This window comes from Salmo trutta, chromosome 13 (assembly GCF_901001165.1).
Source record: "Salmo trutta chromosome 13, fSalTru1.1, whole genome shotgun sequence".
Classification (NCBI taxonomy): Eukaryota; Metazoa; Chordata; class Actinopteri; order Salmoniformes; family Salmonidae; genus Salmo; species Salmo trutta.
In genome coordinates, this window is record NC_042969.1 from 70,114,683 (window position 1) to 70,186,771 (window position 72,089).

Genomic DNA, 72,089 nt, shown 5'->3' on the forward strand with positions numbered 1-72,089 from the left:
TCTGTAGTGCAGCTATCTCAGTCTGAAACTTAGTGTGCTCTATCCTCATCCTCATCCTCATCCTCCTCCTCCTTTCTCACTCCTGTTTAAAAGACTAGGCGTAGGAGACAGATGAAGCTTCGCAAGCGAGGCCTTTAGATAAATATTTGGGTTGAAGTCTGACAAATGCGTCTCTCTCCATTTCTGGAGTGGAGTAAGCTGTGAGCGACATGGGGTCTCAGACAGGGAGGCAGACATCTCCGTCTCCTGACATCTTGGTGCCACCACCAGGCTCTACGGTTTACTTTTCTATTCTCTCTCTTTTCTCTTTATAGCAGTGATTACATTTTTGGGGTCTGTGAGCTGAGTGAGATACAAACAAATAACCATGTGAAGTCCACACCTCATCTGAGTGGTTTGTCTCTCTCTCTCTCTTTGGATGTGAAACCAGCAGGTGTGAATGGTATCATGATGTGTTGGGTTTTGTTCCGGGTTCTTTGGCACGAGGGGCCTGGTTATGGTGTCTCGTCTGGATCACAGGCCCATGGGGTGGAATCGTAAATGTTAGAAGAGCCACCTGCATCACCTAAGCCACCCTCTGCACATGCTCCTCCAGTCCAGAAGAAAATTAGCCTGTGTGTCTGTGTGTACGTACGCGTATGTGTGCATGCTTGAGTGTCAGCATCTACATCCTGTCTACTGTATTTATAAAAAGTTGCAGGTACGAGAAGTTTTAGTCATGTTGCTGTCACGACTTCCGCCGAAGTCGGTCCCTCTCCTTGTTCGGGCGGCGTTCGGCGGTCGACGTCACCGGCCTTCTAGCCATCGCGGATCCACTTTTCATTTTCCATTTGTTTTGTCTTTGTTTTACACACCTGGTTTCACTTCCCCAGTTACTTGTTCATTATTTAACCCTCTGTTCCCCCATGGTTTTTTTGTGAGTGATTGTTTGTATGTTATATGGTCCATTATGTGGGCTTGCTTTATTGTATTGTATTTGCCTATTTTGAGTAAATTACGTTTATTTACTCATATCTGCTGTCCTCTGCCTGACTCCTCTACATAAGCTATACACAGACCTCATCACAGAATCACTCACCAAAACGAATGGAGTAAGCAGGAGCAGACGCATTCCCTGTGGCGGTAGAAGAGAGCGTCCAGCAGCACGCGACCATGTTGCAACGTCTGGGCACCGCCATGGATCGCGTGCTGCAGACGATGGATCGTTGGGAGAGAGGAGGAGGATTTCCAGCGCCTCCACCAGCCCCACTACCGTCGACCCCACTGTCCACCCCTCCTTCACCCAGTCCCAGCGGGATTCGGCTCGCGCTCCCGAGGGAGTATGATGGGACCGCTGTCTGATGCCAGGGATTCCTACTACAGCTGGAGCTCTACCTGGCGACCGTCCACCTGGCTCCTTCAGGACGTGAGAGCGTGTCCACCCTCGTCTCCTGCCTCTCAGGCAAAGCCCTGGAGTGGGCCAACGGCGTATGGAGTGAAGAAGACGCGGACCATTACGCAGAGTTCACCCGCCACTTTCGGGCAGTTTTCGACCACCCGCCTGAGGGTCGAGCGGTGGGTGAACGACTGTTCCACCTGAGGCAGGGGATGAGGAGCACGCAGGATTTTGCATTGGACTTCCGGACCTTGGCCGCCCGAGCGGGATGGAACGACAGGGCCCTAATCGATCGGGCCTGTCAGTTCCATCCCCCAGCACCTCTGCTCCGACGCCCATGGAGCTGGGAGGTGCTGCACTTAGGGCGACCGGAGGAGGGGCCATTCCCTGCATCATCTGTGGACGCAGAGGGCAGACTGCTGGTCGGTGCTGGGGGTGTTCCTCAGGGAGTCGAGGCAGCAGGCAGGGCACTATCGGGTCACCCCAGGTGAGTCGGCGCCAGGCTCACCCAGAGCCCCCTGTTGCTCACATGTATGTGTTTAGTTTTCCCCGCATGCCCAGCATAAGGCGCTCATAGATTCAGGCGCAGCTGGGAATTTTATTGACCGTTCTTTTGCCCATAGTTTAGGGATTCCGCTGGTTACCGTGGATATACCCTTCCCTGTGCATGCCCTAGATAGTTGACCACTAGACATGGTTATGCAGGAGGGTCACAAGGAGAGAATCAGTCTCTTCCTTATTGATTCTCCTGCGTTTCCCATGGTGCTGGGCCTACCCTAGTTGGCCTGTCACGACCCCACTATTTCCTGGCAACAGAGGGCTCTCAAGGGGTGGTCACGAGAGTGCTCAGGGAGGTGTGTAGGGGTTTCCATCGGTGCGACTACGGTGGGAAGTCCAGACCAGGTCTCCACTGTGCGCATCCCCTCAGAATATGCCGATTTGGCTCTCGCCTTCTGTAAGTAGAAGGTGACACAATTACCACCCCATCGATGTGGGGATTGTGCGATAAATCTCCTGGTAGACGCAGCACTTCCCAGGAGTCACGTGTATCCTCTGTCACAGGAGGAAACATATGTCTCCGAATCCCTGGGGCAGGGATACATTTGGCCCTCCACTTCACCTGCCTCCTCAAGTTTATTTTTTGTGAAGAAGAAGGATGGAGCTCTGTGCCCGTGTATTGACTATCGGGGTATCAATCAGATCACTGTGAGGTACAGCTACCCGCTGCCTCTTATCGCCAGTGCGATCGAGTCAATGCACGAGGCGCGCTTCTTCACAAAATTGGATCTCAGGAGCACTTACAACCTGGTGCGTATCCGTGAGGGGGACGAGTGGAAGACGGCATTTAGTACCACCTCAGGGCACTATGAGTACCTCGTCATGCCGTACGGGTTGATGAATGCTCCATCAGTCTTCCAGGCCTTTGCTGACGAGATTTTCCGGGACCTGCACGGGCAGGGTGTAGTGGTGTATATCGACCACATTCTGATATACTCCTCTACACTCGCCGAGCATGTGTCCCTGGTGCGCAGGGTGCTTGGTAGACTGTTGGAGCATGACCTGTACGTCAAGGCTGAGAAATGTCTGTTCTTCCAACAGTCCGTCTCCTTCCTAGGTTACCGCATTTCCACTTCAGGGGTGGAGATGGAGAGTGACCGCATTTCAGCCGTGCGTAATTGGCTGACTACTACCGGTTGTTTATCTGGGGTTTTGGTCAGGTAGAGGCTCCCATTACCTCACTGCTGAAAGGGGGACCGGTCGGCTGCAGTGGTCGGCTGAGGCGGACAGGGCTTTTGGTCACCTGAAGGCTTTGTTTACCTCGGCTCCTGTGCTGGCTCATCCAGATCCCTCTTTGGAGTTCATAGTGGAGTTGGACGCGTCCGAGGCTGGGATAGGAGCCGTGCTCTCTCAGCGCTCGGGCACGCCACCGAAGCTTCGCCCCTGTGCTTTCTTTTCGAAGATGCTCAGCCCGGTGGAGCGAAGCTAGGATGTGGGGGACCGGGAGCTGTTGGCTGTTGTCAAGGCTCTGAAGGCGTGGAGACATTGGCTTGAGGGGGCTAAACACCCTTTTCTCATCTGGACTGACCACCGCAATCTGGAGTACATCCGGGCAAGGTGGGCCATGTTCTTTACCCGTTTTGTTTTCACTCTGTCCTACCGACCAGGTTCCCAGAATGCTAAGGCAGACGCACTGTCCCGGATGTATGACACAGAGGAGCGGTCCATGGATCATACTCCCATACTTCCGGCCTCTTGCCTGGTGGCACCGGTGGTGTGGGAGTTGGATGCGGACATCGAGCGGGCGTTACGTGCAGAGCCCATTCCTCCCCAGTATCCAGCTGGGCGTCTGTACGTTCCGTCTGCTGTCCGCGACAGTTTGATCTATTGGGCCCACACGTCACTCTCCTCTGGTCATCCTGGCATCGGTCGGACGGTGCGTTGCCTTAGTGGGAAGTACTGGTGGTCCACCTTGGCCAAGAACGTGAGGGTTTATGTTTCTTCCTGCTCGGTGTGCGCCCAGTGCATGGCTCCCAGGAAACCTGCCCAGAGGGAAGTTACAACCCCTCACCATTCCACAATGGCCGTGGTCGCACCTGTCGGTGGACTTCCTGACGGATCTTCCTCCCTCACAGGGCAACACCATGACCCTGGTCGTTGTGGATCAGTTTTCTGCCGTCTCCTCCCTTTGCCCGGTCTCCCTACGGCCCTACAGACTGCGGAGGCCCTGTTCACTCACGTCTTCCGGCACTACGGGGTGCCTGAGGACATAGTCTCTGATTGGGGTCCCCAGTTCACGCCCAGAGTATGGAGGACATTCATGGAACGTCTGGGGGTGTCGGTCAGCCCCACCTCAGGTTTTCACCCCGAGAGTAACGGGCAGGTTGAGAGAGTAAACCAGGATGTGGGTAGGTTTCGGCCGGGGGAGCGGGAAGCGTTCATCCCCTGGGCAGAGATGGCCTAAAACTCAATCCGCCACTCCTCCACTAACCTCTTCTCTTTCCAGTGCATACTGGGGTATCAGCCGATTCTGGTACCTTGGCATCAGAGCCAGATCGAAGCTCCTGCGGTGGACGAATGGTTTAAGCGCTCGGTGGAGACCTGGGACGCTGCTCATGTGCATCTGCAATGGGCCGTGAGGCTACAGGTTACAGCTTCCCCCAGATTACCGTATTAATCCCTGGTTCCATGTGTCTCTCCTCAGGCCGGGAGTGGCCGGTCCACTCCAGGAATCTGAGGTGCGGGAGGTTCCTCCAACCCCTCTGGACATCGAGGGGGCCCCGGCGTATGCTGTTCGAGCCATCCTGGACTCGAGGCGTCGGGCGAGGGGCCTTCAGTACCTCGTGGAGTGGAAGTGGTACGGTCCGGAGGAGAGAAGCTGGGTGCCGGTGGAGGACGTCCTGGACCCTTCGTTGCTGCGGGAGTTCCACCATCTCCACCCGGATCGCCCTGCACCTCGTCCTTCGGGTCGTCCCCGACGTCGGTGTCGGCGCGCAGCTGGAGCCGCGCATCAAGAGGGGGTACTGTTACAACTTCCGCCGAAGTCAGTCCCTCTCCCTGTTCGGGCGGCGTTCGGCGGTCGACGTCACCGGCCTTATAGCCATCGCCGATCCACTTTTCATTTTCCATTTGTTTTGTCTTTGTTTTACACACCTGGTTTCACTTCCCCAGTTACTTGTTCATTATTTAACCCTCTGTTCCCCCATGGTTTTTTTGTGAGTGATTGTTTGTATGTTATACGGTCTGTTATGTGGGCTTGCTTTACTGTACTGTATTTGCCTATTTTGAGTAAATTACATTTATTTACTCATATCTGCTGTCCTGCGCCTGACTCCTCTACACAAGCTACACACAGACCTCATTACAGTTGCATCCAAGTCCCAGTAAAAATGATACCATTGTTAAGGAGTCTGAGACTATAGTTTTAATACTAAAGTTCTAACCTAAGCTTCTTCCCTACAGCTTATTTGAACCATGAGCATATTGCACGCTATTGAACATCTCAGCAAGGATCTTCCTACTTGGTTTTTGATGTACAATACGTCTTAAGTATGGTACGGATTTCAAGGTCTAGCATCTGTTCTGATGTGACATCTCATGATGTGACACCAAGCCGTTATACATTATCATCCCAGTAAAGGAATATAAAAATGTACATATTTATGCCAATAACTGATAAAGCTTAGTTTGGTTGAGATCATTCTGTGACTGTGGGATGAAGACATTAGTCTGTATTGGGACTGGTCCTTGGCCTTTTGTCCAGTGTGCTGTTCTAGAGGAGCCAGACAGCTGTGCTGTGTCGGCCAGGGCAGCTGCTGGGGAGCGGGCCATGGCCTGTATGGTTTTTATCTGAAGTGGAATTGCTAGGACCCTAGGGTTACAAACACATGAATTGGCCCAGTGTGCCTGCTTCTGCTTGACGTCACCCATCACCGTGGAAGTGACAGGCTCGTTAACCAGGTACCCACCAGCGACGTCCCAGCATGCCTTTCAGAGGGGACCTTGATCTGCCACCAGGCCTAAACTGAGACCAACACATACTATTGATCTGCACATTGAAGATGTCCTATATTCGGCTGCATTTACACAGGCAGCCCAATTCTGATCTTTTGTTTCACTAATTGGTCTTTTAACCAATCAGATCAGCTCTGAATAAGATCTAATGTGAAAATATCTGATTTTATTGGTCATAAGACCAATTAGTAGGAACAAGATCAGAAATGGGCTGCCTGTGTAAACAGTCTTAAGTGTTATCATGGTTGAGTGAGATACTGACTTGCTCAGGCAGGTTTTGGACGTGAGTTATTAATATGCAATGTGTGATGTGAATAGGACTAGATGTATTCGTCCAGTATATGTCCAGGTAGTTATTAAAATCAGTACACAGAAATATTTTGAGGATAATAATATGTACAGGAGAAAATTCTGTATCTACTTTTATTGTGTTTACAAAGAGCTGACTAACCTTTCTTTTGGCATGTAGTCAAGGCCAGGAAGCCAAGTAAGACTGCAATTTCTGATTTCTTTCATGTTAAGAGCTCAATGTACTCTATGTTACAGTATAGATGTAATGTTTCAAAAGCCTTTTTTACTCTGGTAATATTAGAAGAAATAACCACACAATACACACAAAAGTATGAAATATTTGTTCACATATATTTTTTATGACATAATTTTTTTAAAGTACATTAAGAAATAGAAGCTTCAGTTTATAAAACTTTCCAGCAGAAATCAATGATGGGCCAGCATCAGCCTTTTTCTTTAACAGAAAGGTCTATTCTCTATATCGAAAGAAAATCGCTACATTTTTTCCTGTGCTACCTTTATTTCCCATGAAAGCACCAGCTGTCTGTGTCTTTTTCTTTTATAAAATATAAATTATTGAAAAATATTCAAATGTTTGTGAACTAAATACATAAAAAGTATCTCATTAACAAAAATACAGAAACGCTATAAAATATACAAAAAACAACACCATCCATAACAAAACAGGTTTCCTAATGGAGCAGTTTGAGATATGGTAATATGGCAAGGTATCTGTGTATGTATGTATTTAGTCCATTTAGAAATAGCTGTGCAATACTTGTGTCTACAACTTAATGTATATGAATGACATTTACTGAAACAAACTTGATTTTGAAGTCCAAACAGACACAGTATATGTTCCATTTAAACAGACAAAGATATTATATTCTGATCTACTCAAAATGGTGACTGGCTTGGAGCTGGAAGGCATCGTCAACAACAACTTAAGCATATATTTAAATATCTGAACAGTTGTCCTAACATAAAAAAAAACATTCTTTGAAGTAAAAACATCTGAACAGTAATAATCAAACAGTGATGTGAATCCTGGAAATGTAGCGTGCATAAAGGACGGAACCACAGAGATTGGGTGGATTGATTTGTTCAAGAGAATTCAATCTTCTCTACACAATTACATGTGTGTGTGTGTGGGTGTGTGTGTGTTTATGCTGACTGACACTTGAAGTACCAACTCTGTGGTCAGTTGCCCAACTAAAAAGTAACTAATATGGAAAGAAATCGCTTTCCTATAATCTCAAGGGGAACTACAGTCAGTCCAGCCAAATCTCTTTGCTGAGTCCTAACGCTGAGTGCTTTCCAACAAATCAAAAGATCAAAGCAGAAACAACACTTTGAACGTGAGGGAATAACGGTCCCTGTCCTCCAAGATGGTGGACAAACCCAAAGCGCTATCTATCGCCCAGACCTCACATGGGTTTGGTTATTATTCCTGCTTTGTCTCTTGCTTATTTGTTTAATCTGGGTCTTAATAAAGCGTTATGAAATACAATCTGTACAAATAGACATTTCAAAACCTATTTTCATCAATATGGGTAACATTCAGCCACTGTAAACAATAACATTTGTATTTTAAGATGATATTTCTTGACTTCGGCTTTTCCCATAATGCCTGCGTACAGTCATGTTCCCACTGATGACAACCAGCAAAACTACTGTGGATCTTCAGCAAGCTGCACAAGTACATACAGTATTCAGGGCATATAATTTCATTTATCCATTCCATATACTGAATGGGATGTCCTTTTGTCTTAGAAACAATATAAAAGCATGTACAAAGCATGGTAAGAAAATAGCATATAATGCCACAATCTCTCCAAGTAGTCCTTTAGCCCAACTGTTATGGTAGTCCTGTTTCCTATAGATCTCTACCTCCTCCGACAGTGGTGAAAGGGAGCATCTATACAAACACTTCAGTTAACAAAATACTCCAAGCTGTGCAATGGCACAAGCATTAATCTCATCCTCATGCCATAATGATGATCATTCTCTTTAACTTCACAACTCCACAACTCCACGGTTCCCTCCCAAAGCCACCCAGTCCTCTTCTTCAAACAGTCATCCAAAGTTTATACTCCTTGCTTCGAACCCTTATCTTTTCATCCTACTACCATCATGCACCTTGATATACCTTACCTAGCAATGGCAGCTTCCCTTCATTCAGAGAACACCACATAACACACAAAAATACAGTACACTCTACATTCCTACGCTTTCCGACAAAAACAATCCGTCATGTACATGGCTCGCAATTCAATCTGTCGACAACAGGTCCCTCCCTCTTTGTTCTCGTCTAAAACAATGCTAAAATGGGGGCATGGAAACACTTAATATACAGATTGGGCACGTTTGACTCTTTTGTGTCCAAATACTTTCAAAACTCACCACAGAAAGGGTGTCTAAGGACTTGTATTACTGGTGGCAGGACAGTAATGTATGCAATCTGCAGTCCTGGTGGCAGACAGTATATTTCTATAGTGAAGCGGCAAATGTGCAAAGGTGAATGCGTCAGTTTTAAAGCAACGGTTACTTTCAGTTGTCTATCAACCACTCTTGGTATGAGTAAGTTACTCTCCATCCAACCTATGAAAATGAGTAAAAAGGCCAGTGTCTAGTGTCATCTGTATAACCAAATCAGCATGTTTCAGTTATTGGGCTTTCGCAGAGAGGAGACAGGACTAACTTAGCCTTAAATGGTGCAATGTTTGGTTTCAGAATAGCTTCATCAGCATAAAAAAAACTAAATGGGGGAACCCTGGTCGGACTGAGACTCAACAGTACAATCTCAACGATAATACCGGCACAAACATTATGCTTCTGAAAGAACAGTAAAAATAAAAATACTTTTTTGGTCCAAGCTGAGAACTCTACCCAATGCCTATTGTGTGCAGTGGCATAGAAACAGTGACCTATTTCCACTACTTTCCATTTTTAATTTGGCAACAAATTCCATAGAAGGAACTCTCCATCCATGCAATGTCCTTCCCTAAAATGATTCCTTCACTGTCTCTTGGCCCTCTTCCTCAATGACAGTTATTTTGTCCTACTTAGGCTAAATGGCCATTCTATTCTAATTGATAGCTTTCCTTGTGCCTTGAGTTACTAAGTAATACCTGTATCTATCTCAAATGCAACATATTATGAATTTGCACATTTGGCATAGTGCTTCTTTTCTGAACATCGCATGACAACAGCTCAAAATGATACAGACCACAGTTTAGGTGTTAAGAATTAACATGTTTGGTCCCAAAATGGACGCCCCCTTTTACCGGACGGTAAATATCAATCTCTGAGCCCCAGTCCCCTTGGCTCCTTTACTCTCCTCTTCTTCTTCTCTTCTCTCATCCCTCTGTTTTCACTCGTCCGCATCAGGCTTGACGTCCAGCATGGCGTGGAGCTCCTCGGGGGTGTATCCCAGCAGGCTTTTTAAGTCACAGACAAAGCGGTAGACGTAGCGCTTCCCTGATGTCTTGTGGATGATGTTCTTGTCGTAGTAGTAGCGCAGGCCTCGGCTCAGCTTTTCGTAATTCATCTTGGGCTTGTTTTTCCTCTTCCCCCACCTCCGAGCCACCTGAGTCACAGAGGGAAAAGGCACCCTGTTACACTGTGTATCAAACTTGAGACAGAGCTCTGCACTGACCTCACAATACAATGTTATCGTGTACATGTCTTCTCTTGACATGGATCAATATTTAATGTAGCTAAATGTACCTGATACCACTAAAGTCTAAGTGAGGCAAATGACAGTGTTGTTGGCATCACATTAAAAAGACATCAACCTCATCTGTCTAACTGTTTAGGGCCCCCATGCCATGTAAGGTCAGAGGTGGGGGGGGTCATGACCTCTCACCTCGTCAGGGTCGGACAGCTTGAACTCCCAGCCGTCTCCCGTCCAGCTGATGAAGGACTGACAGGATTTGTCCGTCAGAAGCTCCAGCAGAAACTGCCACAACTGGATGGGGCCACTGCCTGCAGAGCAGAACCAGGATAAGGGAGAGAGACGAGAACAAGGTTAGAACATTGAGAGAGAGGAGTCTTGTTTTCAGTATAATACAGATCAGTATTACAGAACATGTCATCATCAGCCACATGCAAACACAGCATATCTGTGACTGACTGTTTTCCTCATGTTTCTCATTAACTACTCATCTTAGGGTCATTCATTTCCTACTATAAAAAGACAAATATTCAATTCTAAATCAGACGTGCACAAGGCACGATAGTGGAGAGAAATCAGTGTTTTCACAGACAAGGGTCCCATTCATCATGAATCCCTTTGTGTACACTTTTCCCTCTGCAGTATCTGGAGCTCACAGCATATTTTTGTCTGACTGTATGAATTCCATGGCAATGAAATCACTGTGGTTTAAAAAAAGAGGGGGTCTTCATGTGAGGCCTTGGCTGTGTGTGTGTGTGTGTGTGTGTGTGTGTGTGTGTGTGTGTGTGTGTGTGTGTGTGTGTGTGTGTGTGTGTGTGTGTAGTGTAGATTCCCAGAGATCAGCCATTAGAAATATTACATTTAATCTAATTGGTAAATAAATGTTGCTTGCTTTCTGTAATGTTCAGGTATGCACTGATAATGCAATATACTATAAAAGCAGTTTAATGCATTTACCTACAATTTGAATAAATATATATATATATATATATATATATATATATATATGTAGACTTAACAAATGGCCTAAATGTGACAACCAGAACTGCTGGGGTTATTACATGTGTTTTGAAAAGAAAAAGAGTAGCAGAAGAGAAAAACAAAGCGTTGGTACTCTTTGATCTTGTGGTTTTCTGTACAGACAGAAAACCCCACTCAGTTCAAATCACACCTGCCTATGCAGCGGCTGCTTAGCAAAGCTGTAGCAGAGCGGAGCTGTTACCTCCCAGAACTGGCTCATAAACGCACCCTTATACAACACAAACCAAAGCTTTCAGAGAAATGGGACCGTGGGTTGAACACTTGAAAGCAAAATAAGTCATTTTCAATCCAGGCCTTCTACCCTCTTCATTCAGTTACGAACATAAATGCAAAGACGCAATACCCAAACTTCAGCAAATAATCCTCCAGATCAAGTCACATTCCAAAAATCCCGCTACTGTAACAGTGGGCCCACATAAGGATGATACAACAGTGCCCGTTTCCAAACCCCTCGAGCGCTCACACGAAAATGTTGGCGACCCCCCCAAAAAAACTCAAAAAATATGTTAAAAACCCCCAAGCACAATGGGCCTCATTGAAAAAACATATACGGTGGAGAAAGGGTGGGGGGTTGGCATTCATAGTACTGTTTAGGATCTGCCCTTAGGCTTTACAGATGAGACTGTAGCCTATGCAGGGTGGACAGAGAGAGAGAGAGAGAGAGAGAGAGAGAGAGAGAGAGAGAGAGAGAGACGGAGGGAGAGAGAGAGAGAGAGAGAGAGAGAGAGATAGATAGATAGGAGGAGGAAGCTGTAATTGTCCAAGGCACTGTGGCTGACTGCCTGCAGCATCCCAAGAGCTGACAGAAGTGTGATTGGTGATGAGAAACACAGTCAACCTCTGAGTTGACGGCTGACTGAGCCTCACTTATCTCACACCTTCTTTATCACACCAACTCATCACTGTGTGTGACAGAGAACCGTGTGTGTGCCTGTCAGTGCACGGCTACTGGGACAGGAAGCCAAAATACGTTTTCATCAACAGCTATTGAGATACTACATACACGTCTTACTCTTTTTTGGCAGATTTTCTCTATTTTTCACATAGTAAGAAAATGCATTTGTTGCTTGGTGGCGTAATGGGGGTGATCTTTCTCTTGGCTGCTGGACAGGATACAGGTTGATAACAGTTAATAACAATGGTTGTTGCCAGCTAGACATAGGCATATTGAAGTCTTATGTTTCTTTTCTTCTCTTTAGTTCTGCATGACTAAAAGCTCTGAGAAAGTATTCTGACTCCAATGAAAATATGTGAACATGCATTAGCCTCTGAACATGAGTCTACGGTAGCTTTGTAACTAATGCTAAATCATTGTACATATAGGGATGTGAATTACTTTACAGAAATGCGTGAATGGTGACATGCAGCAAATAGCCTACAGATGTAGGATCTTAATTTGAGTCAGTTAACTACAGCAGGAAAATAATCCTGCAGCAACAGGAAATGTGAATTATTATGTGGATTATAATTAATGGACATTTTTGTAGGGGATGATACATTTTTCATTAGGGAAAATCAAGCATGAAATTTCTAAGTGGAAATTACAAATTTCAGAAGCCTTTTAAAACCATTGCAGGAAAGTTCTCCTTCAACAGGGTGGATCAAATTAAGATTCTACATCTTTACCACAGCTGGCACTATATTACTAATGTCAAAGGCTTCAATGAGGGCATGCCAATTGTTTATATCTATCTTTCACGTTATCTTACATTTCTAATTTACATCTAATGTACGTCTCTGTAGGTATGCAATTAGGTAATTTACATAATTGATTAGTACAGACAACCTTGCAGATCAAAAATTACCTTGAGATGCCAATTGTAGGCAATGCTTAATGCAATCTGAAGTATACGTTGTCAGTGACATACAGTGTGTGTTCTGGCACTTCCCTTCTCCCCTACTAGTGACCTTGTGACTGCAATTTAATACAGAGGGGAGAAAGTCCCCAAAGGACTAGTGTTTCTAGTGAATTAACGTCATCCCATTCTCTCTGCAGATCCTCTCAAGCTCTGTCAGGTTGGATGGGGAGTGTTGCAGCACAGCTATTTTCAGGTCTTTCCAGAGATGTCTGATTGGGTTCAAGTCCGGGCTCTGGATGGGCCACTCAAGGACATTCAGAGACTTGTCCCGAAGCCACTCCTGTGTTGTCTTGGCTGTGTGTTTAGCGTCATTGTCCTGTTGGAAGGGGAACCTTCGCCCCAATCTGAAGTCCAGGGCGCTCTGGAGCAGGATTTCATCAAGGATCTCTCTGTACTTTGCTCTTTTTCTCGGTCCTGACTAGTCTCCCAGTCCCTGCCGCTGAAAAACATCCCCACAGCATGATGCTGCCACCACCATGCTTCACCATAGGGATGGTGCCAGGTTTCCTCCAGACGTGACGCTTGGCATTCAGGCCAAAGAGTTCAATCTTGGTTTCATCAGACCAGAGAATCTTGTTTCTCATGGTCTGAGAGTCCTTTATGTGCCTTTTGGCAAACTCCAAGCAGGCTGTCATGTGCCTTTTACTGAGGAGTGGCTTCTGTCTGGCCACTCTATTATAAAGGCCTGATTGGTGGAGTGCTGCAGAGATGGTTGTCCTTCTGGAAGGTTCTCCCATCTCCACAGAGGAACACTGGAGCTCTGTTAGAGTGACCATCGGCTTCTTGGTCACCTCCCTAAGCAAGGCCATTCTCCCCTAATTGCTCAGCTTGGCCCGGGCGGCCAGCTCTAGGAAGAGTCTTGGTGGTTCCAAACGTCTTCCAATTAAGAATGATGGAGGCCACTGTGTTCTTGGGGACCTTCAATGCTGCAGAAATGTTTTGGTACCCTTCCCCAAATCTGTGCCTCGACACAATCCTGTCTCGGAGCTCTATGGACAATTCCCTCCGACCTCATGGCTTGGTTTTTGCTTTGACATGGACTATCAATTGTTGGACCTTATATAGACAGCCTTTCCAAATCATGTTCAATCAATTAAATTTACCCCAGGTGGACTCCAATCAAGTTGTAAAAACACAATTTGTAATAAATGCACAAAAATTTCTAAAAACCTTTTCTCGCTTTGTCATTATGGGTTATTGCGTGTAGATTCATGAGGGGATTTTTTTTTTAAATCCATTTTAGAATAAGGCTGTAACGTAACAAAATATGGAAAACGTCAAGGGGTCTGAATACTTTCTGAATACACTTTATATATACTGTATATGTGCTCTACTTTGAAACACGGAGAATTCCCCTCCCTTACGGAAAGACCACATGAATTTCACGTGTTCACATGTGATGTGTTCCAAAAACACGTTTTCAAATTATTTCAAGTGAAATTTCATGTGAAATCATGTGATTTTCCACATGTGAAATCATGTGGTTTTTCTGTATAGGTTCCAAAATGTCAAATGGTGAATAGGGATTTAAGTAGCAATGAACTGAAAACCTCAAAAAGAATACTAAAATAGAATGTGCCAGACCTTGGATCTTTTTTTTTACTTCTAAAATGTGTTTCTTTCTGTTTAAATAGAAGATAGAGTAGTTTTTTTCATCAGGTAGAAAGAAAGGGGCTATAACAGATGAACAGATAAATCTACTCAAGTGTTAAGTGCACAGGGCAGGTATCGTTTTGTGTTTGCACCCGGGTTGCCAAGACGACCTGGAAAATAGGTTGAGATGCGGCCACAGATAAAACGGTGCAGATGAAAAAGTCAGAAGTGCAAGACAACGCGAGATAGAGAGAAGGAAGAGAAGAGGCTGAGAGCAAGTGTTTCCTGTAAGTACATGACTCTGGGCCTGCAGTGCCACAGAGGCTGATATAGAGGAGTGTATATAAACGCTCTCAGCCAGAAGCTGTGCTGCCAGTTACGGAGACCCAGTTACAGTATGTAGTACAGCAGCAGCAGCGTAGCCTAGTGGTTAGAGCGTTGGACTAGTTACCGAAAGGTTGCAAGATTGAATCCCCGAGCTGTCAAGGTACAAATCTGCTGTTCTGCCCCTGAACAAGGCAGTTAACCTACTGTTCCTAGGCCGTCATTTAAAATAAGAATTTGTTCTTAACTGACTTGCTTAGTTAAATAAAGGTAAAATAAAAAAAATGTACAACTGCTGCAACTGCCTGGCAAACATGTAACATAGGGCCCTGTTGGGTGGCATAAAAACGCCTGTAAGAAGTAAGAGGGATGAACGTTTGGCCATACTGATCGCACATTTTTCAAACTGTAACCTGCATTTAGTCATCTTATCTATCAATATAGAGAGGGCTCTAACTCCTCTAGCTTCATGATGAGATAGGGTGCAGGCCAAGCAGCAGGCTGCTACCCAGCCTGACAGCTTAGTGGAGTCTGCCACTTGCACAGTCAGTGTAGTCAGCTTAGCTATCCCCACTGAGACCGTCTCTGTGCCTCGATCTATGTTTGGCAAAACTAAACATGGCGGTTTTCACCTTAGCAATCACCATAGTCAATTAACTAATCACTGATCATAACCTTGATGTGATTTGCCTGACTCAAACATGGCTCAAGCCTGATGAATTTACTTTGTTAAATGAGGCCCCTCCTCCTAGTTACACTAGTGACCATATCCCCCGCGCATTGTACAAAGACGGAGGTGTTGCTAACATTTACGACAGCAAATTTCAACAAAGAATAAATAAAATACTGTGTTTTCATTATTTTGAGCTTTTAGTTATGAAATCTATGCAGCCTAATCAATCACTTTTTATAGCTACTTTTTACAGACCTCCTGGGCCGTATACAGCTTTCCTCTCTGAGTTCCCTGAATTCCTATCGGACCTTGTAGTCATGGCAGATAATATTCCATTTTTTGGTGATTTCAATATACACATGGAAAATTCCACAGACCCACTCCAGAAGGCTTTCAGAGCCATCATCGACTCAGTGGGTTTTGTCCAACATCTCTCCGGACCTACGCATTGCAACGTTCATAGCCTGGATCTAGTTTTGTCCCGTGGAATAAATATTTTGTATCTAAAAAAAAAAATCTTATAATCCGTGATTATCGTACCACCATTTTATTACATTTGCAATGGCAACCAATAATCTGCTCAGACCCCAACTAAGGATTATCAAAAACTGCACTATAAATTCTCGGACAACCCAAAAATTCAAAGAAGTCCTTCCATGCTCCCTCCTCCTACCCAAGGATGTTGGTGTACAAAAATCAGTTAACCACCTAACTGAGGATCTAGATTTAACCTTGCATTATACCCTAGATGCAGTCTCACCCCTAAAAACTAAAAACATTTGTCAAAAGAAATTAGCTCCCTGGTATTCATAAAATACCCAAGCCCTGAAGCAAGCTTCCAGAAAATTAGAATGGAAATGGTGCTCCACCAAACTGGAAGTCTACCGACTAGCTTGAAAAGACAGTACTGTGCAATATCGAAGAGCCCTCACTGCTGCTCGATCAGCCTATTTTTCCAATCTAATTGAGGAGAATAAGAACAATCCAAAATGTACTTTTCATATTGTTGCAAAGCTAACTAAAAAGCAGCATTCCCCAAGACAGGATGGCTTTTACTTTACTTCAGCAGTGATGAATTCATGAACTTCTTCGACAAAAAGATAATGATCATTAGAAAGAAAATTAAGGACTCCTCTTTGAATCTGTGTATTTCTCCAAATCTCAGTTGTCCTGAATCGGCACAGAACTGCCAGGACCTAGGATCACTGGAGATACTCAAGTTTTTTAATCCTGTATCTGTTGACACATTCACACAAATAGTCATGGTCTCTAAACCTTCCAGCTGCATACTGGACCCTATTCCAACTAGACCACTGAAAGAGCTACTTCATGTGCTTGGCCCTCCTATTTAGAACATAATAAACGTCTCCCTATCCTCCGGATGTGTACTCACTAACCATGGCAGTAATGAAGCCTCTTTTGAAAAAGCCAAACCTTGACCCGGAAAATGTAAAAAATTATTGGCCTATATCGAATCTTTCATTCCCCTCCACAAAAAATGTAAAAGCTGTCTTACTGAAGACAAATAATGTATACAAAACGCTTCAGTCTGGTTTTAGACCCCATCAAAATACTGAGACTACACTCGTGAAGGTGGTAAATTACCTTTAAATGGCATCAGACCTAGGCTCTGCATCTGTCCTCGTGCTCCTAGACCTTAGTGCCGCTTTTGATACCATCGATCACCATATTCTTTTGGAGAGATTGGAAACACTAATTGGTCTACACAGAAAAGTTCTTCCTTGGTTTAGGTCTTATCTGTCGGAAAGATATCAATTGATCTCTGTGGATGATTTGTCCTCTGACAAATCAATTGCAAGTTTTGGTGTTCCTCAAGGTTCCGTTTTAGGACCACTATTGCTTTCACTATATATTCTGCCTCTTGGTGATGTCATTCAGAAACACAATGTTGACTTTCACTGCTATGCGGACGACACACAGCTGTACATTTTGATGAAACATTGTGAAGCCCAAAAATGGCCTACCCTGGAAACCTGTGTTTCAGACATAAGGAAGTGGATGGCAGCAAAAGTTTTACTTTTAAACTTGGACAAAACCGAGATGCTAGATCTAGGTCCCAAGAAACAAAGAGATCTGCTGTTTGATCTGACAATTAATATTGATGATTGTACAGTCATCTCAAATAAACCTGTGAAGGTCCTTGGCGTTACTCTGGACCCTGCTCTCTCGTTTGAAGAACATAATAAAGAATATTTCAAAGGGAGGTTTTTTTCCATCTTCGTAACATTGCAAAAATGTGAAACGTTTTGTCCAAAACAATGCAGAAAAGCTAATTCATACCTTTGTCACTTCTAGATTAGACTACTGCAAAGCTCTACCCGGATAAAGAACTAAATAAACTTCAGTTAGTGCTAAATACGGCTGCTAGAATCTTGACAATTCTTTTTATCATATTACTCCAGTGCTAGCCGTTCTACACTGGCTTCCTGTTAAGGCTAGGGCTGATTTCAATGTTTTAATGCTAACCTACAAAGCATTACATGGACTTGCTCCTACCGATCTCTCCGATTTGGTCCTGCTATATATACATACATACATACCTACACGTACGCTATGGTCACAAGACGCAGGACTCCTTAATGTCCCTAGAATTTCGAAGCAAACAGCTGAAGGCAGAGCTTAGAGCTCAATTTTCATGGAATAGTCTGCCTATCCATGTAAGAGACGCAGACACGGTCTCAACCTTTAAGTCTTTACTGAAGACTCATCTCTTCAGTAGGTCCTATGATTGAGTGTATTCTGGCCCATGGGTGTGAAGGTGAACGGCAAGGCAATGGAATGACGAACCACCCTTGCTGTCTCTGCCTGGCCGGCTCCCCTCTCTCCACTGGGATTTTCTGCCTCTGACCCTATTACGCGGGCTGAGTCACTAGCTTACTAGTGCTCTGCCATGCCGTCCCTAGGATATGTGCGTCACGTCGTGCCAGGCTTTTTTTCGCTCTACTCGACTTGAGTGGGTTGTGTCACTGACGTGATCTTCCGGTCTTGCTCCCCCGCGGGCTTGTGCGGTGCAGGAGATCTTCGTGGGCTATACTCAGCCTTGTCTCAGGGTAGTATGTTGGTGGTCTGATATCCCTCTAGTGGTGTGGGGGCTGTGCTTTGGCAAAGTGGGTGGGGTTATATCCTGCCTGGTTGGCCCTGTCCGGGGGTATCGTCGGCCAGGGCCACAGTGTCCCCCGAACCCCCGCATCTCAGCCCCCAGTATCTATGCTGCAATAGTCTGTTCAGCAGACGTGCTACCTTGTCCCGGACATGCTGTTTTCGACTCTCCCTCTATCTCGCGCTCTACCACACCTGCTGTCTTGACCTCTGAATGCTCGGCTATGAAAAGCCAACTGACATTTACTTGTGATGTGCTGACCTTTTGCACCTTCTACAAGCACTGTGATTATTACTTGACCCTGCTGGTCATCTATAAACGTTTGATCATCTTGAAGAACAATCTGGCCTCAATGGCCATGTACTCTTATAATCTCAACCCGGCACAGCCAGAAGAGGACTGGCCACCCCTCAGAGCCTGGTTCCTGTCTAGGTGTCTTCCTAGGTTCCAGCCTTTCTAGGGAGTTTTTCCTAGCCACTGTGCTTCTACATTTGCATTGCTTGCTGTTTGGGGTTTTAAGCTGGGTTTCTGGCATAAGCACTTTGTGACATCTGCTGATGTAAAAGGGCTTTATTAATACATTTGATTGATGGATTTATTGATGACATCATTTATTTATTAATTTCGTCTGACCTGTGTATCCTGCGAGTGCTGCGGCGGGGATGACAGGTTTGTCCTTGCTGAGGTCTGAGCGCTCCCTGACGTAGTCCTTGAAGGTTCCCTTGGGCTTGTGTCCGTGTAGGGCGTTGGGATAGTCCTCGGAGTCAAAGTTGTCGTAGGATGGGACGCGCTGCAGACTGTTGAAGGAAGACTGGCTGCTCCAGGACTGGGTCAGACGGTCACAGCTTTCAAAGCTCTCAATGCTCTCAAACGAGTCCTGGCCTCCCAGCTTACCTGAGAGACAGAGAGGGAGAGAGCAGAAGCTGTTAGTTGTATTGTCTCATAGTGTGAGAGGGAATGATAATATAATTGTCTGAAAGTAAATCGTTTTGAGCAGGGACATTACGATTTGACAGAGGACAATATTTATAGCAGGAATACACATTAGACATTGGCAGTAAATTACACTCTCACTGAGCTTATTTGTTCTGTTTAACGCAATGTATGGTCTTGGCCCCTTCATTTCACACTCAGTTTAGCATACGCAACTGGCATTTGGTTTTGTCTAATTGGAAGAAGATCAATACAAATTGAATTGCTATTTCTGGCCTCGGCAAAGATAAGAGGAGCATTTCAACTGAGAGCTATTAAAGAATGAAAGATAATCCAGTGCCTTGACTGATGCTGAAATCTTCAATTGCACAAATTGAAGCCACGTGTGGTTTTCGGTAGTGCCACAAATACTTTCCCACATTGAGAAAGCACAATGCGCTGCCAAAAACCATGGGATTTATTATGTACGAGGCCTGGACATACCTTGGAGGCGAATGCCCAGTCAGTCCACTGGATTGGTCCTGTGTACTGTAAAATCCCTGATACCCCCTATTCATTTGTTCAGCTGGGGGATTTGAGAAGAAAACCCCAGCTTTATTGGTATCAATGTAAACCACACTGTTAATTCTTCTCCAAACGATCAGTGAGAAAGCAAACAGATGTGCATGTGATAAAGTAAAGAGAGCGGTTCATGAGAAAGAAAACCCACGCTCTCTGACACTTTGTCACTCTCTGTCCTTGCTGAGAACAACCTCAAGGTTGAGATGTGAGAAACAGAGATGAGAAAGTTGAGAGAGAGAAAATAAATGTGGTTGTTCTTTAAGGTTACCTCGCTTGAGCTGTTTTACATGAAAGCTATAGGGACAGACAGCTCTAATGAACCGTGTGGCTTTGTTCACTTCTCACTATTGACACAAAAATGTATTTATTTTCTCCTCGAGGCGAGTTTGCTTGATCCACAAGCCAGCTATAGGGCCTCCTTTCTACTATCCTGGTACATGCAGTGGCAGGGCAAGATTGGAGAACATCAGCAAAATCACAGCACACAGTGATGTTCACAAACCCAACACAATTAGCTAGACCTCAAGACTCACACAAATAATATCTATTGAATCAGAGTCTCAGTCTTATGCAGAACTGAGACATGGACTAAAGGCCTACTCACGTAATGGCTCCAAGTTATCTTGATCCTCTTTGAGATAGGGCACCTAAAATACAGCAGCTGTAACAGCCACACTACACTAAACCTTGATTTCCAACCATTTCCTTCACTATCTTGTGTGTAACCCCTCACCTCTGCTGATGCGGCCCACACACATGTTGTCGGGGGAGACCACCTCCTGTTTGACGGAGAAGTAGTCCCCCTGAAGTGGGTTGAGGGGCATGTCCCGGAGGATGACGTTGGGGTATTCACTCTCGTACTTGAGTGACAGCAGGTCCTCTGAGCTGATTGGGTGAAGGGTCTGGTAGGACTCTGTGATGAAGCCCGGCTCGGAGTATTCAGAGGGAGGAACGCACTGGGCATGTTCAATACCATAGCCTGGAGAAACACAGGAGTAGGAGGCGGATGAGGAGAGTGAGAGAGAGAGGGGGAGAGAAAGGGAGGAGGAGAGAAAGATAGTGAGGGATTAACAAACCATTGATGCATTAGAGCCAGACTATTTACAGTACATAGGATGTAGTCCCCTCAGTGATACTTACTGACAAAGTAGTCTGAGGTATAGTGGGATTCCTGGAAGGTAGAGGTCAGGCCATTGACAGGGAAATGCTTTGTGTCTTCTTCATGAAAAATAGATATCAACTGTCACTGACCCCGTCATTGATTTCATGTATCCTATAATAGCCATAAACACACTGCATCCAGTATGGTTGGGCCTAGCTGATTAAATATTAATGACCAGGAGGAAAGGGAGGTCTTCCTCTTCGTCTCAGATTACCATGTAAATGCTAACAGCGCTAACACTTGAAATCGTTTTGCACAAAGATAGACAATGCTGTGCTTCAATACACACTACAGCTAATGTGAAAGGAATAGTAAGCATTTCTGAGGCTTGTGATTGATACCAGGGTTGGGCTCAATTTTTCATTGAAGGTAGTCAATTCAGCAAGTAAAGAGAAATCACAAATTAATAATATACTGCTCAAAAAAATAAAGGGAACACTTAAACAACACATCCTAGATCTGAATGAAAGAAATAATCTTATTAAATACCTTTTTTATTTACATAGTTGAATGTGCTGACAACAAAATCACACAAAAATAATCAATGGAAATCTAATTAATCAACCCATGGAGGTCTGGATTTGGAGTCACACTCAAAATTAAAGTGGAAAACCACACTACAGGCTGATCCAACTTTGATGTAATGTCCTTAAAGCAAGTCAAAATGAGGCTCAGTAGTGTGTGTGGCCTCCACGTGCCTGTATGACTTCCCTACAACGCCTGGGCATGCTCCTGATGAGGTGGCGGATGGTCTCCTGAGGGATCTCCTCCCAGACTTGGACTAAAGCATCCGCCAACTCCTGGACAGTCTGTGGTGCAACGTGGCGTTGGTGGATGGAGCGAGACATGATGTCCCAGATGTGCTCAATTGGATTCAGGTCTGGGGAACGGGCGGGCCAGTCCATAGCATCAATGCCTTCCTCTTGCAGGAACTGCTGACACACTCCAGCCACATGAGGTCTAGCATTGTCTTGCATTAGGAGGAACCCAGGGCCAACCGCACCAGCATATGGTCTCACAAGGGGTCTGAGGATCTCATCTCGGTCCCTAATGGCAGTCAGGCTACCTCTGGCGAGCACATGGAGGGCTGTGCGGCCCCCCAAAGAAATGCCACCCCACACCATGACTGACCCACCGCCAAACCGGTCATGCTGGAGGATGTTGCAGGCAGCAGAACGTTCTCCACGGCGTCTCCAGACTCTGTCACGTCTGTCACATGTGCTCAGTGTGAACCTGCTTTCATCTGTGAAGAGCACAGGGCGCCAGTGGCCAATTTGCCAATCTTGGTGTTCTCTGGCAAATGCCAAACGTCCTGCACGGTGTTGGGCTGTAAGCACAACCCCCACCTGTGGACGTCGGGCCCTCATACCACCCTCATGGAGTCTGTTTCTGACCGTTTGAGCAGACACATGCACTTTTGTGGCCTGCTGGAGGTCATTTTGCAGGGCTCTGGCAGTGCTTCTCCTGTTCCTCCTTGCACAAAGGCGGTGGTAGCGGTCCTGCTGCTGGGTTGTTGCCCCCCTACGGCCTCCTCCACGTCTCCTGATGTACTGGCCTGTCTCCTGGTAGCGCCTCCATGCTCTGGACACTACGCTGACAGACACAGCAAACTTTCTTGCCACAGCTCGCATTGATGTGCCAGCCTGGATGAGCTGCACTACCTGAGCCACTTGTGTGGGTTGTAGACTCCGTCTCATGCTACCACTAGAGTGAAAGCACCGCCAGCATTCAAAAGTGACCAAAACATCAGCAGGAAGCAAAGGAACTGAGAAGTGGTCTGTGATCCCCACCTGCAGAACCACTCCTTTATTGGGGGTGTCTTGCTAATTGCCTATAATTTCCACCTGTTGTCTATTCCATTTGCACAACAGCATGTGAAATTTATTGTCAATCAGTGTTGCTTCCTAAGTGGACAGTTTGATTTCACAGAAGTGTGATTGACTTGGAGTTACATTGTGTTGTTTAAGTGTTCCCTTTATTTTTTTGAGCAGTGTATATCAAAAGGTATTTCTTTTTTTAATTACTTCTCAATAAACTGAAAAGTATTTATATAAAAAGTTTTGACATTTCTGAATATTAAATTACTTCAATTTGAATTGAGCCCAACCATGATTGATATGTTGTATGGAGCATTATGGGTACTGTAGTACAGTCATGCTACAGCCTGGGCCTACCTTTCTGAAGCATCTCTAGATGTTCCCAGAGAATGTCGCCCACAAAGTCAGGCGCTAGATCCAGGAAGCGTTCCTTCCCCAAAGCACACAGACTGGCCCCGTTCATACAAAACTTGTGGAAGTCCACACTCTTCAGGCTGAACTCGTTCACCGTCCACGTCAGCCACTCTCCCACGTGGCTCTCTGTCCACTGCTTGGGGTCTGAGAGGGACATGGAGGAGAGAGAGGGACATGTCACTGAAGAGCTACCTGAGGTCACAGTCATATACATGGTCACAAAATACCTCCACTCCACTCCTCTGGTTTAATCTACACTCCCCTGAACTAGAATGGAGATGAGGTATTATCAGGCCACAGAGCCATTTCTCTAGCACATTCATTTTCATTAGCAGTTTCAGTGGGTCATGATTTTAGACCTGCTGCTGCTATTAGAGGTAAGAGGAGAAGTGGTGCAGATACGTGGTGACAGTAACAAGAGACTGTCAGTGAAACCCCAGCTATTGGCAGACTGCCTGGGAGGGCTGGACTGGGGAAACCCAATATAGACCTGCTAATACCAAAATGATGAGCTCTGTGGTATGCCTCAATCGAGGAACCATAATGAACCATTTTTGTCTGTCTCTCTACCCTGGCTTTCTCTGATTCCTACAGTCTGTCTGACAACCAGTACACTCAATCTGTCATTTTGAATATAATGTCACCACTTAGCTATCTTTAGTCATACCGAGAGGAGGGGTTTAGGTTTTGAGTGTGTATAGGGAAACATGTCACAGTGGGTAATCTAAAAAAATACATGTAAAGTGAGAGGTAGAACAAGAAACAGAGGGAGAGAAAGAGAAATAGAGAGAAAGACACAGAAAGAGAAAGTAATCCCTTGTTTAAGTGCCTTACCTTTGGGAATGGCCAGTCGTTGCTGTTCCTTTGTGAAGCCGCTGAATGTGTCCTTCAGAGCCTGCGACATCATCTCTTTACTCCCTGGAGTGAGCAGGGGCACGTCTCCACATTCCAGATCTGTCAGTCACACAGGAGAGGGAGACTAGCAGTCAGAGACAGAGCACAGGGCCACACACACACACTGTCCAGACAGACAGTGTATCAACTTGGGAGAGAATCAATTATACTATAAGGTAGCTGCTGCACCTGCCTTGGTCAGATACGTGTGTACACAAACAACACATGCTCCAGCTTCCATTCTCCGTGTTGTCAAAGTGCCTCAAAGCGAAGGGTTGTTTGTTTGGCAATATAATCCATGAATGACTCACACATGGACAAGGTAGAAGGGCTTTAAGGGGCTTTCAGAGGCCATTCTCACTGACCCGGTCACACCCTGGGTGGGACTCACAGGGTGGGGCTAATACTTATCAGTGGCCACTGTGACCTCCTAATTATGTCCTCCCTTGACACACAGAGGGTCTACTGTCACCCCGACACCACGGTGGTCAAACGGCAAGGGTCAGAGGTTAGGGACGAGGTGATGTCACCCTGAGCTCTGCCAGGGTGGAGGGGGTCGAGGGGGTATATGGAGGGTGAGGGGTGTCTCTGGGGTCCCAGACACACAGGCTCACTGTTCTCCCCTCGCAGCCAGTGGGCCCACAGCAGAAGACAGAGCACTCTTTGATGGCTTTAAACAGTGCCTGATGACTCGCACTGATCTAATTCAACTCTACCAGGCTACAGAGGGGTAGATGGAGGGAGGGGGAGAGGGAAAGCCCCCAGGGCAGGAGAGCTAGACTAGAGTGCTAAAACTCTACTCGGATCAAGACGGCAACAGTCTGAAAAAACCAAGACATGAAAAGAGAGAGAGAGACAAACACAGACAGAGAGACAGACAGAGAGACAGACAGTCTACTGTGAATAAATATAGAAATCCCCACTCCGCATTTCATAACAAAGAAAGGCATAAATGATTACCACGGCTGTATGTCACTCTGTCTCTATCACCCCTCGCCGTGTGAGGTAAACTACCAGATCACAAGCAGGCCCGGAGGGAGATTGGAGATGTTTTGTCACCACTCTGCTGTCTCTCAACGGCACAGATGTTCTGGGATCTCTGCCCTGGTTTGATCTGCCAGCCCAGCGAAGGGGAGGCCTTGGCGATGTGCAGTTCATGCGTGTTTTCAACTCTTGTCAATGTTCCCGACTTCGTATGGAATGCACAACAGCTATCTCTCCTCTTTGGGCTGTGGAACTGTAACCCAACACTGCCTGACTGGAACCCAAGGCTCTCTCTCTCTGTCTAACTGCTGGAAGCTGACAGGCCACATTATGCAGAGTGCCCAAATGGAGGCGAACCGTAACACTCTGCCTGTGTGTGATTGGATTAGGTCTCCATGCCCCCTCTCTCTCCATTTGGAAGACCTGATTATACTGCATATTAGAGTATCCACTCTGTTGGCTAGGTTACACATTTCTACAGTATCAAGCTATTTTAGTATCATATTGCAAAACACTGAAGAGGCTTTTGTCAGACAAGGCCCTCGACATCACATAGCAAAACAGGCTCTGATTCTGAACGCATTCTGAAATAAAATAAAACGAGACCTGACTGTATAGCGTACACCATGTCCCTGACTGCACGGTCATCTTGACCGTCTTCACCAAGGCGGCTGGTTGTTGAGTAACTATGTAGTGTTAGATAGCACTAGCGGAGAGCGGTCGCTGTCTGAGATGAGATGGAGCATGCTCAGAGTCAGACTGTGCCTGGGCTTTGATATCTATCAAAGGCAAAGACTGAGGGAATGTTGCATTTTATTTTAGATGGACCGAGCGGAGTTTGTCTGCACTTTCAAACCAACTCAAAGACACACATAGCTCCCTCTGGGTGAGCAGGTGGGGCTTCAGATCCTTCAGATGCCCACCAGCTGAAACAGGCGGTTTTAAAAACCTAGAAAAGACAGATGTCCTAGTTATGACAACCAATGTGCGTGTGTCTGTACTTAACCAATGTGCGTGTGTCTGTACTGCATAACATTCATGTTTTAACTTCAACAGGATATTTCCTGGTGCATGAAGCTCCTATAGTCTGAACTGAATATGATTCTGTTTTACACATTACAAATGATTACATTTCATACAGTATACTGAGAATGGTGCTCACTCCCTCTCTAAACAGCCTATGCAGTGCTCTGTAAGATAGCTAATGTACTGTCCATCCATTAACTGGGGATGCTGGCTTGGGTCTAGAGTCTCTGCTAAAAGATGAGGTCCTGATATGGTTTCAATGCCTGGGAGTCCCATTATGGCAGGCTGGGCAGAGCAGGTCAGTATCACTGAGCGTTAATAAGCATCCGCCAGCCACCTCTAACACAGTGGTAGTCTATCATAGGATAAGACCAATCCATTTAGTGGACTGACAGTGTGATTGGGTTTAATATGGGGTGTGATTATGACAGAAGAAGGGTAAGGTTGGTGATCTATGACACCCACAACTTAGATTACAGAGTGGAGAAAGGGAGGACCGTGCCTGCATGTGGCTTGTGGTAAATAGTTTTATTGCCTGCCAATTAAGAGAACATACGGATCATTCCAATTTTAATTAGAAGTGGTATGTAAAATGGGACTATATAATCATTGACAGACATTGGGAGAGAGATGTGCTGTAGATATACTGTAAAATATATTGACAGCCACTGCTCTGGTGTCATCCTGTGAGTAATGTCAGTGAGTGGTTGGTGTGCGGAGTGCCACTATGATATCTGTCCCGAGAGACACCTACTGAATGGATGCTGTGCGTGCCGGAATAACCATCTCCCTTCCCCCACTCCTAACCTTCCCTGCAGACAAAAGGTTCCAGTCCACACCTCTGGCCCCCAGGTTTGTTAGCAGTGGGGAACAGGAGGAGGAGGGAGACACCGGTGAAACAAATTAGCAGCCTTCTTCGCCTGTGCGCCGGAGCGAGGGCGTGAAATTGGGATTTTGTGGCCAGGGCCATGGCCCTAAGGAACCGTGGTGGGGCTGGGGTGCGGCAGACCAAGGCGGGTGGGGTAGGGTGGGTGAGGGGAGTAGAGGGAGACTGGAAGGATGAGTCATTGAGCTGTAATGTGAGTTGATCACAGGCCTCAAAGTGCTCCCTCTGCTCTCACACACGCTCAGTGTCTGGAACGGTGCCACCTCCCTGCCTCTCCTCCCTGCCTCTCCTCCCTGCCTCTCCTCCCTGCCTCTCCTCCTTGCCTCTCCTCCCTGCCTCTCCTCCCTGCCTCTCCTCCCTGCCTCTCCTCCCTGCAGCTCCTCCTTGCCTCTCCTCCTTGCCTCTCCTCCTTGCCTCTCCTCCTTGCCTCTGGCTGAGACTGCTGCGTTCATTCATAAACACCCTGCTACGACGCTGTCTCTGGCTGAGACTGCTGCGTTCATTCATAAACCCCCTGCTACGACGCTGTCTCTGGCTGAGACTGCTGCGTTCATTCATAAACCCCCTGCTACAATGCTGTCTCTGGCTGAGACTGCTGCGTTCATTCATAAACACCCTGCTACGACGCTGTCTCTGGCTGAGACTGCTGCATTCATTCATAAACCCCCTGCTACGACGCTGTCTCTGGCTGAGACTGCTGCGTTCATTCATAAACCCCCTGCTACGATGCTGTCTCTGGCTGAGACTGCTGCGTTCATTCATAAACCCCCTGCTACGACGCTGCCTCGATATGCATGGAGCAGGCAACTTCCACCCACACAATGGGAGAAAGAGACACTGCTATCATGTGGCTATAAATAGTCCTAGACTGAGTGTGTATGAATGTGTGTGTGTCCATTTAGGTCTGTCACTGTGTGTGTGTGAGAGAAAGACAGTGGGTGTGCGATCAAAGTGGGGAGAATGTCTATGGGGCTATTCAGTGGACTGTCAAATAATTCAGCAGTGAAATGCTTTTAAAGCCATAAAGGGCTGATTTGTTTCAGTCTGATGTGAGATTAACATCCGTGGCTGACAATACACCTTTCTTTCTCTCTCTGCAGAACTGTAAGGCTGTATTTATGTATGCGAGAGGGTCCACTTCCTGAGGCTAAGGTGTCACTTCCCAGAAAGAAAGAGAGAGGTGAGTGGTGGGTTGAGCGGGTCGGTCATTTCAGGGCCAACCCCAGTTAACCCCTTTACGGAAAATATCCCTCCACGGCTTTATAGGTTATTAGGCAGCGTGGTGGGTACCACCAGGGGGTCCTACACACTCAGGGACCCCATGTCCAGATGTGACACCGCTATCTGAGAGAGATTTGATGGGGATTCCTATCAGTCCCAGTCTGGGAGCGAAGGGTCATAAACCCCGCTGACATAAAGAGAGACCATTCAGCAGGGGAATGAAGTTGGGTGGGGGGGGTGGGGGGGGTTCAGAGGGCAGTCTATGTCCTGAGAGGACCGCTTGTTCTACCGCTATTTGGATTCCCATGTGAGGGCCAGAGACAGTAATAGAAGAGGCCACTCAGCACTCGCTAGAGGAAGCTGCCGGGCAGGCAAAGTAGTGGCATTACAGTTGGACCGACCGTGGGCCAGGGCCAGATGAGGGCCAGCCCAGGGGCTGCTCTGAGGTCACAGGCTGGGGCTATCTCACCATCCATCCCTCCCTGTTGGAACACTGCTGCTATTCTTAGGGCTCCACCGCTGTCTGCTGGGCGCCCTCTCCCTTCACAAGCCTGTGGTTCTCAGCCTCCAGACCTGTAACTACTACTACTGTTGACCAGACCCGTAACTACTACTACTGTTGACCAGACCTGTAACTACTACTACTGTTGACCAGACCTGTAACTACTGCTACTGTTGACCAGACCTGTAACTACTACTACTGTTGACCAGACCTGTAACTACTACTACTGTTGACCAGACCCGTAACTACTACTACTGTTGACCAGACCTGTAACTACTACTACTGTTGACCAGACCTGTAACTACTACTACTGTTGACCAGACATGTAACTACTACTACTGTTGACCAGACCTGTAACTACTACTACTGTTGACCAGACCTGTAACTACTACTACTGTTGACCAGACCCGTAACTACTACTACTGTTGACCAGACCCGTAACTACTACTACTGTTGACCAGACCCGTAACTACTACTACTGTTGACCAGACCCGTAACTACTACTACTGTTGACCAGACCCGTAACTACTACTACTGTTGACCAGACCCGTAACTACTACTACTGTTGACCAGACCCGTAACTACTACTACTGTTGACCAGACCCGTAACTACTACTACTGTTGACCAGACCCGTAACTACTACTACTGTTGACCAGACCCGTAACTACTACTACTGTTGACCAGACCCGTAACTACTACTACTGTTGACCAGACCCGTAACTACTACTACTGTTGATCAGACCCGTAACTACTACTACTGTTGACCAGACCCGTAACTACTACTACTGTTGACCAGACCCGTAACTACTACTACTGTTGACCAGACCCGTAACTACTACTACTGTTGACCAGACCCGTAACTACTACTACTGTTGACCAGACCCGTAACTACTACTACTGTTGACCAGACCCGTAACTACTACTACTGTTGACCAGACCCGTAACTACTACTACTGTTGACCAGACCCGTAACTACTACTACTGTTGACCAGACCCGTAACTACTACTACTGTTGACCAGACCCGTAACTACTACTACTGTTGACCAGACCTGTAACTACTACTACTGTTGACCAGACCCGTAACTACTACTACTGTTGACCAGACCCGTAACTACTACTACTGTTGACCAGACCTGTAACTACTACTACTGTTGACCAGACCCGTAACTACTACTACTGTTGACCAGACCTGTAACTACTACTACTGTTGACCAGACCCGTAACTACTACTACTGTTGACCAGACCCGTAACTACTACTACTGTTGACCAGACCTGTAACTACTACTACTGTTGACCAGACCTGTAACTACAGTATGTCTCTCTCTCTCTTTACAATACAAAACACACAGCTCTCCAGGCTCTGAGGCTAACAGAGACGAATGCCCCCACAGCTTCTCTTCTTTATTTCTCTCTCTTCTCTATGTTTGAAATTCTAGCTTCTGATGTGTAGTAAGTACATCAACTCGTCCATATTGTTTACCAGTCTAAGTTCATGTGTGATGACATTAGCTGCCTTTTTCAATTGATCCAAGGCTATGCCTGGTGGATGCTGAGTATTTCTCTTGAAAGCTGGTGGAAATTCCCTGCTTACTGCAGAGGGGGAAAAACAGAGACAAAGCTCTTACTAATGGCTCATGCTCACCATCCATGCCAGCCGCCTACATGTCTTGCTACTCACGATCATACACTCAATACTTCAATCATAGAGAAAGAGCAGATGGTTTTATGCGTCTTCAAAGTAGAAGTGACGACTGGGTTACAAAATGTCTCACTCTGCAAAAATACATACACATTGTGCAATGCCCCAGCTCCCTATGAAAAACGCCTACAGCATATTTCAGAACACTTCAATCTACGCAAGACAAAAAACATGGGGAAAAAGCAGGAAAAGGCTGCTCCATGTTCTTTGTGAGTTAGCAGGGCTCTGGCTAGCTGTTAGACTACCATGCCAGAGAGCAGAGCAGGTGGTGTGAGCTTAGCGGCATGTAGCAGCTTTCCCTGGCCCCAGCCCTGCTGTAAACACACAGGGGATGCTCTGAGGGAACTGTTTAGGCATTAAATCAAACACACGACATATCTGACAAACAGTTTACTCGCTCGCTTGCATTCTTCTAACAAACCCACCATGCCTGTCCCGTTTTCAGCCCAAACTGCAACATTCCGTGAGTACAGTTTCCTGACACTGTTCTGAAATGTGGCGGGAAGCGTTACCGCCTGAAAGTAGAGGGAATCCATCATATTAACGGAATATTAATTCATTCCACAGTTCTGTTTGTGACACTCTACGCACACAAACACTATATGGATACAGTTCTACATCATACAGCTCAATGTGCTCTGCTCATTCTAAAGCATGGGCGACAGATGGATAGTGGATAAATAAATTCCCTCCAGACCACATTGTTTTCATGTTGCGTGCCATACATTCCTCTTGTGTTTAACAATCACTAATGTGCTTCCCACAGCTTTCTTGTGTGCCTCTAATGAGTCCGAGAATGACTCTGGCCCCTTAGAAAATGGTTGGAGTTCAAATAGATGAATTCATCTCTATTTTCGATGGAACAGTGATCTTTTAGAGTTAAAATTGGTGTTTGAGTGAGAGGCAAACAATCGTATATTTGTAAAACATATCAAACATCTACTTACTTTTAACCTCTATCTCAATGTAGGGTTTTTTTGACGCAATGCAACACTTCAGACAAAATGAGATCGCTGTGTGTGTGCTGATCAAATGATGTGTAACAGATGGATAACAGCAACTCATGGAACACATGCACGCGAGCGTACAAACACTCACACACACAGACTCATCCAAAACATTGAGTAGATGTGACTCACACCGTCAAAGAATGACTGAACTTAACATTGTGTTCCTCTTGACGTGAGTAAACATAATGCAAGCAATCAGTCCATCTAAATAAATGTCGTCATTTACTCACTATTTGTCATTTCTTCCTAAGAAGTTCCCCAAAAAAACACACTGGAGTCTGAGCACGTAGATAGACCTCTTCATGTGGTTTTATGAGAAACTGCCAGTGGACTGTGTCCCAGCAGCTCTGTAGTGATGGAAGTGAACGCTGTCAAGTTCTCATTAGGATGGACCCTTGGGCCTCCTCCAGACGCCCACAGTAATTGTCATTAGCAACACTCAGTCTGGAGATTGCCAGGCCAGGCCACTCACTCCATCCCAAATATGCAGATATGAAGAAAGAGAAAGAAGGAGCCAGGCCAAGCTAAGGCATCTAGCTGTTCCAAACACCCAACTCCCAACCAACCACAGCCTGAGCCCCAATCCCAGCCCTGGCCCCAACCTCCCCTCCTTGGGGTCCAGAGCAGAGCAAGGTAAGGGCACATGCGCCTCCAATTTGACTGTGCCTGCGTCACTGAGGCCCGACTCGACATGAGAGTGCCACAGAGCCTCACCTACATCATAGAACTCCCCTCCCCAGCCACAGTTGTCCTTATTGTTCTCTGCTAAGTAGAGCAGACCTGCTTGTCAATACCCCTCTGATGTAGTAGGGTTGACATACATTAAAGCGCAGACTGTGGCTCATGGGACGTTCACTACTAGCCTGATTACAAAAGCAGCACTCATGCTGACTCCAAAAACAGGTGGTCTGCAGAAAACAGAAAATGCATTTAAAAAGGAAATAGGAAAATCTGGGCCGCTGGCCGTAAACAAAGTCCAGGCTGGCCTCGGAGGACACCAGATTGATGTGTATACCAGGCAAAGTATTCTTACTCTGGGCAAACAACCTCCTGATGAGGAACTGTAAAACAGCAATATGGGGACAGAAATACATGTAGTGCCACGCACAGGGAATGGTGGGATGCGTGGGAGGTGTTTGGCCACACCTCCAGACACAGCCATGGTTTAGTGAGGCAGCGTGGACCCCACTAGTCAGTTCCCAGTCAGCTCTCCCAGTTAGTCCAGTAATGTGGAGTAATGGGGAGAGGAAGGGCCTGTGGCGGCAGGAGGCAGCCAGTGGCATGCGGTGGTGCGGCTGGTGCTGTGACTCAGTGATTAGCAGAGACTGACAAACGGCTGGGATGAGACAAGCCGACGCCACATCAAGGCCTGAGGTGACGTTAGACTGAGAGATGCTCATGTGGCCCACAGAGAGGATGGAAAAGAGGAGGGAGAGGGGGAGAGGAGGAATGAGAGGGGGGAGGATGTAAAACTCAGGGACGTGCTGTTTCTTTGTTTTGGTTGCTGTCTCGAGAAGGCTTATTGGTGAAGGCTACACTCCAAGAGATTCATCTTCTCTGATGTTTCTGACACGGTCAAAATAAATGATCTTTCAAGAAGTTCACATACTGTTATACAACCAAATTACATTTTTCAACATGATTCCACACATACCTATGCTTCAGCACATCTTACACTATGTCACACCTTCAAATGCCTTTCTTGCTCCCTCTCTCTCCACATATGCTTACTATTTAGTACACTGATGTATCACAAGGTAGCACACCTATTTTATATGACTAAACTCTAAAAGGCTAAATGAATGCGTGCAGTTATCCCGATATTGCCCATTCACGATAACATTTCACAGATTAACAGGGGAAGACCACGGTCAAAGTGATGAATGAACGAAGGATGAGGAGGGAGGAGGAGATACCCATTTAATGATATTATAGAGTGACATCACAGCCCATTCACAGGAGAGACACTGGGTCATTGTGGCCAGTAGTAAAGTACTTCTCCTCATAGACAACCATTCTACCAACGTCTGCTCTGCGTAAAATTAGACTGTGGCCCATTCAGGAGACTGGGCATCCAATGCCGATTGGGCACAACGGCAGCCTGGCATCATGGAGACATTGTTTAGGTAAACACTCTGATTACTATGGGCACAGCACCAAATACCAGGCACTGAAAAGTGCTCTTGATCTAACATCCTGGTTGGCCATTACTTGACTCAGCAAAGTGAAATGGACCTGAGCAAACATGTTTGTTCTGTTGGGTCCAGAAGCAGCAGCCCACATCAGAGGAGGCTGAATCGCCCCACCGCTGTTTGCACAGCTGCCAAGTGGCCAGGCGGGATCAAACACGGGCACATTTTGCATTTTATACCCCACTACTGAAGGAGCGCTGACACTGTCAAACCAGCCCTTAGCCGACACACGCTTATTCAAGCCACCATGCCCAGGAGGAAAACACACCTCACCATGCCAACAGGCACCCACCCGGGGAGAGATGGGTCAAGCGTCTGGCTCCAGGCCCGTTGAGGGCCCTGGCTGGCTGTGTGTGGCTAGGGTGTGTGGTGGCATAAGGGGTTCTGAGTGCAGCCACCCGGCCCGGTAGTGCAGCGTGCCAGTTAAGACAAGCAGCCGCGTCTTAATCAGATAAAAGGGAGACTGCGACCGAGAAGTCCTGTCTGCCGCACACATTCCTCTCAGTCAATTAACCCTGACCTGCAGACCTGACGAACAGAGAGCGCGGGATCTTAGACCATGCAGGGAGGACTCAGTCAGTACAGGACAACACATGTCCTTATACAGGATACAGGATGGTAGGAGTAGTGTATATACAGTACTGTAAAGAAGCCATAAGCTACATTCTTTTGAAATCAGAAAAAGAGGCCGTTATTTTGCAATCTGACACCCTCCATCTTGAGAAGAAATCGGACTTATCTAAGCCTTGGCAGCTCCACTCCATAGCTTTCTAGTTTTGTTATGGCTACTTGATAAATGGGGTAATCAGCTACTGCACCATGCTCTACGTTATACTAGGCTTACAGTACATATCTAATTCAATATAGCAGCACTTTATTGCCAAGTGTTCACTTGCATGTGGAAAACTTTCACTTGTATTTCCCAATATATCATTGGCACTACTTTTTGGAATTCCAAAGAATCTGACTTGTGTGTGGGAATGTGGTACTATGTCAGTACCACTACTGTAACTCAGGAACCTGCTTTGTGGAATATAAACAGCTTTGTTTTGGATCACCCCTAACCTCCACCACAGCCTGTAGGCACTTAAAAATAATTACCTCAGTGGGATAGAGTGAAAAAAGCTTCAGTAAACTGACACTCACTGCACCTTCACAAAGATAGAAAAATAAACAAGACAATGAGATGTACTCCAACCACTTAATCCTATTGTCTTGCTGTGTGTGTGTGTGTGTGTGTGTGTGTGTGTGTGTGTGTGTGTGTGTGTGTGTGCGTGCGCGCGCGCGTGCGTGCGTGTGTGCGTGCGTGCGTGCATGCGCACATAGAGAGAAAAAGAGACAGAAAAAAGTTATACCTGTATCTTAGTGTAAATGTTACTAACCAAATCCTCTGCCTAAGTATCATCACTGTATAGCTCACTTAACCCTTTCCACCATTCACAGACAAAGGGCTGTTCTAGTATAAACCAGCCACCGAGGAACATTGCAATTTCCTCTTTGGATCAGAAGGAGCAGGAAGGGTTCAGTTCATCAGTGGGCCATTGGTCTACTGTCCTATTTGCAGTGAGAGAAGCTAGCTACATGGAAACTGGGAAGGAGTAGACGGAATGTGTATGTCTGATGTAGAGAGTCTTGGCAGCTACAGCCTGACCCCAACACACATGGTCGGCAGAGGAAGAGGGAGCTAGCATTGCGAAATGTCTTTGCAAGATATCAGTATGTTTTGGCAACCCCACTGCAGCTGTCAGCAACTTTTTTATATGAGTGTGTTACCATTCCTGTGTGTTTGTGTGTCTGCGTGCGTGTGCGCGCACCTTCTGCAGGTGTAATCTGAATTAAAGTGGTGAACACATCACCAGTGCTTCACCTCAAGGAGTCATTACACGTTCTTCCTTTTTCTCAGCGTATCGGGTTACGGTGTAGTGTATGTATTATGTTTCCATGACGTCTCAAGCCTTACACTTCTGAAGCTAAACATTTGTCTGATTATTAGGCTGATGTTAGCTACTAAAGCACAGTCAGCCCTATCAATGAAGGAAGAAAGAGTGAAATCAGCCTGATTCTCTGTGTAAAAGAACAGAGTCACTTTGAGGGGAATTAAACCACACGGATCTAAATACAGACACAAACACTGTGTTGTGTGGGCTTGTCTCCATGCCACAGCCCAGTGCAACCTGGCCTGGCCTTACGGGCAGCAGGCAGGATATCCAGCCCTTAGGCCTGCACACTCATCACCACCGTCTGCCTCTGGTTCTCTCTGGAGACGCCAGCTAAACCACTCAGCACAAGGACGAGATGAGAGGGGGAAAGGAGAGGGGGAATACTGATGACTGGGCGTGGTCTCCCATGCAGACAGAGCAGCATGCCTGATATGACACCCCCCCTCCCTGTGCTGGGGCTGGGGCAACTCTGGGTGGCCAGGGAGGGAGACTGGGAGAGGCCGTTAGATAGGCTGTGATTGGGAGAGGAGATGGGACTGTGATAGTAGGTGCCCGGAGAGGCATGATCTCAGGATGAAAGAGAAGGCTTACTCTCTAGAGGGAAATCATTTGGACAGACTATTTTACTATTATACCAAAGGCATACACAACAGGCACAAGGCTACTGTAAACCTCCATAAATAAGCATGTGTTCAAATTAACAAACTTTATGAATGAGGAAATGTGTGAACTGTCAAATTAAAATATATATTTTTAACATTGAAGTCAGTGTTCATACAGGTAAAATAGTTCAATCATGTCTCCTCATAAATTAACTCTTCATCCTCTGAAATATGATTGTCAGTCTAGAGCAGGGTTCAGCAGCAGCCTACAGTCTAGCCTTGTGATACAGAGCTTTAGACAGGTATAGACAGAATAGTCCCTGCATCATTTCTACCGAACATGAGATAGACGATTAAGAAATACAACTATGTAAACGGGGGATATTATTCATTTTGTAGATTAGGAGTAGGTTATAAACCAAGCATAATGTACTGTAGCCTAAATTGCATTAGAGTCATGTAAAACAAAAATACATGCATTTTCCCTTGTCCATTATTTTATCCAACACAACTGTCTGGAACCACAAACATTTATCGAAACATGTTGTCTTGTTCGTGCTAACACAACAATTATGGAGATGCGATAGGACACGGACATTATTTCCAGTTAGGCTACATGATGGCTTTATCATAGGGAAATACTTATCACCTTCACTGATACATGTTGCACTACATAGGATGGCATTTTGCCTTACAAAAGTTGACCCAAGTTTGAAATGCAAGCCGCTATGGGCCGGGTAATATGAAACATACGGAGCACAGGCTACTGTAATTGCAATGTTATATTATGTCAAAGTTCAAAAGTTGATTTACTCACCGTCCATTCTTTCAGACTTTATGATGGTTAACGTCGGTTTCATATCGACAGCTGCCGTCATGATCATCAGATCAATTTGTTCGATAACGGGATGCTCTATTTTTGTCTCTCTCTCTAACACAATAGTTCCGAGACAATTTATAAAAAAATGTTTTATTCCCTTGCCGTCCAATAAAGTTATGATTTATTCAAAAACAATATTGCGTTTTTCTTATCCTCACGCTTCAATTTATCTCCACCAACATTTCTCCAGTAGGCTACAAACTTCTCTCTCCGCTACTCTCTCTCTCACTCACTCTCACTCTCTCTCTCTCTCTCTCTCTCTCTCTCTCTCTCTCTCTCTCTCTCTCTCTCTCTCTCTCTCTCTCTCAATTCAATGGCTTTCTCACTCTCTCTCTCTCTCTCTCCTTCCCTCCCTCCCTCTATCTCCGTCAGGGCGTTTCTGTCGCTCTGACTGAGAAGCACGGAAAAGGTTGTTCCCTCTGTTTAGCCTAAATGTACGACTTGACATCTGAAGGGGCGGCGTTTCGACCGCCAGTGCTCAAGTTCGTTTTGCATGGCCCGGTTCCCCGGGTGAGGAAAGTTGTCATTTTAGAACATTCCATTGGTCCTTAAGTGACATCTACACTCAACCGGAACACCAGGCGATGCAAAACGAACTCCACCAGTGATTCACAATTCAATTACGTTACGTTCTTGTCCACTGTCTTTCTGTGAGAAACAATGATCCACATGTTCCCGCAAATTAGTCAAATTCAGAGGCTGACAGTAGGCTATTTTGGACATCTGATTAGTTAGGCTACTTCTTGTATTTAGAGATTCGTTTTGTTTAGAGTTTTTACACACACCAATAGACCTACAGAAGTTCATCCATGTTCTATAATCCTAATGTCAAAGACTCCCCCATAACGCTACTTTTATGAAACATTATAGGAAGGTCTTCAATTAAAATGTTGAACAAATTACATAATTATGCAGATAGAGACCAAATACAGTGAGTCAATAACCCTATACAATTCGCATTGTTTATGAAACATTCTCACAGTCACCCTTAAGCACAAGTTAAAAGAAAGGTGTGGGAGGATTGTTAAACATCTGATAGACCAGCATACAGAGCAGTATACAAAGCATCCCAGGCTAAGGGATGTGTCTGTGTCCAATTCCAAGGGTCCAAGCGTCCACCTCCGATTATTTCCTGTTCACCTTGTACTGATCAATAAAAAACAAGCATGCCTATTTACAGAACTACCTCTCAGGCTTTAGAAAAGGGATAACGTCTTGGGAGAATGCACAGGATTTGATGCTGGTGAAACTTGAAACGCATCCAAAATCCCTCAGTAGACACAGAGAGTTCAAAATAACTGAATCAATCATCTCTTTATCGACACAAATAAAATTGGGGCCCCTGTCATCATGGCCATCACTGCTAATTTGATTTGTAAGTACTACTGTTTAATCTATAAGATCCTTTTTATATTTGAGTCTGTTTTTTAGGCTACTCTGATGAGGGACAATCAACGTGTCATTTTGGATATTGAATCAAGATTTAGTTACACCTCTTGTAGGAGAATGACTGAATATCTGAGCGAGAGAGAAGGAGTGCTGGTGCTCCACTTGAAACAATGACAACCACAAGGAAATTACCTGCCATGGCAACAGATTGTCATTGCAATTTTTTACATGCAGTTCGCTCTGCTTCTTTAGTGGAACCTAGTTATGTTGACAACAGTAGGAGGGTCTGTCCAAGACAATATTACTGGTAGAAGTAGACAGATAAAGTACAATAGTTTCATTGTGTGTGAGCTGTAGAATTAATGCCTCAAACAAACAATATAGTGACATAGGATTTAGCCAATGTATCAGCATCCAATCTACACAGGTCTGCATACACAAAATAACATAGCTAGATAAGTCAATATGGTCCATCCTAATTTGCAAGGCAATATGATTCTGTATGTACATAGCTATATCTCCAAATGGGATTGGGAGGTAGGGAAGCCAGGGTTATTGATCATGTATGGATTTTTAAATAGGGATCTTTCACCATCTCCATTAGCAAACCTGGATATGAGCCATAGTGGAAATGCCAGGCAGAGATGTTGTGTGGCCTCTGCGGTCTCACTGCTCCTCACAAGGGGCTGTCAAGGGGGTGGGTATGAGGGGAGCGGTGGTTTAAAGGTACCGCTTACTTCATTTCAGTCAGTCAGTCAGTCAGTCAGTCAGTCAGTCAGTCAGTCACTCACTCTCCACTCTCTCCCTCTCACTGCCCTCTTTGTTTTGGCTTAATGAGCTCCTTGTATCTACTCTTAAAAGGACAGCCCAGGTCCTTTGTGCCTGAGGGCAGCCATTAAGACTAATAGTGTTGCTGACTAATATCTGGACCGGAGCTAGCTGAGTGAAGGCCACTTTTCATTATGCCCCCTCTCGCTCCGTTATAAGTAACATCCATGTGTTAATGGTGAACATTTAAAGTAGGTATTAATCTATCTCTCTATCTATCTATGTACTTAATATCTTAGTTTGAAACTTACTAAGTTCTGGAAATAGGTCAAGTTGAATATAAACTTTTGTTTAATGTTTTGAGAGCTCAACAGACACATATAAGCGCAGGCAGAATTTTTTTTAGAGGGGATGTACCCATTTCAACTTGGTTAATAAACTCTGGTTTTCATTCAGTATTATATTTCTGACAGGCTAAACTCATTTCCATGAGCGTTACAACAGAGGGAATAAGAGCTGGGTCTCCCTTTACTAAAACCAATGGTTCAAAGAGAAACTCTGAGACGAAATATTAAAGTTGATTTATTTATTACAAAAGCAAGTTACAGATGTAGGATCTGAATTTGCAGGATTGCAATGCAGGACATGTAAAACGTGCACAGTATTTGAGGTTTAAAAAGGCTTTTGAAGTTTGTAATTTCAGACTTGTCCATTAATTATAATCCACATAATAATTCACATTTCCTGTTGCTGCAGGATTATTTTCCTGCTATAGCAAACTGTCTCAAATTAAGATACTACATCTGTAAGAACTGGGGCTGCTGTTGTTAACCACACAAACAGTTTCCTTGATACTACCACGTCAAGTTAGTCACTAGTCATTGTACTGTAATTTATACATTGTACAGTTACAGGAAGAATGGTTATGGGAATGAAAAGGTCTCTCTATGTCATTGTAAGTGTAAGTGACAGTCCTCCCAATGAGACTGAGCAGCACCACCGTCATGTCCCACAGATAAGGCAACATGTGCACTTGGGTTTCAATGTCTCGCTTCTTCACCTGGCAAATGCTGTTGCCATGGTTTTGACAGTTAGGGGTTCATGCAATAGCATTGCATTTTAGCACCCATAGCTAAAGCAAAGCTGCTCCTCGGGCACATCTGTGATGGCTGACTGCCTCTCTTTAATCCAGACATGTAACTGGTGCACCTGCTGCTGCTACCAGAGGTTAAATGACAGCTAGCTAGCTGAAAGGACCTGCTGCTGCTACCAGGGGTTAACTGACAGCTAGCTAGCTTAAAGGACCTGCTGCTGCTACCAGGGGTTAACTGACAGATAGCTAGCTGAAAGGACCTGCTGCTGCTACCAGGGGTTAACTGACAGCTAGCTAGCTTAAAGGACCTGCTGCTGCTACCAGGGGTTAACTGACAGATAGCTAGCTGAAAGGACCTGCTGCTGCTACCAGGGGTTAACTGACAGCTAGCTAGCTTAAAGGACCTGCTGCTGCTACCAGGGGTTAACTGACAGATAGCTAGCTGAAAGGACCTGCTGCTGCTACCAGGGGTTAACTGACAGCTAGCTAGCTTAAAGGACCTGCTGCTGCTACCAGGGGTTAACTGACAGATAGCTAGCTGAAAGGACCTGCTGCTGCTACCAGGGGTTAACTGACAGCTAGCTAGCTGAAAGGACCTGCTGCCTCTACCAGGGGTTAATTGACAGCTAGCTAGCTGAAAGTTTAACCTATGACCTACACTATATCCTGGGGATTGAAGCTCACCTTCTTTTGACATTCCTTGATTACATCATGATGACATGCCTCCCCCTGGTTTTAGATATGATTAGATTTACAAGGATGTATTACAGTATGCTTTGCTTAGAAACAATGGCTAGGCTGGGGAATTGTTGGCGAGCTGTTGTTTCTTTATGTGCCTTAAAATGCAACACGTTGACATGTTTGTCTTTTTGCTACAGTATGAAACCCAGACACTAGGGTTTGGAGGTAGTGGAGAAGCTTACTGAAATGAAAAAATATTATTCTGTTACCACCAGCCAATGGGTATGGCATGACTGGATTGGCCTCCCTGTTCTTAGGTACCACTTAGCGAGTTATTGACCAGTCACTCACTCACTCATTCACACACACACACACACACACACACACACACACACACACACACACACACACACACACACACACACACACACACACACACACACACACACACACACACACACACACACACACTAATGACACAGTGGGATTCTTGTTGGCCCTTGTCTCTTAGCCGTCTGAGGATGCCACAGGCTGGATGCAGTCCTGCTGAGATCACAGGCATCCAGTAGGGATAGAACCACAGGCTGTGTGTTTGTGTGTGCATCTGTGCGTGCGTGCGTGGTGATTGACCGTATGTATGTTTGAGTGAGTATGCGGGGGGGGGGTTTGTTCTGGGCCTGCCTGAACATAAGTTCGGCTCTTTCTGAACAATTAGCTTCGATAAAAAGGACATCTCTTCCTCCATTAGCGCCACCACGTGCCCTCCATCCCTCCATCGTGCAGATAATTCAATCCCTCCCAGGTCTTCCTCCTTCTCTCTCACAGTTAGAGAGAGAGCTCACTGATAAAGCTCCACCACCCCCTGCAGCTAAAGGAAAGCCCCTCATCTCCTCAGCTACACTACAGCCTGTTTATTAGAAGCTTGTCTTCATTACAATATTGTGTTAAAATCATTAGCTGGATTGATTGGTTGACTATAAAAGCTCACTCTATTCCAAATGTGATATGATTATGATACCATTATGATTATAACAATGACATAGTCATTACCTGTTATCGACACTGATGCATTGTTCAGTCCTGACACACTCATAAGGGTGTAATGACAGTATGTATTACTAAGCCACACAATAGCATTTTTACAATAGAGATCTTTACCCATATTTTCCACCTTTCCAATGAGTTGGCATTAGTTGCATCACCGCTCCCAGTGATTGTACTATATGTCCTTGAAGACTGAATGTTCTTTATATGTAGTCACTGGTTAGTCACTGTAGAGGAACTGACCCCACTTACCTTTCCCAGGACTGGTCATTGCCACTACATACAGAGGCTCTCTAGAGAACCATTTTTAAGTATGCCTGATGGTATTATCAGCTATCACTACAAACAAAGCCAATGTCACTACTACAACCACTCGCAAAAACATAGCCTAGCGAAGTGGGGCTGCGCTGTGACCCTCTGCTCCAGAGTTGTCTCTCTTTTTTCCATTCTCCCCTCATTTTGTTTTATTGTCGGGGGAAGTGTGTGCCGGCCTGATTAGCATCGCTGTTTCCTCCTTTCCCATAACCTCCAGACCCCCGCAGGCTGCCTGTTTACTCGTAGAAAAGACGTGCCCCTCATCAGAGGCGACCCCCCCCACAATCTCTCCCCCTCCCCTCATTTACTCTCCTCCTCCCTCCCTCTCTCCCACCACCCCCAGCCCCAGCCCTGGCCCTGTGACTCCCCCCCTCTATCCCCCCCTTTCCTCCCTCCTCCCTACTATCCAGCTGTTAAATCACATCAATTAAAACCTAGGCCAATGGTCCCTGGGTTCCATATCACAGCTGTGTGTTCTAAATGGGAGTGTATGTTTAAATGTACAGTGAGATCATAGGTGCCTGGAAGTGGATGTGTGTGGAAGTGGGCTTTTTACTGAATGGGAGGATACAGTAATACAATACATGCCAGAAAACTGGTGTGAATTTAATGAATGAATATGTGTGGTGTGAGCGACTACTGGAAGTAAAGTGTGTGTGTTTGTGTGTGTTTGTTTGTGTGTGCATTTCTGGGTTTCAGTGAGACTGTGGAGCACACACACCATGGATCTCTAAGTGGGCGTTTATGATCAGACCCAGTGGTGTGAGAGTGGCCAGGTTTCTGGAAGAGGAGAAGAGCGGAGCATAGAGTGGAAAGGAGACGGATGGAAAAGAGAGGAGAGTGGGGGGGTATTGTAAACAGTGCTATGGCATGGCGGATGTCAGGAAGCTGTGTGTGACAGTGGGCTCAGGGCCAAACATGCAAAGGCCCTTCAACATACAACATCCCTTCACCACATCTGCTCTCAGCTCTCTCTCACAGTTACTGTAAGAGCACGCTATAAATCCAAAGTCCAACAAAGTAATCTCATGTAAACTAAAAGGGTGTTACAGTACTGAATGAGGAAGTAAGTCTTTCAAACTTTGAGTTGTGTTCCTCAATTAAAAGTAGAGAACATTTTCATTACTGGCCCCAGTACTCAGTGCACATGTGCTGATATTATGTAGCAGTCATCTCTGTGAAAGGTAACCAGGGCAGTTTGTATTGGCCATACACATAGTGAAACAGAAAGAGGTTCTTCACAATTTGTATACTGTATTGGACATTCTAGGTGGATACTGACACACAGACAGTCATTTTCCATAATGTTAGCCTGACTCAACAGCAGTTGAGGTGATATCTGTGTTTAATTGCATTGGTTCCATGAAAGGAAAAATGTAATGCGTGTTCATTAGCAGAAATATGGCATTGATTAATCGTGCGCTGTGACTTGGGCTGTAAAATATGAAAGGGAAGCACACACAAATGTGTTCAAAGCTAAGCAAGGTGCAGGAGTGGCCTCATAAGCGGGCCAAGCTTACACACATGGTAAAGTGTGGCTTCAGGAAAGAAAGAGCACGTCTGCTGGTGGCACAGTCAGCCAAAGAAGACTTCTTCACGTCTATCCTTACTAGTTGATTTTCTCAGTAGGTTATTGAGATGACCTCAAACGACTCTCGTTAAGAAGTAAAAATATTTTAGTTTGAGAAACATATGGGTCAGCTCAATGGTTTCAGGCAGTGGAGTGTGTCAAATGTTACTGACCTGGTTTGGAGATTTCAGCTCCATATCCTGGGAAGCTACACAACAACATGCAAATGACACTCAGTGGTGTCACTAAATAACTCTAATTTTGTCTACAGGTGGTTGCATTGCGCGGACGAATGAACGGCAGTGGTTTGCATGATCACCATCACGATGGAGAGGAGGTCAACTGGAGGTCATTTTTTTCCACTTGATAATGTTTATGTCAACGGTTTAGCGTTGGAAGCACTGGAGCCTCCTAAGGAGTGTGTCTCCAGCAACAAACATCAGCAAATCCCATCAGATCCAGCCCTGACCCAATACCCCTGAGGGGAACCAGAGGCTTGGGAAAAATACGGCCACCCTTTGGCCCTCCTGCCTCCCGTGCCCCTGCATCTAGCCTGGGTGGAGATGGAAGAAAGCTGGTGCCCGGCCTAAGCAACCCCCCTCCCCAACCCCCCACCCCATGGCGTGTGTCCCAGTCCCCTGAATAAATCACTCTTAAGAACGAGGGAGGCCAGAGTCAAACAGAGACAACGCACTGGGAGGAATGTTCCAGTTTAAAATAATCGGTAGAAACAAAAGAGTGCAGGACGAGAAATGCGGGGCATGTGGCGGTCCCCAGAGGAGGAGGCATCTGGTAAAGGCCCTGGGGTCAACGTCACCATGGTCCCCAGGGAGGAGGAGACCCACAGGGGGCCCCGGGCTGCTCAACCGGCCACTGTGCATGCAGCACTCTGGAGCAAGACGGACTGCCTGGACTGGTGTGTGTGTGTGTGTGTGTGTGCGTGCGTGTGTGTGTGTCCATGTAAGATGTGGGGATGGGGAGGTGGGTGCCTGTGTGTGAGTCACAGTTCATTTACCACGCCCCTCCACACAAAGTCCTTTGTTTCCAGTGAACACATCATTCACAATGAACCATATATTTCACCCCCAATCTCATTTCCGTTATTACCCCAATCTAGTTTCCCTTTATATGAGGCAATACATGTGTTCCTTTGTGAAATTTAAAAGGCATATTTTACTTTGCTTGGTTCATTTACTGTTTTAAGTGAGGTGACATGAACAAACAGGCAAAAAAAACTGTGTTCTGTAGGATTTGGTCTTAGTCAGAGGCTTACTTTGGCTCCTACCTGTGGGTGTGAGGTCGTGTCCGTTGGGGACTTCCTGCAGGGTGACATCCTGGGGGTAGAGGGGTCTGGATGGGGGGTAGTGCTGCTGCTGTTGGGGGTGAACCACCATACCAGGGAGCTGGGTCAGTGGTCCCATAGCCACCCCTCCACTCCGCCTCTGTAAAGGCAACACACAGCAGGGGGGTTAACTCACTGGGCCTGGACATGATCTAGGGCTGGGCGATATTGCCAAAGTATAATATCACAATATGTTTCTTATTTTTGATGATATGGAGGTATTTGGTGGTATTTTATGTTTCTGAATAATATACGTTTTAAATCTGTTTCATGAGTAGTACATAATGCGAGGATGGCAACAAATGAATTATAAGTGGTTTTAATGGGCTTTCTCCATTCCAATTGTTTTATACTCAGCCAAACTAGGACAAAACTGACATTGAAGTACTCAAATTCTTAGAATTTTTCATTTATGTAGCAGTGTACTAAATCACCTTTTTAGATGGTATTATAAAAATCCATACCAGTATACCTTAAAAGATGATGTATCGCCCAGCCCTAACCTGGTTCCTACAGCAACAGCAAGGCACAAATGCAGTATACAGTATCTCAACCTCACATCTTGTTTACTTTCAAACTGTGTTTACTTGCTGTACGTAATGTGATACAACAGTTTACTGACTTACTGCGAGACGTAAACGAGCTTGATTGTAAGGGGAGAAGAGACCAAGCTAGTTTTAAAAACACTATTTTGGAGTGGAGCTGGTTTTGTTTTATGCTTTCCGTACAGATACAATGAAGGCTAAATTTGATTCAATAGGTTTATCTTTGTTTCATCCTGTTGATCACATGTGAGATTGGACTGAGGGGAGGTCCAAAGTGAATGAGTAGTTGGGGGGAGGACCAGATATGAATACTGTATGCATGTGGATACACGATATATCAGGTGAGTAGATAACGGTCAGGACTATTCTGAGAAAAACATCCATTGACTCAAAATCACACTAAGCAACCACATGGAACATGATGCAGTTCTGATGCAGTACTTCAGGATATGGGTGTTCACACTCTGAAAGTGACATTTGATGCATACCTGGCAGGGATGTGATGACCAGTAGCAAGAAGCATAGGAGCCTCTCCAGTATCAGTTTCCATCTATCACCTCACCATAGGGACAATAGTGGTGGCTCCTGTAACCTCACCACTAAACTGACTACTGCCTGGTTGGTCTTCACTACAGGCCTGGCTAGGAGCAGAGACCTCAGATCAGGGTACCTGACTGACTGCCCATCTGATAAGGACTCTTGTTGAAGCGATGCTGGGTTTATCAGTAGGCTGTCAGCTTTACAGCCAGCTAATAGTGAGTGAGAGGGGACTAGGGAGCCTAATCTAGGGAAGTCTCTAGGGGGTGCGTGGGCCGATGACGGCACTATCAGTTCAGTCTGGCAGGGAGAGGGGAGTGATAGCCAGCGGAAGCGGGGCAGTCGTATTGGCACTGTAAAGCACAGGAGGTTGGGGCACCTTCATTTGGGAGGATGGGCTCGTGGTAACGTCTGGAGCGGAATAAGTGGAATGGTATGAAATACATCGAACACACTGTTTCCATTTGTTTGATGCTATTCCATTTGCTCCGTTGTAGCCATTATTATGAGCCGTCCTCCAAAATATTGGAGGTCCGGCAAAAGTAGGTTGCTTGGAGTTCTCTATTCCTTTTGTGGATGAACCTCTGAGGTCACACATGTGATTTCTAAAAGTAGGAGAGTCAGGGGCAATTCAACTACAGCATCTTCCACAGTTATTCCTTTTTTTAAAACCTTTATTTAACTAGGCAAGTCAGTTAAGAACAAATTCTTATTTTCAATGACGGCCTAGTGGGTTAACTGCCTTGTTACAGGACATGGTCACAAAACATGGAAACCTCTGCCATTTCTTTCACATAAACACCCTCTTTGCATCCAGAATAACATGGAAAATTACCAAGGAAGAGGGCAGTGGAATCAGAGGCCTTTTCTCTACTAATACATGTCAATTCGTAGGAAAAGCAGTGGCAACCCATGTTCACCTTTCGAACACGTCTGGCCTCGGGTACAGTAATCTCAATTTCAAAGGCAAGCAGAACCACCTGAGCCAATTAGGGGCGAGGGAGCTTTATCCCTCCATGTTTTGTACCAGAGCCAGGTTGGGTTGATATTTGCATGTGACCTCGTCCTCTTTGTCTAACGGGGCTGCATTCTGCATACAAATGGCAACATTTCTGCCAACGCTTGTCAACCTTCACCTTTCAGAGCTCAAATGACAGGAATCCCAATGTCCCTGATTCCTGTGATCTGACAGGCTGTATTCATATGGTCCTTTCATTTGGATGGTGTTAAAAAGGCTATTTACAAATAGCTGCTCTATAGCACATCAAGATGGTATTACGTGGAAAAGTGTTGTGTTGTTCTGTGGGGCTGCTCTGCATGGCTCTAAATAGACTCAGTGATGGTTAGGTCCCACACTTTAAGATATTTACTGCCGACATGGTTAGGAGGTAATAATTGTTTTGTAGAGCAGGTTGTGCAATCCAGAGGTGATTGAAACTATAGTTTTGACACCTTGGTCTTTGACTTTTTGCATCTTTTATTCCACCTCAGCCTCCCAAGACAATGTCTACCTTATACTCACCTCTGGTCTATAGTGGTCTAGAATGAAGAACTCATTGTGGAATTTTTTTAATGACAAATAGTGTCCATTTTTTCTAGTAAATCTAACAACACCCCAGTGTTGAACTAAGTTGACATGGACAGTCAGTATTGCGGTAGCTAGGTTGATGGAATCCAGAGGTACTGTGCTAACACACTCTGCCTACACTGTGGCGTGTGTTAGGTAGCTAGCCCATCCACTGGCTGTAACAGCAGTGTGATTTATGGTGGTCGGGGTCTTACCATCGCGCCCAGACGGTCACAGGGGTGAAGGGTCGGGTAGGAGGAAACTGGATCCATGTAGTAACTCATCCTGGGGTTTGGATGGAGCAGCAGGCCTGTGGAAGGGATCAGCATACAAACAGCCGGGCAGGGCCCCTATCAATCACACACTGTTTACACTGTGTTTGTGTGTGACTACAATAACCTGCCACCACAGGTCAACATAGAGTGGCACCACCCCACACTACTCTGTGTAACATCTAATGCAGACATCCCAAACAACATTGTTAGAATTCTTCCTTTTTGCAATGTTGCCTTTAAATGACATAATCACTTGATGGAAAAGGGTTTAGAAATAGAGGATCTTCAATGAACAAGAACTTCCCCCTCAAATGTAAAATTTGCACGGACAACAATGCAATAACAGATACTAAATTCTAGCCTACAACATTCCAGTCAAAATTATAATGAATTCAGTTGCTATTGTCTTTCCATATTTGGACATTTACATTAGGCAGATTTTTTCAATATTCAGAATTGAACATGTTTAGTCACACTATCTCCAGTGTTGATAGGTGATCACTTAACTGACTTGCCTAGTTAACTAAAGGTTACATTTGCCTGATGTTCCACCCCTCCTTTCCTCCTTGTCCCCTCTCTCTCCCCCTCCCTCCCACTCTCCTTGCTTCCCTCCCACTCACTTTGGGCATCTCTTTATCAAGTGTTTACTAGCAGCAACATCCACAGACAGGGGGAGCAGAAACCCAGCTGAGAGGAGAGCGTTTCCAGGGGAGCTGACTGACTACGTGGGCAGGGACAAGTAGCCTAGCATGTAGACCTTATTTAGCACACATAACAAAGACTTCATAATTTGCAAGTGATAACTAGTGTAATTGACTACTAAGACAAAAATAGGTTATCTGTGTATCATAAAATTACATTAGGACACAAATACTTTGCAGTTCATTGTGAGGTACTACATTTTTGTAAATATATTTTCGAAAAAACTATTGTCTTAATATTAAAAATAAATATAATTTGTCTTTACGTCTGTATTTGGAAATATAAACATGTTTTCCAAATGACTGTGGCCAATGGTACAGCAGATAATCCAAACAGAGACGCACGTGATAATGCTATTGCATATGAATGCACATATACCAAAAATATTATTAAGCTGTAATATTTTTCTTGTAACTATTTTGATGTACGTTTGAAGAAAGAAAAACGAGGTCTTCTCCGTTTCATTCAAAATGCAACAGATTGTACGGTTCATGCACGTTCCAACAGCATTCCTCACGGGAAGCGCAACAGCACTTCAAAGCGAGCTTTACAACACGACACATCAAATTCCTATTTTTTCACCTATTTATATGTAAACAATATTATTTTCTACCAACATATATCTACTGGATTTGTAAAATTGGTAAGAGTATATAACCTTACCGTGTGTTGTGAGTGAAACTTCTTGCAGGCTGGTTGAGTGGTGCGCTCTGCACGCTACTTGGCTGTGACAGTTCAGCGATAGACAATACACTGATGCTGTACCTGTGCTTGCCGTGAGTCCAAGGAGGAAGGACAATGCACTTGCCGGATTTAAGTCCCACCCTCGAATCCTACCGAGACCCACTCAAAATCCTTTTGGGGTTTTCCATACATTCGCTAAGTAACCGAACTGCTGTTATCCAAATAGAAAAACGTCTAGTTGTTTCGTGATGCATCTGGGTTTTCATCATCAATCCTATACAGGTTTGTCAATCGTGGACTTCACAAGTCAACTTGTATTCTTACTACCAAGCCAATGATATGATCAGCTCGGTTGGTTTTGCAGGTGTAGTTGGAACTTGGAATTCATTTTTATTTCCAGTTTAGGTTGTCATAAGTAGGATGAGGAGACAGGAACATACCAAAGCAAGAGTTAAAGGGAAGCACACTGAGCTAAAAATGGTGACAATGGATAGGCTTCCTGTGTGGGCTGGAATAAGCCACCAGTTATGTGCACACAGGCCACACAGAATCACATCGGGGAAGAGTCAAGCCAGGGTGAGACCAAGGGAGTGGTCAGTCAGTTGTTAGAACATACAGGCCAAGGGCTTTTTCTGTCCTGCCAAGTGTCAGGAAGCATGTGCTCATCAACAGTGTGTCACCACCAAGGTGTCGCAAACAGCACTTGTCGTTGTGGCTCATGGCTGCCTCCGGGTCACTAAAGGATGCCCTTTAATAGTTGTCATCTATTTGCCCCCCAGAGCTCTCTAGTGGCTGGTGCCTCAGCGCCGTTCAGCCCCCTCCCAGGCCATGCATGTGTGACGCTGATTAGAGGCCTGACGGAAACCTCAGCCACTCGTCTGCGAAATGAGAAGAGGTGATTCCACGCTCTGTGAAATCTACAAGCCCTCTGTGTCTGATAGGGTGCTGTTATACACAGGTAACAACAGGAGATGTATCTATTGGTTATTAACTGTACTATATGTATTTATCTATCTGTAAAAAAAAACATTCTACTGGAAAACATCATGGTGAGGAGGGAAAATCAGGGTTTTATCAGCTCAACACTTGCGACTCATCTGAAACACCTTTGTTCTCCTGACCCTGGTTCGCTTGACCCTGGTACAACATTTGTTTGAATTAGAAAGTGCACGGTCCAAGCCCCTGGCAGTGGCTGCCTCTTCAAATAAATATCTTGGGGGTGCTTTCAAGTCCAAGGTGAGAGGCTTGAAGGAGTGCTGTAGACGAGGAGCCCAGTGGCAAGCTGGGCTGGGGTGGGCGGCCTGTACTTTCTCAGCGCCCCGTTTGAAGCCCTGACGCGGGCCTCTCGCCCCCGGCCCCCCCTTTTCTCCCTTGGCCCCCTTAGGGCACACATGGGCAACACGTCGGGGGCAAAAGGGGAGGGGATGAGTTATTGCCATGCCGAGAGAGGAAATCAGGCTCGCCCCTCTGATGAGCTAAATTTAATAAAGGGGGAGGAATGCGATCCAGATCTCTTCTGATGCCCTCTCAATGCTGTTTCAATTATCGACGTTGGGAGTTCAAAGGGGAGGCCCCGATACACTTCTGCTCCACATGAAGCAGCTCTCATCACTTGGCCTCATGCCTTTCACCTCCCCATTATTGTGCCACCTTTTTCCGCTCAGTCACTCTCTCTCAGTCTTTCCTTCTCTCTCTGGCTCAACTGCAGTCATGCTTTACATTAAACAGATAGTGAACACCCTGCCATCGCCACCAGTAAACCCCATCATTCAGTGGGAACTTTTTTATTGCCAACTGTACTTTCACCAAAGTCATGGTGTTACTTGACATTCACAGTTTCCCTCCTGATTTTTGTCTTAGTGAAACTACAGTTATACAGTGCCTTTGGAAAGTACTCAGACCCCTTGACTTTTTTCACATTTTGTTAGGTTACAGCCTTATTCTAAAATTGATTAAATAGTTTTTTCCCTCATCAATCTCCACGGAATACACTATAATGACAAAGCAAAAACAGTTTTTTCAAAATGTTTGCAAATAAAAAAATTAAATAAATGAAATAATACATTTACATAATTATTCAGACCATTTACTCAGTACTCTCTTGGAGCACATTTGGCAGCGATTACAGCCTCGAGTCTTCTTGGGTATGACGCTACAAGCTTGGCACAACTGTATTTGGGGAGTTTCTCCCATTTATGTCCGCAGATCCTCTCAAGCTCTGTACAGTTGGATTGGGAGCGTTGCTGCACAGCTATTTTCAGGTCTCTCTAGAGATGATGGAGGCCACTGTGTTCTTGGGGACCTTCAATGCTGCAGAAATGTTTTGGTACCCTTCCCCAGATCTGTGCCTTGACATAATCCTGTCTCAGTGCTCTACAGACAATTCCCGCTACCTCATGGCTTGGTTTTTGCTCTGACCTGCACTGTCAACTGTGGGACCTTATATAGACTGGTGCGTGCCTTTCCAAATCATGTCCAATCAATTGAATTTAGCACAGGTGGACTCCAATCAAGTTGTAGAAACATCTCAAGGGTGATCAATGGAAACAGGATGTACCTGAGCTCAATTTCGAGTCTCATAGCAAAGGGTCTGAATAGTTATGTAAATAAGGTTTTCTGTTTTTTATTTGTGATACATGTGCAAAAATGTCTAAAAACCTGTTATTGCTATGTCCTTATGGGTTATTGTGTGTAGATTGCTTAGGAAATTGTTTTATTTAATCCATTTTAGAACAAGGCCGTAACGTAACAAAATGTGGAAAAAGTAATGAGGTCTGAGTACTTTCCAAAGGCACTGTGTGTACTCTTGTTATTTATTTCACAATGTTTTACTTTAGGCATCAGGAGAGTTCTGCAGGTCTCAGTCCTCAATGAATTGACACAGGGTTGGCATGGTATAGTTGGCACACTTCGTTTTTGGGGTGAACTATTTAAACTGAGGTAAAAAGTAAGAGCAGTACTTCCCAGGGTTCCTTCCATGGATCAGATAAGCAAGAAGAACATCAGAAATCATTCAGAATATCATTAAGAAGATATCTCAGTCCTGTTCTCATCTCTCATTGACAATATGCGTCTGTCATCCCAATTCCCAATATTGTTTTAATCAACACCCTTCCCCTCTCCCCAACGGTGTCCTGTGGTGTGTTGAGTGGGTGCAGACCATGAAGCCTTTGTCTCACTTTCTCATTTTTGGATCTTCTAAAGATAGCACTGACAGGTGATATTAATGGTCTTTTATTAGCAGTGTTCTGATTGCTGTAGGTTGGGCTGCGTTCATCCCTTTCTAAGGAGAGTGAGAATGGGGAGTTCTCCTCCCACTCCCCTCACACAGGAGATGGCCACTCTCTTTGATATGATGCCCGAATCCTTTCCTTTCCCCCCCGAAGAAACTGGCCCGCAGATGTTGCTACGCCGACTACAAAGAAGGAGCTCTTTATGAGGAGAACGTCTATTTTGGTCCCTGTGTGTTTCTGTTTCCGAGATGTGGTGCTTTGAGAGGTAGAGGCCTGATCTTTCTGCTCAAGACTTGTTTTATTCCTTGCCGAGATATTTTTTTATTAAAGCTTCAATTCAAATGACTAAAGTGAGGATGTCATATTGTATTACATTATCCATGTGCGATCACTGTGGTAGAGTTTTAGGTCGTTGAAAAGGCTAAGAAGCTATATTGACATTGGGAAAAAGAAAGTGTGAAACACTGGAGTACTAAACTCAATGAATACTAAAGTCATAGAAAGGCTCTCTGTATTGGTTTGAGTGTGTTTATACAGAAGTGGCAGTGGTTAGGTAGGTTAGGTCTCACTCTGACCCAAAGAACTGTGAGTTTGTTGCAGTCTGACTATGAAGCAGAGGTCTTGGGAGATATATTATCTTTAATTAAGGCACCAATCCCTTTGGCAAGTTGTCTAAACAGGCCTAAATAGGCCTACTAAATCAGACTAACATCCTCAGTATTTGATGGTTTGGGAGCGTGCAATTGCTCCAGATGGTTCATGTTTCTGGAGTGTTTCATGAGGGATGGCCCAGGACAGGGATCTTCTGTTTAAGCATTGCCTTGACAGACCTGGTTTCACAGAATCACATGCTGAATCCCCCTCTATCTATCTATCTATCTATCTATCTATCTATCTATCTATCTATCTATCTATCTATCTATCTATCTATCTATCTATCTATCTATCTATCTATCTATCTATCTATCTATCTATCTATCTATCTATCTATCTATCTATCTATCTATCTATCTATCTATCTATCTATCTATCTATCTATCTATCTATCTATCTATCTATCTCTCTCTCTCTCTCTCTCTCTCTCTCTCTCTCTCTCTCTCTCTCTCTCTCTCCACAGTCAGGGACTGTGTTGTTGAGTTCAATCTAAAGAGCATTTCCCCCAGCATTTGACTGTTGCTCATCTCAGCTCACAAGTTGTTGTCTTGAAATATCTACGGGGTCATGACACTGTCACAGTACTATTAAAACAAATGCTTCCCACTTCACCTCTTGAGTAAAGGGGACAGAAAGTAAAAGTATTTTTAGAGCCCCTTGAACACTTTGGTAAAAGAGCAATGCAAATGCATTTTTGGAGGTTGTGGCACGTATACAGAGTTTGATTTTGACCCAATGGAATGTTTGTTCTTAGCATTTTAATTCAAGATCAGCAAATGTACCAACTAACTGCAAGTTGCAACACAGGGATTGAAATTATCCCCTCCATATGTCTCTTCTCAAATACAACAGTGTGGTAAAACATTTCAGAGTTAACTGACTGCCTTAAACTTAGTTTTAGCTCAAGAAGCAGAAAATAAAGATGAAAGAAGGGGAGAGAGGGGAAAAGAAGTAAAGAGGAGGGAGAACAAGATGCTGAGTCCAGCATGCCCTTGATAAGCTGCTGGCAGAGCTCCAAAACGAACACCCACGCAGCCCCCTCCCCTCCTCTGTCCAGCCCCAGCCTGGGCCCCGGTCCCAGCACCGGCACTAACTATTCCTCTTCATTAGCTGCCCAGAACGAGATGCTTGTCATGTAATTAGAAGAGGGGTTTTCTGAATGCTTGTGAAACACATACTGTCATTAGAGACGTGAGAGAAAGCTGGTGAAGAGAGAAGAGGGGTAGAGAGGAGAGTAAGAGAGCAGCACAACGTGAAGCTGGAGAGAGAGGGGTCAGCTGGAGTGACTTGCCTGCTTTGTAAAGAGGGAGATGACAGTGTAAAACAGCCTCCCATGTGACTCTGTCTTCGGTTTGTTTTGGACAATCAGTCAGCAACTCCATCCTAGTCCCGTTGTGTTAGCGCTGATAGCAACATAAGTGACACAAGTAGATCTGCCAGGCTCACTCAGCTCCTCTATGCTGTGATCTGTGAAGGTGCAGCGAGGCTTATCAACGGCAGGGCGATGAGAGGGAAGATGTTGCTGCTTGTCAGTGAGTGATTTTCACCAGGGTCTGGGTAGTGTCCAGTCCAGAGCCTATGCTTTCTTCCAGTCTGCCCTGGGAAAGACATCGCTCCTGCCACCCCTCACTCATACGCTCCCTTATTCTTACCAGGCCTTGGTTTCATTAACATATCTGAAGGGATGTAAACTTAGCTCTACAACCCCCCACAATACTATAGGTACTCCAGCTGCTACAGCGATGGAGGCCTGCTAATGCTCACCCTGAGAACAGCAGAGCCCCTAACCCATGGTTCCATCTTCCCTTCCCTCCACTCCCTCCCTCCCTCCCTCCCTCCCTCCCTCCCTCCCTCCACCAGGTCAGGCTGAGAGAAGTGTTTATAGAGCCAGAGCCTATAATTAATGACAGGATAGTTCATTTGAGTCCTGGTTCTGTTCTGTGGAGGTAGATAGATACAGCCAGTGGGTTAGATTACAACTGCTTAAATAATACTCCCCCCCATCCCATCCCCTCTCCATCTTGCCCCTTTTCACTCACACTCAGTCTTATCCCAACATAACCGTCCTCCGGAGAAGTGTTTCTCACTAGCTTTCCTCCTGACTATCCCACTTGGCTCCCCTTCCCATGCCCCCCTAACCCCCACCCCATTTCCACCCCGCCCCTTTACTGTGCAGCGCCGGAGATATTTTTAGCCCAGAGTTGATGTTTTAAGGATGTATAGTCCATCCTGTGCCATGATTCTCTCTGTGAGGAAACGGGATGCTCTCTGTCTTCCCCCATTCTTCTTTCCATCCTTCCCTCATATTCTCTCTCCCTCCACCCCTCTCTTTGCTTAGCCCCCACCCCCTCTCTCTCTCTTTGTCTCTCTCTCTCAGTTCAGTTCAAAGAGGCTATTTTGGCATGGGAAACATGTTTACATTGCCAAAGCAAGTGAAATAAACAATAAGTAAAAGTGAGAAGAAACACAAAACAACATTATACAAATGTACAGTATTACACTCAAAAGTTTCAAAAGGATAACGACATTTCAAATGTTATATTATCAGCTATGTACAGTGTTTTGAGATCTTGCAAATAGTTGTAGTATTAATAGTAAGGGAAGATAAGTAAACAGATGAATATTGGTTGTATTTACAGTGTTGTTTGTGCTCCACTGGTAGCCCTGTTTTCATGGCAACAGGTTACAAATCTTGCTGCTGTGATTGCACATTGTGTTATTTTACCTAATAGATATGGGAGTTTATCAATGTTTGATTTGTTTTCAAATTCTTTGTGGGTTTGTGTGATCTGTGAGAAATATGTGTCTCTAATATGGTCATAACTTTGTCAGGAGGTAAGGAAGTTCAGCTCAGTTTCCACCTCATTTTGTGGGCAATGGGCACTTAGCCTTTCTTATTTTGAGAGCCACGTCTGCCTACGGCGGCCTCACTCAATAGCAAGGTTATGCTCACTGAGTCTGTATATAAGGATTTTCATCATTTTGGGTCAATCACAGTGGTCAGGTATTCTGCGACTGTGTACTCTCTGTTCAGGGCCAGATAGCATTCCAGTTTGCTCTGTTTTTTGGTTGGTTCTTTCCAGTGTGTCAAATAGTGATCTTTTTGTTTTCTCATAATTTTGTTGGGTCTAATTGTGTTGCTGTCCTGGGGTTTTTGTGAGGTCTGTTTGTGTTTGTGAACAGAGCCACAGAACAAGCTGGCTGATGGGATTCTTTTCTAGGTTCATCTCTGTAGGCTTTGTGGTGGAATGTGTGTGCATTGCTTTTCTGGATTTTCTGGATTTTGTTAATTAGTGGGTACAATCCAAATTCTACTCTGAATGCATTGTTTGGGGTTTTACGTTGTACAATAATAATGTTTTTGCAGAATTCTTCATGCGCTCTCAATTGGGTGTTTGTCCCATTTTGTGATTTCTTGGTTGGTGATTGGACCCCAGATCTCATAACCATAGAGAGCAATGGGTTTTATAACTGATGTAAGTATTTTTTGACAGATCATAATTGGGATGTCGAGTTTTATGTTATTTTTAATGTCATAGAAAGTCCTTCTTGCCTTGTCTCTCAGATCGTTCACAGCCTTGTGGAAGTTACCAGTGCTGTTGATGTTTAGGCCAAGGTAGGTATAGTTCTTTGTGTGCTCTAGGGCAGTAGTGTCTTGATAAAACATTTAGTTGTTGTCCTGCCAACTGGACCTTTTTTGGACCAACATTATTTTTGTTGCACTGAGATTTACCGTCAGGGTCCAAGTCTGGCAGAATCTGTGAGCTGCTGTAGGCCCTCCTTGTTTGGGGACAGAAAGGGAAACTGAATGCATTCAACCGAAATGTGTCTTCCGCATTTATGAATCAGAGAGGTGTGGGGGTCTGCCTTAATCGGCATCATCGGCACCCTGGGAGCAGTTGTTGGAGGTTAAATGCCTTGCTCAAGGGCAGAATGGCCGATTTTCCACCTTGCCAGCTCGGGAATTTAGAACCAGAGACCTTGTGGTTACTGTCCCAGTGCTCTTAAACATTAGGCTACCTGGCGCCCACAGAATTACCAGATCATCTGCAAACAGTAAACATTTGACTTCAGAGTCAAGTAGGGTGAGGCGTGGTGCTGCAGACTGTTCCATGCCCTTGCCAATTCATTAATATACTGTATATGTTGAAGAGGGTGGGGCACAAGCTGCATCCCTGTCTCACCCTACAGCTCTGAGGAAAGAAATCTGTGGGTTTATTGCCAATTTTAACTGCACACGTGTTGTTTTTGTACATTGATTATATAATATCGTATGTTTTCCTACCAACACTACTTACATCAATTTGTATAGCAGACCCTGATGCCAAATTGAGTCAAAAGATTTTTTGGAATCAGCAAAGCATGTGAAGACTTTGCTTTTGTTTTGTTTTGTGTGTTTGTCAATTAGGGTGGGCAGGGTATATATACCTGGTCTGTCATACAATATTTTGGTAAAAAGCCAAGTTGACATTTGCTCAGAAAATTGTTTTCACTGAGGAAATGTTTGAGTCTGCTGTTGATGATGATAGTGCAGAGCATTTTTCCTGAGGTTACTGTTGACGCAGATTCCACAGTAATTATTGGCATCGACTTTTTCTCCACTTTTGTGGATTGGGATGATCAGACCTTGGTTCCAAATATTGGGGAAGATGCCAGAGCTGAGGATAATGCTGAAGAGTTTAAGAATAGCCCATTTGAATTTGTGGTCTGAATATTTTATCATTTCGTTTGGTATACCATCAAAACCACAGGCCCTTTTGGGTTGGAAGATTTGTATTTTGTCCAGTAGCTCATCCAATGTAACTGGAGAATCCAGTGGGTTCTGGTAGTCTTTAATAGCTGATTCTAAGTTTTGCAAATGATCATGTATATGTGTTTTCTTTTTGCTCTTTGTTATATGGCTGAAAAGGTTGGAAAAGTGGTTTATCCCTTCATCTCCATTTTGGATAGATAGCTCTTCGTGTTGTTGTTTGTTTAGCGTGTTCCAATTTTCCCAGAAGTGATTTGATTCTATGGACTCTTCAATCACATTGAGCTGTTTTCTGACATGCTGTTCCTTCTTTTTTCTTCGTGTATTGTTGTACTGTTTTAGTGTTTCCCCATAGTGAAGGTGTAGGTTCTGGTTTTCTGGGTCTCTGTGTTTCTGGTTGGATAGTTTTCTGAATTTCTTTCTTAGGTTTTTGCATTCTTCATCAAACAATTTCTCATTGTTAGTTTTGTTAGGTTTTCTGCTATAATATTTTTTAATTAGAATGTTAGCTGATAGGTAAAATATACTGTTCTGGCTTCCTACTGATAAATCTACACCTTCAATATTGCAGGGAAATATTTTGTCCAGGAAGATGTCTAGGATCGATTGGATTTGTTGGCCAATTGTTTTTCGTAGGTTGTCTACACTACCCATGTTTTAATAACATACAGTTTGTTTGGCTTCGATACATCATGGTGGAGTATTGATCTGTTCAAGTAGATTGTGATTTTACTGTGGTCTGATAGGGGTGTTAGTTGGCTGACTGTGAATGCTCTGAGAGACTCTGGGTTGAGGTCAGTGATAAAGTCATCTACAGTACTACTGCCACGGGATGAACCGTAGGTGTACCAACCGTAAGAGTCCCCTCGAAGCCTACCATTGACTATGTACTGACAGAGCTGCAAGAGTTGTGACCCATTTTTGTTGCTTGTTTTGTTGTAGTTGTGTCAAGGGGGGCATATTTGGGAGGGAATGATGTCACCTCCAGGTAAGTGCTTGTCCCCCCGTGTGCTGAGGGTGTCAGGCTCTTGTCCAGTTCTGGCGTTTAGGTCACCACAGACTAGTACATGTCACCAGGCCTGGAAATGGTTGAACTCCCCATCTAGGATGGAGAAGCTTTCTTCATTAATAAAGTATGGGGATTCTAGTGGAAGGATGTAGGTAGCACAGTGAATTAAAATGTTCTCTGTTGAGATTATTTCCTTTTTAATTTCTAGCCAAATGTAAAATGTTCCTGTTTTGATTAATTTAATGGAGTGGGTTAAGTCTGATCTTTACCAAATTATCATACCCCCTGAGTCTCCTCCCTGTGTAACACCTGGTAGATTGGTGGATGGAACTACCAGCTCTCTGTAACCTAGAGGGCAACCAAAGGCAGATTACCTCAGACCTTGTATATTCCAGGATGAGATAGTAAAAACGTTGTCTTCCATAGTGTCTATTGTTGTTTTTGTGTGGTTTAGGCATAGGCCATTACTCTCTCTCTCTCCTGCCCTGTTGCTGATTGTGTAGACTCAGAGGGTTCAAATCAAATCAAATTGTATTGGTCACATACACATGGTTAGCAGATGGTATTGCGAGTGTAGAGAAATGCTTGTGCTTCTAGTTCCAACAGTGCAGCAATATCTAACAGTAATCTAATAATTCCACAACAACTACCCAATACACACAAATCTAAGTAAAGGAATGGAATAACAATATATACATATATGGATGAGCAATGGCAGAGTGGCATAGGCAAGATAGATGGTGTAAAATACAGTATATACATATGAGATGAGTAATGCAAGATATGTAAACATAATTAAAGTGGCATTATTAAAGTCACTAGCGATCCATATATTAAAGTGTGAAATGATTTCAAGTCTGTATGTAGGCAGCAGCCTCTCTGTGTTGGTGATGGCTGTTTGACAGTCTGATGGCCTTGAGATAGAAGCTATTTTTCAGTCTCTCGGTCCCAGCTTTGATGCACCTGTACTGACCTCGCCTTCTGGATGGAAGCGGGGTGAACAGGCAGTGGCTCGGGTGGTTGTTGTCCTTGATGATTTTTTTGGCCTTTCTGTGGCATCGGGTGCTTTAGGTGTCCTGGAGGGCAGGTAATTTGCCCTTGGTGATGCGTTGTGCAGACCGTACCACCCTCTGGAGGGCCCTGCAGTTGTGGGCGGTGCAGTTGCCGTACCAGGCGGTGATACAGCCCGACAGGATGCTCTCAATTGCGCATCTGTAAAAGTTTGTTTTAGGTGACAAATCAAATCAAATGTTATTTGTCACATGTGCTGAATACAACAGGTGTAAACCTTACCATGAAGTGCTTACTTACAAGCCCTTAAACAGCAATGCAGTTAAGAATAATAAGTGTTATTTACTAAATAAACTAAAGTAAAAAAATAAAAGAGCAACAATAAAATAACAATAGAGGCTATATACAGGGGGTACCGGTACTGAGTCAGTGTGCGAGGGTACAGGATAGTCGAGGTAATTGAGGTAATATGTACATGTAGGTAGGGGTAAAGTAACTATTATGCGCAGATAATAAACAGTGAGTAGCAGCAGCATTAAAAAAAGAGGGGGGGGGCAATGAATATAGTCCGGGAAGCCATTTGATTAGCTGTTCAGCAGTCTTATGGAATGGGTAAGAAGCTGTTAAGATGCCTTTTGGACCTAGACTTGGCGCTCCGGTACCGCTTGCCGTGCGGTAACAGAGAGAACAGTCTATGACTAGGGTGGCTGGAGTCTTTGCCAATTTTTTGGGCCTTCCTCTGATACCGCCTGGTATAGAGGTCCTGGATGGCAGGAAGCTTGTCCCCAGTGATGTACTGGACCGTACGTATTACCCTCTGTAGCGCCTTGTGGTCAGAGGTTGAGCAGTTGCAATACCAGGCGGTGATGCAACCCGTCAGGATGCTCTCGATGGTGCAGCTGTAGAACTTTTTGAGGATCTGAGCACCCATGACAAATCTTTTCAGTCTCCTGAGGGGAATAAGCGTTGTCGTGCCCTCTTCATGACTGTCTTGGTGTGTTTGGACCATGATAGTTTGTTGGTGATGTGGACACCAAAGAACTTGAAGCTCTCAACCTGCTCCACTACAGCCCTGTCGATGAGAATGTGAGCATGCTCGGCCCTCCTTTTCCTGTAGTCCACGATCATCTCCTTTGTCTTGATCACATTGAAGGAGAGGTTGTTGTCCTGGCATCGTGGTTGTTCTGTGTCTGTGTTTAATCTAGGCCTCTCATAATTCCACCTGCTCCCCCTTACCACCAGAACCGTCTGTGGTGGCCAGGGGAGCCCACCAGTTAATGTCAGCAAACCACTTTATTCTATACATGTTTACTGTTTTGTGTTTGTGAACATACAGGTAACTGCCAAAATAAAGGAAACACCAACAGAAAGTGTCTTAATAGGGCTTTGGGCCACCACAAGCCATAAAAGCTTCAATGCACCTTGGTATAGATTCTACAAGTGTCTGGAACTCTATCGGAGTGATGCGACACCATTCTTCCACAAGAAATTCCATAATTTGGTGTTTTGTTGATGGTGGTGGAAAATGCTGTCTCAGGCACCACTCTAGAATCTCCCATAATTGTTCAATTGGGTTGAGATCTGGTGACTGAGATGGCCACAGCATCATTTTCATGCTCATCAAACCATTCAGTGACCATTCTTTCCCTGTTGATGGGGGTATTGTCATCCTATGGGGGCATAGCTATGGTAGCCAAAATAATGGCCTGCCCAGCATTTTTATACATGATGCTAAGCATGATTGTGGATAATGGTGCCGGGGGGGATGGCTGCTCTTTTACGGGCTCCAAACCAACTGTGCTATTTTGTGTTTTTTTTGTAAGTTTGTAAATTATTTTGTTCATAATGTTGCTGCTACCGTCTCTTATGACCGAATATCACAACAGAACTAAGAACAGATATAGCCCTTGGTTCACTCCAGACTTGACTGCCCTTGACCAGCACAAAAACATCCTGTGGCGTACTGCATTAGCATCGAATAGCCCCCACGATATGCAACTTTTCAGGGAACTTAGGAACCAATATACACAATCAGTTAGGAAAGCAAAGGCTAGCTTTTTCAAACAGAAATTTGCATCCTGTACCACAAATTCCCCAAAGTTTTTGGACACTGTAAAGTCCATGGAGAATAAGAGCACCTCCTCCCAGCTGCCCACTACACTGAGGCTAGGGAACACTGTCACAACCGATAAATCCACGATAATCGAGAATTTCAAAAAAGCATTTTTCTACGGCTGGCCATGCTTTCCACCTTGCTACCCCTACCCCGACCAACAGCTCTGCACCCCCCGCAGCAACTTGCCCAAGCCCCCCCCCTTCTCCCAAATCCAGATAGCTGATGTTCTGAAAGAGCTGCAAAATCTGGAACCCTACAAATCAGCTGGGCTAGACAATCTGGACCCTCTCTTTCTAAAATTATCCGCCGCAATTGTTGCAACCCCTATTACTAGCCTGTTCAACCTCTCTTTCGTGTCGTCTGAGATCCCTAAAGATTGGAAAGCTTCCGCAGTCATCCCCATCTTCAAAGGGGGAGACACTCTAGACCCAAACTGTTATAAACCTATATCCATCCTGCCGTGCCTTTCTAAAGTCTTCGAAAGCCAAGTTAACAAACAGATCACCGACCATTTCGAATCCCATCATAACTTCTCCGCTATGCAATCTGGTTTCCGAGCTGGACATGGGTGCACCTCAGCCATGCTCAAGGTCCTAAACGATATCATAACCGCCATCGATAAAAGACAGTACTGTGCAGCCGTCTTCATCGACCTGGCTAAGGCTTTCGACTCTGTCAATCACTGCATTCTTATTGGCAGACTCAACAGCCTTGGTTTCTCAAATGACTGCCTCGCCTGGTTCACCAACTACTTCTCAGATAGACTTCAGTGTGTCAAATTGGAGGGCCTGTTGTCCGGACCTCTGGCACTCTCTATGGGGGTGCCACAGGGTTCAATTCTCTGGCCGACTCTTTTCTCTGTATATCTCAATGATGTCGCTCTTGCTGCTGGTGATTCTCTGATCCATGCAGATGACACCATTCTCAAATTGGAGGGCCTACTGTCTGGACCTCTGGCAGTCTCTATGGGGGTACCACAGGGTTCAATTCTTGGGCCAACTCTTTTCTCTGTATACATAAATGATGTCGCTCTTGCTGCTGGTGAATCTCTGATCCACCTCTACGCAGACGACACCATTCTGTATACTTCTGGCCCTTCTTTGGACACTGTGTTAACAAACCTCCAGACAAGCTTCAATGCTATACAACACTCCTCCCGGGACCTCCAACTACTCTTAAATGCTAGTAAAACTAAATGCATGCTCTTCAACCAATCGCTGTCCGCACCCGCCCACCCGACTAGCATCACCACTCTGGACAGTTCTGACTTAGAATATGTGGACAACTACAAATACCTAGGTGTCTGGTTAGACTGTAAACTCTCCTTCCAGACTCACATCAAACATCTCCAATCCAAAGTTAAATCTAGAATTGGCTTCTTATTTCGCAACAAAGCATCCTTCACTCATGCTGCCGAACATACCCTCGTAAAACTGACCATCCTACCGATCCTCGACTTCGGCGATGTCATTTACAAAATAGCCTCCAATACCCTACTCAATAAATTGGATGCAGTCTATCACAGTGCCATCCGTTTTGTCACCAAAGCCCCATATACTACTCACCACTGCGACCTGTACACTCTCGTTGGCTGGCCCTCGCTTCATACTCGTCACCAAACCCACTGGCTCCAGGTCATCTACAAGACCATGCTAGGTAAAGTCCCGCCTTATCTCAGCTCGCTGGTCACCATAGCAGCACCCACCTGTAGCACACGCTCCAGCAGGTATATCTCTCTGGTCACCCCCAAAGCCAATTCCTCCTTCGGCCGCCTCTCCTTCCAGATCTTTGCTGCCAATGACTGGAACAAACTATAAAAATCTCTGAAACTGGAAACACTTATCTCCCTCACTAGCTTTAAGCACCAGCTGTCAGAGCAGCTCACATATTACTGCACCTGTACATAGCCCATCTATAATTTAGCCCAAACAACTACCACTTCCCCTACTGTATTAATTTATTTAGCTCCTTTGCACCCCATTATTTCTATTTCTACTTTGCACTTTCTTCCACTGCAAATCTACCATTCCAGTGTTTTACTTGCAATATTGTATGTACTTCGCCACCATGGCCTTTTTTGCCTTTACCTCCCCTTATCTCACCTCATTTGCTCACATTGTATATAGACTTATTTTTCTACTGTATTATTGACTGTATGTTTGTTTTACTCCATGTGTAACTCTGTGTTGTTGTATGTGTCAAACTGCTTTGCTTTATCTTGGCCAGGTCGCAATTGTAAATGAGAACTTGTTCTCAACTTGCCTACCTGGTTAAATAAAGGTGAATAAAAAAATAAAAAAATCTCCAATCCAAAATTAAATCTAGATTCAGCTTCCTATTTCGCAACAAAGCATCCTTCACTCATGCTGCCAAACATACCCTCGTAAAACAGACTATTCTACCGATCCTTGACTTCGGTTATGTCATTTACAAAATATCCTCCAACACTCTACTCAGCTAATTAGATGTAGTCTATCACAATGCCATCCGTTTTGTCATCAAAGCCACATATGCTACTCACCACTGCGACCTGTATGCTCTCGTTGGCTGGCCCTCGCTTCATATTTGTCACCAAACCCACTGGGTCCAGGTCATCTATAAGGCTTTGCTAGGTAAAGCCCACCTTATCTCAGCTCACTGGCCACCATAGCAGCACCCACCAGTAGCACGCGCTCCAGCAGGTATATTTCACTGGTCACCCCCAAAGCAAATTCCTCTGTTTGGCCGCCTTTCCTTTCAGTTCTCTGCTGCCAATGACTGGAACGAATTGCAAAAATCACTGAAGCTGGATTATATCTCCCTCACTAACTTTAAGCATTAGCTGTCAGAGCAGCTTACCGATCACTGCACCTGTACACAGCCCATCTGTAAATAGCCCACCAAACTACCTCATCCCCATATTGTTATTTATTTTTGCTCTTTTGCACCCCCAGTATTCTCCACTTGTACATCATCATCTGCACATCTATCACTCCAGTGTTTAATTGCTAAATTGTAATTATTTCGCCACTATGGACGATTTATTGCCTTACCTCCCTAATCTTACTACATTTGCACACACTGTATATAGATTATTCTATTGTGTTATTGACTGTATGTTTGTTTATCCCATGTGTAACTCTGTGTTGTTTTTGTCTCACTGCTTTGCTTTATCTTGGCCAGGTCGCAGTTGTAAATGAGAACTTGTTCTCAAATGGCCTACCTGGTTAAATGAAGGTGAAATTTTTTTGTTTTTTTAAGCAGTGATTATTCACCTGGAACTGGACGAAGATTTTTTCTTAATTTTTTTCTTTAAAGCGATGGATATACTTTTTTTGAGACCAGGCCCAAATCCCCTTCATTCGTGTGAAGAAAAGACGGCGGTACACGGGGCATAGATCGGGGCGCCTTGTTGGAATTTGTCCACCTCTACCATCCGTTCTATTGGCCAAAGTGCAATAGCTGGAGAATAAACTGGATTAGCTCCGTTCGAGACTATCCTACCAACGGGACATTAAAAACTGTAATTTCTTATGTTTCACCGAGTCGTGGCTGTACGATGACACAGATAATATGCAGATGGCTGGGTTTTCCGTGCATCAGCAGGACAGAACAGCTATGTCCAGCAGACGAGGGGTGGTGGTGTTTGTCTATTTGTCAATAACAGCTGGTGAGCGATGCCGAATATTAAGGAAGTCTCAAGGTATTGCTTGCCTGAGGTAGAGTACTTCATGATAAGCTGTAGACCACACTATCTACCAAGAGAGTTTTCTTCTATATTATTCTTAGCCGTCTATTTACCACCACAAACCGATGCTGACACAAAGACTGCATTCAACTAGCTGTATAAGGCCATAAGCAAACAAGAAAATGCTCATCCAGAAGCGGTGCTCCTAATCGCCAGGGACTTTAATACAGGCAAACTTAATTCTGTTTTACCTAACTTCTACCAGCATGTCACATGTGCAACTAGAAGGGAAAACAACTAGGCCACCTTTACTCCATGCACAGAGACGCATACAAAGCTCTCCCTCGCCCTTCAAATATGACCATAATTCTATCCTCCTGACTCCTGCTTACAGGCAAAAACTAAATCAGGAAATACAGGCGACTCACTCAATACAGATGTGGTCAGATGACGTGGATGCTACAGGACTGTTTTGCTAGCCCAAACTGGAATATGGCATTGGCATTGAGGAGTATACCACCACAGTCACCGGCTTCATCAATAAGTGCATCGACGACGTCGTCCCCACAGTGACCGTACATACATATCCCAACCAGAAGCCGTGGATTACAGGTAACATCTGCATCGAGCTAAAGGCTAGAGCTACCGCTTTCAAGGAGTTGGACACTGATCCGAACGCTTATAAGAAATCCTGCTATACCCTCAGATGAACCATCAAACAGGCAAAGTGTCAATACAGGTCTAAGATTTAATCCTACTACACCGGCTATGACACTCGTTGGATGTGGCAGGGCTTGCAAACTATTACGGACTACAAAGGGAAACTCAGCCGCGAGCTGCCCATTGACGTGAGCCTACGAGACAGGCTAAATGCCTTTTATGCTGGCTTTGAGGCAAGCAACACTGAATCATGCACGAGAGCATTAGCTGTTCTGGACAACTGTGTGATCACACTCTCCGTAGCCGATGTGAGCAAGACCTTTAAATAGGTCAACATTCACAAGGCCGCGGGGCTAGACGGATTACCAGGATTTGTACTCATAGCATGCGCGGACCATCTCAATCGCACTCAACACTGCGCTTTCCCACCTGGACAAATGGAACACCTATGTGAGAATTCTGTTCATTGACTAGAGCTCAGCGTTCAACACCATAGTGCCCACAAAGCTTATCAGTAAGCTAAGGACCCTAGGACTAAACACCTCCCTCTGAAACTGGATCCTGGACTTCCTGATGGGCCACCCCCAGGTGGTAAGGGTAGGCAACAACACACCTGCCACGCTGATCCTCAACACGGGGGCCCCTCATGGGTGCGTGCTTAGTCCCCTCCTGTACTCCCTGTTCACCCACGACTGTGTGGCTAAGCACGACTCCAACACCATCATTAAGTTTGCTGACGACACAACAGTGGTAGGCCTGATCACCGACAACGATGAGACAGCCCAATGAGAGGAGGTCAGAGACCTGGCAGTGTGGTGCCAGGTCAACAACCTCTCCCTCAACATGAGCAAGACAAAGGAGATGATCGATGACTACAGGAAAAGGAGGGCCAAACACACCCCCATTCACATTGACAGGGCTGTAGTGGAGCGGTGGAGAGTTTCAGGTTCTTTGGAGTCCACATCACCAACAAACTATCATGGTCCAAACATACCAAGAAAGTTGTGAAGTGGGCACGACAATGCCTTTTCCCCCCCAGGAGACTGTAAAGATTTGGCATGGGTCCCCAGATGTTCAAACATTTCTCTAGCTGCACCATCGAGAGCATCCTGACCGGTTGCATCACCACCTGGTATGGCAACTGCTCGGCATCCGACCGTAAGGCACTACAGAGGGTAGTGCATATAGCCCAGTACATCACTGGGGCCAAGCTTCCTGCCATCCAGGACCTATATACCAAGCAGTGTCAGAGGAATGCCCAAAAAATTGTCAATGACTCCAGTTACCCAAGTCAGACTGTTTTCTCTGCTACCGCACAGCAAGGGGTAACGTAGCGCCAAGTCTAGGTCCAAAAGGCTCCTTAACATTTTCTCCCCCCAAGCCATAAGACTGCTGAACAATTCATCAAATGGCCACCTAGACTGTTTACATTGACCCCCCTCCCCCTCCTCTCCTTTGTTTTTACACTGCTTCTACTCGCTGTGTATTATCTATGCATAGTCACTTTACCCCTACCTACATGTACAATTACCTCGACTAATCTCACCCCGCACATTGACTTGGTGCTGGTACCCCCTGTACATAGTCTTGTTATTTTATTGTGTTACTTTTGATTTCATTTTTTACTTTAGTTTATTTAGTAAATATTTTCCTAACTCTATTTCTTGAACTGCATTGTTGGTTAAGGGCTTGTAAGTAAGCATTTCATGGTAAGATCTACACCTGTTGTATTCGGTGCATGTGACAAATAAAATTTGATTTGATGGGATATTAATTGCCTAATTAACTCCAGAACCACACCGATGTGGGAGTACCTGCTTTCAATATACTTTGTATCCCTCATTTACTCAAGTGTTTCAATTGTTTTGGCAGTTACTTGTATATTGTAGGTAATTGCCTTGTCGAGTATTGCCTAGTCTTCTAAATGCTATATTCGCAACTGCATGTATATTCAGGTCTCCATTTCCCTACAGTATGTCATAACATTGACTGTCAAGAACACCTGTGACCAAACTCTGATCTCTGGACATGTTTGGTCCTCAACTCTTTCCTATTGGTATCTGATCAGATCCAGTAAAATGTGATTATTCTCTGCTGTCAATCATATCAATTGTCAGTTTGCCTAAATTATTCAACGTCTAAATGTTTTGGAAGTTGGTGCGTGTTGAACAAGTTTGATGTTTGTTCCGATTCATTGCAGTCAATTTCTGTATTCCTTTTAATGGTCCTCTGGTTACTAGCTCACTAATGGTGAATAGACTTACATGAGGTTCTCAGTCTGTTCCAAAGCTCAACTGTGCCCTCTATCAGTAGAACACCACACTACAGCCATTTCCCAGCCAGTCCTCTCAGTAGCATGGTAACATGAAGAAGTGCGGTACGGTTTCAAGTGGCAGATTACATTTGAATAAACGTGTTTTTCATAAGACCTGCTCAAGCTGAGATAATGACTTTGATTCAGGCATTTTCTAAATTGGAATCTATTTATCTTTCCCAAAAACAATTTAATATTTGCTTTTTTTATTTATTTTTTTACACCAAATGACTGATGTGGATATATAATCAAGCACTGTGCTGAATACATTGTCTTTACGTACACAAAGCCCATTATAATAACTAGTATGGCCACCTACTGGCTTCAACGTATCCTGCAGTCAGACCCAGAGAACAGCACCATATGTTAACCCTTTATTCAACAAATACACATATGATGACAGTGACACTGTCTCTTTAAGAGGCATGCAGGAATGCAGTGGTTTTGCCCAGGCGTTTGGGGCACTGCCCTTACAATTGCACACAAACACAACCTCTCTCTCTCACTCTCAATTCAATTCAGAGGGATTTATTGCCATTGGAAACATATGTTTACATTGCCAAAGCAAGTGAAATAAATAATAAACAAAAGTGAAATAAACAGTAAACAACACACTTAAAAGTATCAAAGGAATATACATTTCAAATCTTATATTATGGCTATGTACAGTGTTCTAACAATGTGCAAATAGTTGAAGTACAAGAGGGAAAACAAATCAACATAAATATGAGTTTTATTTACAATGGTGTTTGTTCTTCAATGGTTGCCCTTTCCTTGAGGTAACAGGTCACAAATCTTGCTGCTGTGATGGCACACTGGTACTTCGCCTAATGGATATGGCAGTTGATGAAAATGTGATTTTATTCAAATTCTTTGTGGGTCTATGTGTGTAATTTGAGGGAAATATGTGTCTCTAATATGGTCATACATTTGGCAGGAGGTTATTTTGTGGACAGTGGGCACATAGCCTTTCTTCTCTTGAGAGTCTGGCCTGCCTATGGCGGCCTCTCTCAATAGCAAGGCTATACTCACTGAGTCTGTACATAATCAAAGCTTTCCTTTAGGGTCACAGTTATCAGGAATTCTGCCACTGTGTACTCTCTGTTTAGGATCAAATATCATTCCAGTTTGCTCAGTTTTTTGGTTGAACCTTTTACTGAAGTGGGGTAAATCAGGGCCAATTTTGAGTTTGCATCCCAGTATTACACTTTATATACATTACAGAAGACTGAAATATACCAAAACTGTTTGACATAGAAGCACTGGATTTTCAGGCAAACAAAAAATATATAAAGAATATTCCACCCATGAGCCCACTTGGGTCAATCACAGCTACAGCTACTGTGTATTCTCTGTTTAGGGTCATATAGCATTCCAGTTTGCTCTGTTCTTTGGTTGGTTCTTTCCGATGTGTCAAATAATTATCTTTTTGTTTTCTCATGATTTGGTTGGGTCTAATTGTGTTGCTGTCCTGGGGCTCTGTGGGGTATGTTTGTGTTGGTGATCAGAGCCCTAGGACCATCTTGCTGAAGGGACTCTACTCTAGGTCTGTCTCTCCCTATGTGATGGCTTTGTTATGGAAGGTTTTGGAATCGCTTCCCTTTTAGTTGGTTGTAGAATTGAACAGCTCTTTTCTGGATTTTGATCATTCCTGGTTGGTGAGTGGACCCCAGACCTCACAACCATAAAGGGCAATGGGTTCTATAACCGATTTAAGTAATTTTAGCCAGATCTTAATTGGGATGTCAAAGTTTATGTTTCATTTCACTCCAGCGTTTTGGAAAAACAATGCCCGGCCCTCTTGTCTGGCTTGGCATCAGTAAACTGCACCGTTTGTTTCCCCGTTCACACTTTTTTTGTGCTGCAGGAGAGAGAGAGAGAGAGAGAGAGAGAGAGACTTTGCAGAATTGTTATATTTTGGTTCATTAACGTCTCAAACTTCTAAAGATGTCAAATAAGAATCAAATACAGTGAGTTATGTTGAAGTTGATTAAGATACCTAATTTCAGCACTTGACTTGTTTTTGTTGTAGAATACATCACTAAAGAATATGGCAATCGCTACATGGTGATTTCTCCAACAGAAGACGTGTCTGTGTTTCGGGGTATAATAAGTGAAAGGACTTAGGCTTAGTAGCTAAGGAAATAATAATGTATTATCAAGTCTCCTGCAGATCTGCCAATGAAACTAAACATATTGTTCATATATATAAATGCATGTCTTAGGACATGCTTCTTCTCTTCAACATGCCTTGTAAGATGTTTAAGACACAGAGCTAGGTAAGTTGCTCTAGCTTGGACCACAGAGCCCTCTAGTGGTCTGAGGTTGAATGACTCCTAAAAGAAGGGGATCAATAGTGGGTTCCTTTATTAGATCCAGATTTGACTGTCTGAAGGCACAGATGAATGATTTTTGTAGTCTGGTGAACAGCCCACATCGAGAGAGTTCAGGCTGTCAGACATGTCTGGGGGGGACAGGGGCCTCAAAGTAAATGCCTGAGAATGTATGGCACGGTAAACCTGAGAGCCCTACTGCCTTCAACCGCCTTCCAGGGAACAACACAAGTCTTATGGAGCAAAGCAGCTAGATCAAAATTAGAGGTGACAGCATATTCATTTCATTTTGTGTTTTTCTTTAAGGGCTTTTTAAATGCTGTTGAATGATGAGCGGTCAGTAGATTTATAGTCCAGGGATGATTTAGGCTTTCTAAATGACACTACTCTCTACTGCTCGCTCCCTCTTTTTTTTCATGGAGTATAGGCATTTTTGAAGGCTTTATTCCATTCCCATGTAGTTTATACAGGGATGAATCCCCTTGTGTTTTACTATTTTGAGTAAGTGTGTGAACCGCACCTTGGTTCCCATGTGCAGTAAGGAAGAATGGCAGCCTTCTTTACACTTTTATACTCACACAGAGAAACATAAACATACTGGATAAGTACTATTTGATTACAAGTGGTATACACGATTAA

At 44.8% G+C, this 72,089-nt stretch overlaps 1 protein-coding gene across 3 annotated transcripts; it reads right to left on the reverse strand.

The window, feature by feature from the left end:
• Window positions 1-6,508: 6,508 nt before the first annotated feature.
• On the reverse strand, window positions 6,509-50,100 carry LOC115206445 (protein c-ets-1-B). Of its 3 annotated transcripts, none has more exons than XM_029773462.1 (10): window positions 49,683-50,100; window positions 48,258-48,352; window positions 45,325-45,493; window positions 24,187-24,306; window positions 23,296-23,496; window positions 21,100-21,177; window positions 20,693-20,938; window positions 19,099-19,359; window positions 10,047-10,165; window positions 6,509-9,767 (listed from the first exon to the last, which is right to left on the reverse strand). In XM_029773462.1, exons 2-10 carry the CDS (start codon window positions 48,324-48,326, stop codon window positions 9,552-9,554), a joined length of 1,479 nt encoding a protein of 492 aa, XP_029629322.1. In that variant the 5' UTR covers window positions 48,327-48,352; window positions 49,683-50,100; the 3' UTR covers window positions 6,509-9,551. The 3 variants fall into 3 exon arrangements, with proteins under 3 accessions (XP_029629322.1, XP_029629323.1, XP_029629324.1); XM_029773463.1 differs by having other exon boundaries at window positions 45,337-45,493; window positions 49,683-50,099; XM_029773464.1 differs by lacking the exons at window positions 45,325-45,493; window positions 48,258-48,352; window positions 49,683-50,100 and adding an exon at window positions 37,129-37,456.
• Window positions 50,101-72,089: the final 21,989 nt, after the last annotated feature.

Coding starts and splice junctions, on each gene's coding strand:
- LOC115206445 (XM_029773462.1), bottom strand. CDS start 48,326: ATGAGTTACTACATGGATCCAGTTTCCTCCTACCCGACCCTTCACCCC. Junction 21,178..23,295: donor TCTAGAGATGCTTCAGAAAG/GTAGGCCCAGGC, acceptor TTTTTCATGAAG/AAGACACAAAGCATTTCCCT. Junction 10,166..19,098: donor AGCACTCGCAGGATACACAG/GTCAGACGAAAT, acceptor TCTGCTCTGCAG/GCAGTGGCCCCATCCAGTTG.